Below are 58,026 nucleotides of genomic sequence, written 5' to 3' on the forward strand. Positions count from 1 at the left end.
GCATATTTTATTTACCTGAAAAAAGACTTTTTTTTTCTCCTCAGATAATTATTTGTGAATTGAAGGTGTTCAGGAATCCTGTTGAAAAAGACTAAATTGGTAGGTGAGGCAAAAAATGAAAGAAAATAGCTACAAGGGAGGGAAGCTGGTGTTCTCCACAGAAATAGGAGAGTTTGCAATGGGGAGCAGCTTCTATCCATGGGAGAGTCCTCACACAAATGAAGAAATCAGGCTCCTCAGTCTGCAGAGACTAGCTCTCCAGAGATTAAGAAATACTTTAGTGCAGATAATCTCCCTTTACACAGGGAGGGGAATAAGCATGTTGGCTGAATAGATTTTACAAAAGAAAACATTTTACAAAAGAAACAATTACTGTATTTATAGACTAAAGTATTTATTTTATTTCTTTTTAAAATAACAATTTCTGGTCACTATTGTTTTATTTATTTCCCTTTACAGTAAACAAGTGTATACTTTAGGAATATATAAAGCATTTAAGTCTGATAAAGTGCACATCCTAGATTCTTGATCTGTCAAACAGATGTACCTTCTTTGACAATGTCTTCATTTTCTTCCTGAAACAGAATGAAAATTAGGTTACTGGACCTAGACAGTCTCAGAACTCTTTGCTAAGAATTACAGGAAAATGGTAAACAACCCTCTTAAACCTGGAAGTAGGGGAGGGAATTCAAGGGCCTTATACAGGTTGCAGCCCCATTATGAGGAAGAAACGTTGAGGCTACTATAAAACTACCTGTATTCTGCTACCTTTGAGATAACGGTATGAGGCTTGGAAAAGAAGAAAGCAATTTTGGCCATTATAGAGGCTAGGTCTCTTAGATGTCAGTCAAGGCACAATTGTATACATCACACAAAACTATCACCTGGGCTGAAGATGGAAGTACTGGGGTGTTTCTTTATTCCTTTCACAAACAGAAAGGGAGAGAAAGAAGGAAAAGTTCTATAAGTTGGGGGAAAAAAGGGGCTTATTTGTAGTTACTATTAATCTCTCCAAGACAAGCCCATCACCCCATGCCTAGCCTCATTCCCATCTCACCTTTTCTGTGTCCTATCCCAGTTTGGTCACTCATATCACTCCATTATTTTAATGTGTGTGCCTAATTATAACTATTCATTTATATGAAATTATTTTAGCACTGTAAATGTCCGTTGATGTTTGTTGTAATGCAAGCATCAATTACTGGCTAAGCATAAATTTCCTTAGATGCCAACTTTGGGGGGTGCTGAAAGATTCTCACAGCTGCCTGAATTACATGCCCATGTGTTATACGTATGTAACTAATTTGAGAATTAAAATAGTTGTTTCCTTTGATAACTTATGAAAGTGTTCATATAGGATGGTAGCTGGGGAAAGGGCATGTATTATACATTTGTTTTGGATCCCTCGAAAATTATCCTTAAGCCCTGCCTCAAGGGGACTGAACCAGTTTTAAATTAAGATTACAAAAGTAGGGGATTCAAATATAATTTTATTTCTCAGTGTTCTTTCTGTATAACACATCTTCATTCCCATTATCATTACACATAATGTTGAGGAAATAAGGAGAAAAGCATATCATAGGCTACCTTGATCAATTATAGTTCTGTATTTCCTCTAATGTTTAGTTCTGTACACAGAAAACCACTGATGGTAAAAACTCCACCATTAAGCAGAAGTTAAGGCCAGCTTAATGTGGGTAAATGAACCTTGTTGCAGTAAAGAAGAAAAGACATTCAAGTACCCTTTTTTGAAGCTGTTCTTGTAATTTCATCACTGCTTCTCTTTCTTTGGATAGCTGTTCTTGGGTGACCTTCAAAAGCTCTTTTAGTTTGGTAGCTGCACATCCCAAATCCTTTGTTAACTTCTTTTCTTTATCCAGTGTCTCCTGCAATTGATGATAAAACCAGGCTTTATTCATGGGACAACAACAACCAAACAAACAAAAAGCTAAACACTTCCAAAGCACTTAAACATGGGGACAAATTCTTACATATCTGCCTAGTAATTCTGCAAAGCGATGCAGCTTTAGAAGTTTTACCTGAAGTTGGAGAACTTCCTCTTTTGCATACGCAGAATCTTTCCTATCACATCTTAGTTTCTCCAATTCAGCTTGCAAGCTGTACACCAAATCTCGATTCTGCAGTTTCAAAATTATGAAAAGTTAATTCCAAGTACTTTGGAAAGCAGGAATAAAAGTTTATGAATGGTTCTTTCCTTTCCTTTCCTGTAATACCAGAATATCACTGACTAATATACATGAGAAGACCTAATAGATTGAAATTCTCATTTTTAACTATTTCATCATATTCACAATTTATATAACAAGGGATTACTTCATACTGAAATTAATACAATCAATCAATCAATCAATCAATCAATCAATCTATATATATATATATATATATCCAGATTCCAAAACTATAAGGGAGAGAATTCTAATTATATCTATATAACTTTTCCAGATGTGTTTTATCCCATCAACAAAAATAAAAGATCTAATAGAGAGTTTTAACCAAGTACTTTTTTACATGGCAGCAGATACTGTTCCTTGGGAGTACATTCAGCTTTTGGGAATACCTTGGCATGAGAAATTCCACTAAAATTGCTATACCTTATTATTTGCAACATGATAGAACAGAAACCTAGACTACATTTTTGTGGTCTAATGACACAATAACAGGTGGAGAAGTAGTTGGTACTAAGCAGACAAAGGGATAATTTTAAAAAATAGTTTAAAACTTGATATAGCAAATAATAAAATCAAGCACTACTTTGATATACTGCCCAAACTGTTTTCCTGCCCAAACAACCACAGCACTGAGCCTATCAAAAAAGTAACTGCAATTAATTCACTTTGGCACAGCTTATAAGCAATATAACAAGAGCAAAAATTCACTTCTCTATGTGTAAAACTGTACAAACATTTTTTTCCATTTGCAGCCTCAGCAGCATCTATAAGGCACATGCATTATATAGTGCACACTTTTGCTTTGGGTAACCTGCCTGCAAACCTCACTGAGCAACACAGCTTTGAGCTTACAGCCTGAAATTTCAACATAACATAAATCAGATATCCCCTAGCATCATCATTTAAAATTATAAATACTTTCCCCCAATTCTCAAATGAGTCAACAGGATGCTTCTAGCTCCTCTTCCTTTCTCATTATCTTTGGATTCCACAGAAGGGACAACTGGTTTCACAGTGCTTGCTGGTATTCTCCTGTTAGGAACTGGCCCAATTAATTCCATGAGAAAGTTAGAATTCCAAATTTGTAATGTAATGTTCTTATCCTTGTATATTCTGTTTATATTGTGCTTTTAGGCAAATGGCAACACACAAGTGTGCACCAACCAGTGCATATACATCAAAAGCCCTTGAAGTTTTCATAGAAATGAAACGTTTTCAGAGCTTGTAGTTGATATACCACATTTATCCACCATCTACTAGGGTTACTTTGTTATTGGGAACGCTGAAAAAAGGATCCATTATTACCAAGTCACTTACCTGGGCAAGCTCTTGACTTTGTTTCAGTGTTTCTATTTTTGTTGTATCCATTTGTTCTTGTGATTCAGTTAACAGCTGTCTCAACTGCACATTAACATCCATTAAATTAGTAAAGAAACAAATTTATGAGAACAATTATCATTTTATACTGTCACTAACTGTATTTCATAATTACTGATACCCAGTTTTATAGTGAATTGTGTTTAAGGTAAGCATATCAATTAACTTAGCCAAATATTATAAAATGTAGCAAGAGTATGGTATAAATGCCAGCTTAAAATATCAGTAGGGTCTCATTTGTTGTCTGAATTATATACTGTAGCATAGCAGGCTTCTCCTATTGGCTATCTGATGTAAATGAATACAATATATCCTTAACTGGATATATAATATATCTTTATATGGATATACATATATAACTGATATACATATAACTGATATACATATATATAACATATATATATATATACATATATATATACAGAGTTAGTGGCTATGATCACTGATCTATAGAAAATATAAGACCAGGAGAAAAGAGAACATTATTGAATGGCCATTTGACATTTGAATCTACCTAACATAGATCTTGTAAAGACAGAAAAAGAAGAACTATGTATTCTGTCCTGAGGTAATTAGGGAAGAGAATAAATAAAAATGTAGATGAAAGAATTGTATGGCTGAACAGTTAGGACTGTATGTACACTGTCTACCTTGCTCCTGGCTAGCTAAGATGCTGGATAAAGTAAGCAAGCTCCCTGTTTCCCTTAGATCTGAATCTTTTTCTGAAATGTCTACTGGGAGAACCAATTCATTGCAAAGAGGAAGCACAAAATCTGTTATTTCATAACATTAACATCTAGAATAACTGGTATAATTATAAATCATGAGATGTTTCCCTGAAACCAGAATATAGTGTTTTATTATAAGCACCTAATTTTGGATTGTGCTCCAAACTCTCCCCTTTCCTCATCCTTGGTCACTCTAAAAGAGACAACACTTACAACTTCAACTTCTTTAGTGCAGTTTTGTTGTTCAGCAACTGCCAAGTGATCTTCCAGCTGTGCTTCCAAAAGAGTAGTATATTCTTTTAACTGTTTCAGAAGGGGGAAATTGAGAAACTTCAGACAATAATTTTCATTTACATTTTGATCATACATCCTTGACTACCATAGCAAATATGTCCAAATCATGCTTTAGTCTGGTCTGAACTGATAGATTTAATGTTCTGCTTTCTAAGAAAGAGAAATAAAATATCCTATCTTAATTTTTACCTTCTAGTAATCCTGAGTCAAGGAGAAAGGCTGTAATCTTAAATATATGTTATGCATTGCATACTGGAATGCAGGAGATGTTTTCTTTTGAGTCCTTTTTTCCCCAATCCAGAGTGGCCATCTTTTGGTATGACATATTAATTGATTAAGAAAAGTAAGAAAAGAAGCTGGGTTGATTACAACCACATAAAATCCTATGCATTGCTCATAAAACCACCAACAGCTCCCATAAAAAGTACTATACATGGGACTCCCCTTGAAGAGTATCCAGAAACTTCAGCTGGTGCAAAATGCAGTGGCGTGAGCAGTTATGTGTGTTTCTAGTGGAACACATCTCTGCTTTGTGAGCTGCACAGGTTACCAGTTTGTTTCTGGGTCCAGTTCAAGATGCTGGTGTTGGCCTTTAAAGCCTTTCATAGCATGGGGCCGGGCTATCTGAGGGACCGCCTCTCCCTGATTTCATCTGCCTGTCCTACCAGATCCAGCAGAGAGGGCATACTATGGGTTTCATCACCTAGGGAGATACATTTGGCAGACCCCAGGGAGCGGGCCTTTTCTGCTGTGGCACCTGCACTGTGGAATCTTCTCCCCTCTGAGGTGAGGCTTGCCTCGTCATTGTTGAGCTTTCGGAGATGCCTTAAGACTTGGCTATGCCAGCAGGCCTGGGAACAACAGGGGATGGGGGAATTAGTGAGGTGGCTCCCTTATTTTTAACTTCCTTTTATTCTCTGTTTTATTTTGTTTTATATATTTTTAATGTATTTTACTGTTTTTAGCTTTGTTGTACACTGCCCAGAATCACCTGTGGTGAGATGGGTGGCTATTTAAATTGATTAGATAGATAGATAGATAGATAGATAGATAGATAGATAGATAGATAGATAGATAGATAGATAGATAGCACCCTGTTCCCTAAAAACTCAGAAGAAAACTATCTTAATTGCATTCTTAAACGTTAACAGAGAGGGGGGCATCTTGATTTCATGGGGCTTCTGTATCTGCTTTACCCTCCTAATATCCCATGGGAAAGGAATCTGTATCATAGTTTCTTGATCTGCACTCATAGAATGGGCAGACTTCACTTGGAGAAGACAGTCTCACAGATAACAAGGACCCAAGCACTTGGAATTGTACCCAGAAACATTTTGGCAGCCTATGCAGCTCCTGCTATACAGGTGTGGCCTTGACTGTTATCCCCAGTAAGTGGACTGCTGCATTATGCATCAACTTCAGTTTTTGAGTAGTCTTCAAAAGCACCCCAAATAGAGCACACAGCACTCATCCAAATGCAAGGTGATAAAAGAATGAGATGCATTCATTAATACCATTTATATGACTGCCCAACTGTCACCGAGGAAGGCAGGCATTTATTTATTTATACCATTTCTATGACTGCCCAACTAGCCAAACACAACTGTGTGTAGCTAACACAGAATTAAAAGCAAATCAAGGTAAGCAATAATATAAAAATCACAAGAGCATAACATAACGCAAACAAGATAAAACCACATCATATTTACAGCCCCAAACTATTTTCCAGACAGGCTAATCCTATATCCTGGCCCAGAGCTTAGGGGAAAAACCAAGTATTTAAAGCCTTACAGAAGGTTAACAGGGTTAGGGCCATTTGAATCTCAGGGTGTGTGCTGTTCCAAAGGGCAGGTGCTATGACAGAGATGGCATTGTTTCTTAGAGGGAATGTCGACTCTTCTGGATCTTGGTGGACAGGCAGACATAATCAGAGTTAGACAGTTCAGCCCTGTGCCATGAGGGCCTTTATATATGATAACCAGCATCTTGAATTGTATCTAGAAGACTAGAGAAAGCCAGTCCAGCTTGAAAAAAAGTAGTGTTACATGATTGTACCATGGTATGTCGATAACCACCTGCACTGCTGCATTCTGGACCAATTGTAGGTTCCAGATCCTCTTCAAGGGCAACCCCATGTAGACCTCATTGCAATAGTCCAAGGGAATTAAGGCATGAGTGACTATGAGCAGGGCCCCTTGATCCATGAATGTATACAACTGGTACAGTAGCTAAGTTTTGCAAAGGCCCTCTTCAGCATGGCTGCCACCTGCTCTTCAAGCAGGAGCCACAAGTCCAAAAGGATCCCCAAACTGTACATCAGTTCTGTCTGGGAGAGTGCAACCCTACTGAGAATTAAAGATGAAAAGTTTCTACATAAAGGCAGGAAGGTCCCAGAATCCATAGCCAGTTGGTCTTGCTTGCCTTGTACCCAATCTAAACCTTCCCCATCCACTGCAGTGAGATTATTATACGTTCAAAAGTGGAAAGACTTGGCACTACCCACAATGGAGGAATGGTTGGTAAAAGTGATGGAACTTGCACAGGTGGCCAAACCAACTTCCTTGATTAGAGAAGAGACAACATCTACATTTATGGCTGACTGGAAACCCCTTATAGACTTTTTGCAAGAAACAGAAAAAAAAGGATCTTATGATTTATGGCTTTGATGATTAGAAAAAATAGATAATAGAAAAGAGAGCTTTTCTTTTTGTAACCATAGAGCAAAAGATAATTTTGTAATTGTACTTACATTTGCTACAAAGAAAACTGAAAACTACTTCTTTCTACTTCTTTTCATTCTTTCTTTTTGAACCTTTTGTCTTTTCCTTCCCCCCTTTTTTCCTTTTCTTTATTTTAGTTCTTGTTAGTCTTTATCTTCTTTTCAAAACCCTTAATAAAAAATTGTACAAAAAAATTTCTTCCCTATCCAAACCTCCACAGCTTCCAGACATCAGGAAAGAACCTTGATGGCATTATTTAGTCAGCCAGGGGTAGAGATGTAAAGTTGCATACCACCATGCTAATGGATGACCTCATCCAGCTGCTTCAAGTAAATATTAAACAGGAAGGGAGAGAGTGGAGAGCTCTGAGGAACCCTGCAACTTCAGCCTCTGGCCCAGTACTCCATGCTCCATATTTCCTGCTACACTTCTGACCTTCACACTTGCTTCTGACCACATCTCTTCCTTTCCCCTGGCATTCTAAGACTTCGTTACATTCTCTGACCATGGACTACTCAACCTTGCTTTATGTATCTTCCTCAACTCTTGGTAAACTTAACATGCAAGCATACATCCCATATTCCCTTCCCAGTAATTCTGTTTTCTTGCCTCATATTCTTCATGCCACCTACACATGTACCCTTTGTGTGCCCTACACTCTGTCTTCTTATTGCTAATCTCCAAACTAAGCACATTTTTGGTTTGTGCTTGGCTCCAGCTCCTCAGCAAGCTCCGCAATGCACTTGCACCCTTATTGTTCAGGGTTCCAGTGTTTGCCTCCCCTTCTAAAGCTGGACCATGAAAGATGCTTCCAGCCCCATTCCTCCACATGAATGGAAGCACTGTACTAACAGAACTAGATGCTCCATAGCAGCTGGTGTAGTTAGTGATTGCAATGGCTAATATAAAGATGCACCTGGAGGGACCTGAAGCTTTGACATCATACCTCTCAAAGTGCTTCCTGGCTGTTCCTGAGAAGTTTGACAGATGCTCCAACCTATTTGCTGCCTTCCTAGCACAATGTAATTTATATACTGGCATGCACCCAGAGACTTTCTCTTCAGAGCTTGCATGGAGTTTGTCATAAGCCTGCTGATGGGTCCTGCTGCCAAATGGGCCGCCCCATATTTTGTGGCTGAAAACCCCTGCAGAACTAGGTAGCTTTTGTGAAGAAGTTCCATGGGGCCAATGCAGCTCTATATGCAGATAGGCGGACATCTTGAAGCATGCAAGGTTCAGTAGAAATGTGCAACCACCAACCAATCAGTTGCCCCACCAACACCCACTGGAAACCCCACCAATACACACACCATGGCAAGTACAGAGGAACCTATGAGCTGGGCAGTAGTCGGGGTTAGCTATCTGAACTTGAGAAGATCTTAGGGAGCCAGCAAAACCTCTGTTTATACTGCCAGACAGCCAAACCATAATGCCCACCAGTGCCCAGAAAAACTACCCAGACTTAGGTACTGAGATACTGAGTTTAGTTGTGCAGTACCAAAGCCCAAACCACCCATCAGCCTATTGCCTTACTTCCAGATTCCAGTGGAGCTGCAGGTTCTACAGCGTGACTTTTTCCAGACTCTTGTCACCATCAACCACAGGGCCCCTTACAATTTCATCAATGCTGCTTTCATGGAACAAGTTGGAATCCTCTTGTGTACACCTGCAAGTGCTGTAGTGGCCAAGACTATTCACAGATGGCCCCTTGAATCAAGTCCCATGATCAAGATCACTGAACCAGTGACCCTGCATGTACAGCAGCACCAAGAATAATTCCAGCAATCCACTTACAGCTCATCCTGGGGCTTCCATGGTTGTGCTGTCATGACCAATGATTTCCTGGTCTAAAGGTACATTGATGTTTCTGCATTGAACAATGCCATGAGATGCAGAAATCCTGCAGGCCACTCAATCTCCATTAGGAACAAGGAATGTGCCCAAGCAACTACTGGTCAAGTATGTGGAGTTCCATATCTTCAGTGCCAATGAGGTCAACCATCTTCCTCTTCACTGGCCCCATGATGGGTATAATCAATCTGATTGCTGGAGCAATCATCCTAAGAGACTGTCTCTGTGCTCCACAGCCTCTCTGAAAAAAATCTATAATGGAGGTTTATCTATCCTATTTGTGAAAAAAAAGAAATTCAGGGAGATTCTTCTCTATAATGAGTATAGGGCCTAAACAAAATGACTCTGCACAATTGGCACCCCCTTCCATTGATCTTGGACCTCCTAGAATGGCTACACTCCTCCACCCTCTTCACCAGACTGAATCTTTGCAGACTGCACAACTTGGTCTGGATCAAGGAAAAGGATGAATGGAAGGCCACCTTGAAGGCCAAGTTTGGCAATTCGGCCTGGCTGGCAGTGAAGCACCTCCCCTTGTGAAATTGAATATGGAAGCTGGCAGCACAATTCATTGGTCCTTTTCCCATCCTGGTACCTATTAGCTCATTCTCCTACTGGCTCCTCTGTTTTTCACGGCTCCATCCTGGTCTTCGACACCTTACCACACTCAGCTCAAGCCATTCCAGCACCAGCCCTTATTATATCTGGGTCTCAAGGGAGTCTCAAGGGGATACCTCTTCATCAGGTAATTGTAATGCATATATGTACTCATTAATGTATACTGTTGTTTTATATATAGATGAATCTGGCCATTTTGTAAGAAATATTGTATTATTAGATGATCCCAGAATATTAATGTTCATTTTCTTGTAGACAACTACCAATTCAAAACTAGTATAGTTAGTTATTTCCTTATTTGGGAACTTCCTTGGCATCCAGTGTATCTAGATTATTACATTGCTATCTAGGGAGCACTCCTAAGCATCGTCACAATTATAATATTGTCATTAGAATTAACTAAAAGTTTAACTTATCTAACTTACAAAGTACACAGTTTTCAAAAATAATATAAAACAAGCAAAAAATAGGGGAGAAGAAACGTGTTGATAATAAGGCATAGTGCAAAATATGATACCTTAAGATTCAATATGTCATTTACATCTTGTAATTAAATTAAGTATTGCTCAGTGCAGCAAACTTGCACAAAAGCTACCAGAGCAAAGGAACATTAGCTAGTCTTCCTTTGCCAATAAGATATTTATATATGTCCCTATCACTAATCAGAATCTTTGTAAAGTCATAAGCAGCAATAAAATATAGTAATCCTCATGGTAACAAAACTGGAGATTAATTTAATATATAAATGGATTTTCATTTAAATGGTTGCAAAAGGAAGAATTCATGCTGGGAATCAAGACACAGAGTTAGAAAACAATGATAAAGCATGCACGCATATCCACAAATATTATACCTTTGCAAGCGCTTCTTCAGATGCAACCAGCTTCTCTTGCCACACCTGCTCCTCCTCCACCACCCGCTTCTGCAAGTCCTTCAGCATTTTTTCCTGTGATTTTGAGGAAGAAATGAAGATTAAGAAACAAGGTAGGAAGAGAAAAACTGACATTTACCAATATAGGTTCATTCTATCATTGTTTGGGGACACATTGTAACTAGGCTTGCTTACTAACTTTAGCAGAAAGATTTTAGCCAGTTTGGGAAAGTAAAGGTACAATATAAATATACTTACTCCAACTGTCACTAAGAAATGCAGCAGGAAGGCAGAAAGGGTGTGCCTCAGAATTCAATTTATCCCAACACAGAAACTGGAGGCAGAAGCCTTTCCATCAATCAGAAATAGATGGATGTAAATTCCTTTTTTTAGTAAGAAGCAGCATGGTTGATAACTACATGCAGTGGCCTCCCAGAGGAGGCATCTTACCGAAGCAACAAGTAATTATGGGAAAACATCCTGCTGAAGCATTCACTTTCAATATAATACTTCTATGCTAACATTCAACACACAAAGCTTTTATTCTGCAATCACTGAGCTTTTTTACAAAATATTTTCAGAGAGTCTAAACATTTGTGCCTGTCCACCATTTTCTGCAAAAGCACCCATTAAGGAGAAGAAAAGCTATATTTTCAATCATGGCATATGAACAATAACAAACCCTAGGTTTGTATGTACAAGCATTTTCTATCACCATATGTGATACACATCCTGCAAAACTACTATTTATTTATTAGCTCGCTCATTCATTTTTTTATACATATAATTTAGAGGCTCCCTAAGTTTACCAAGACTGTTGGGAGGCTTATAATTTTAAAAGCAAAAAACCCCCACTAATACAGATAATAGATCATGTGTATCCAGAAGACAAATGATTGCTATTAGATTTTTATCCCACCTTTTTTATATTTAACTCAAGGAAGTAAATATACCTAATTTTCCTGCCTCTTATTTTGCTCAGAACAACTCTGTGAGGTGGGTTGGGCTGAGAGAGAGAGTGAGAGACAGAGAGAGACTGGCTGAAAGTCACCCATTCCACACAACAACCCTGTGAGGTGTGTTGCACTGAGAGAGAGTGACTGGCCAAATTCACCTATTCCACACAACAACCCTGTGAGGTGTGTTGCACTGAGAGAGTGACTAGCTCAAAGGCACCCATTCCCCACAACAACAAGCCTGCGAGGTGGGTTGGATTGAGGGAGAGTGACTGGACCAAAGTCCCCCGTTCAACGCGACAACCCTGTAAGTTGGGTTGCACTGAGAGAGAGTGACTGGCCCAAAGTCACCCATTCCCCACAACAACAACCCTGTGAGGTGTGTCGGGCTAAAGGAGAGTGACTGGCCCACAGTCTCCGATTCCTCACAACAACCCTGTGAGGTGGGTTGGGCTGAGGCAGAGTGACTGGCCCAAGGTCTCCCATTCCCCACAACCTCAACCTTGTGAGGTGTGTTGGGCTGAGGGACAGTGACTGGCCCAAAGTCATCCATCCCCCACAACAACCCTGTGAAGTGGGTTGGGCTGAGAGAGAAAGCTATTAGCCAAAGTCTCCCATTACCCACAACAACCCTGGGAGTTGGGCTGGGCTGAGGGAATCTGACTGTACCAAAGTCACCCATTCTCCAGACCAACAATCCTGTCAGGTGGGTTGGGCTGAGGGAAAGTCACCGGCCCAATCTCACTCATCCCCTATAATAACAACCCTGTGAGGTGGGTTGGGCTGAAAGAGAGTGACTGGCCCAAATTCTCCCATTCCCCACAACAACGCTGTAAGGTGGGTTGGGTTGAGGGAGAGTGAGCGGGCCAAAGGCACCCATCTGGTTTTCATGCAGGCCTAGAACTCAAAGTCTCCTGGTTTCTAGGCCATCACCTCAACCACTACACCAAACCGGCTCTCTTTGTTAACAAATGTTAAGGAACTTCATCAGAGTGCAAATGGGAAATTGGAAACGATTCATTTTATCAGGTTGGCAAATACAGTTTCACTTACAGTCTCTGCAAGAATATTTCTATACTGATCAGATTTTGCTTGTAGTGTGTGCAGTGCCTCATTTGCTTCTCCTAATGAAATTGCCAGGTCCTAAAAAAAAGTTTAATAATACATTAAAAAAAATTAATGTAAACAAAGTTAAGAAATCAATCGTAAAATTTAGGTATGACAACATTTTTCCCTCTGGTCACAAAAATGTTGTTATACATAAGTAGAGATGACGGGAATGGAGATTACAAAATTGCTGTTAGTGCTGATTCTGTAACTATTCCCTCATATGAAGTATGAATATCAAGGAAGATACTGTTATTTTATCTTCCCTTTTAATATTTACAGTGCCTTTTGTTGATAAGTTGGCAGTCTTTTGCCTTCTAAAAGTAGATATTGTCTTTTAAGTTATGTTGTTCTATCTAGAAAGGTTACTGGTGTTCTCAGTGATAATTAATTTTTGTTGTTGAAATATTAATTCTACTTTGCTTGTATCTCCAGAGTCTATAAACATTGTAGACCGTTTGGGAAACCGTTCCTACTGAAATTCTGGCTATTATGCAGCTGAAATACAACTAGAATATCCATGGTTGCTGTTCTATCTTCATGCGAGGTGAAGGAGTACTGTGGAATTTCTGCCTGTTCTGTAAGAATCCTGACCCTCTATAGCTAAATGACAAAGAGAGTTAGGAGGGTGCCACAATTCATTTATCATACTTTATTGACAGTCACTCCTTTTTCAAAAGGCAAAGATAAATAAAATAAATATATGTATCAAACATCAATTCTGGAGGTTAAAAAAGCATTTTATGAATTATTTGTATTAATTATGAGTAGATTATTATGATCCTACAACATTAATATGTTTTCTAAAAGCATCTACACATGCTTTCCGTTGTTGATTTGGTGGTATTATATATTATTTGTACTGTAGCTGTGCTTTTACTCAGGGTGAAGCTCAAACCTGGGATAAATTTTTACATGCTCAAGGTGGGATCTCATATACTCACTACTTTAATTATCAAACAGAAAGATACAGATTAATATTGCGAGTATAAATTTAGGAACTTTTTCAAGAACTTTTTGGAAGGAAGGTGTGAATTAAATATATCTAAGATACCTTACTATTAGTAAAAAATAAACTCTTGGGAATATAGATAGGAAAAAATATATGCTTCCAAAGCTTCCTAGTTTTGCCAAGTACATATGAAAAACCATATATTAATGCCAATGGATATGAATATGCATTGCTTCTAAATTATACAATACTCATTCAGAGCTAAAACTGGCCCTTACTCTGCTTTTCAGAAAGAACTTAAGGCATATAAACTGATCACACTAAGCCCAAACCAAATAAACAACTTATGGCTTATTATGTGAATCCATCCATTATTGTATGTAAACATGAATTTTGTTGTCGATGGATCAGCATGTTGTGCAAATCCAGGGAATTTTTGTTTATTCAATAAATCTTCGTTGAACACACTATCTCTTACGGTTATATATGAATGAGATAATTTATTCATAGAGTGAAAGGGATCAAGTCCAATCCCTTGGTCAATGCAAGAATCCATTTTAAAGTATCTCTAATATATGGCTGTCTAGTGATTAAGACTTCCCTAGCCAACTGGTTCTACTTTTCAACTGTTCTTAGTATTAGATTTTTCCCCTGATGATCAGCTCACATCTGCCTTCCTGAGTAAAACGGAGTCATATTAGTCCGTATTCTACAATTTGCCATTACCTAACAAATTCTGCGGCTCAGATCCAGGAACAATACAGAAGAAGACTACACTTTTTTCTCCCTGAGGACCTATCAGATAGCTGAAGAGTGCTATCATGTTTCCCTTCAATCTTTTCCTCTTGTGGCTAAACTCACTTAGCTCTCTTAATCTTTCTATATTGGATCTTCAGGCCCAAGATATTCTTGGGTTGTTCTCTTGGAACATGCTAGTTAACTTAACATAATAGTTAGATGGGAATCTCATCAGCACAGAATACAATAAAAATATATCCCATGATTTAGAAATTATACATTTACAGATTAAAATTCCATTTACATTTTATAGCCAGGGACTAAACTTTTTTTCCTACTTTTGGAGGGCAGCCAACGATTCCAGTGAGAGCATGTCACCAACGTAGTCTCAGACATACCATGAAAGGGCACATATATGATATTGGACCACAATTTCCATATGTTACCAGTGAAGTGTGTGACTGGATCACCCAAAAATGAATTCCAATAGGTAATACCTTGGAGCTGCCATGGCTTCCAGACTATTATTCATGCACATAGTTTTATTTAAACAGTAATTCCTACTCAAAATATCAAGGGAAAATAGCTGGAAGAAAATGAAACTGATATTTAAAATCATTGGGTTTGAATAACCAGATCAATTAGTTTAATTTATGTATGCTTTGGTATTTACTCACATTGTTTTCCATTTTCAGCTGTTCAACTATATGCTTTAATTTTGAAGCTTCATCCTCCAGTGTGGAGGCCTGGGTAGACGATTCCTGTAACCTGAAACAAAGAGATTTTCACCCACTATTTTCACAGAACTATATTTTGGGATGTGTCATGTTATTTAGAATTCTCAAGTCTTTGCTAAGGACATTCAGGAACACCTATCTAATTTAAATTGCTTACTCACTGTCAACATTTATCCACCCAGACTTCTCCCTATAGTTACTGCTGTAACAAAATTTGAAAATACTGCTACTGCAACTTATTTAACCACCGTGACCTGGAGAATGGAAAAGTTTGGTATACAGTATATACTGTATCAAAGATGTAAAATAAGGAACATTGCACTAATTTCTCATAGAAGCAAAGTTTTAAATCCTACTAAGAAGAATAAACCCATGCCAAATGAATAGGATAGTTTCAGAAAAGAGTGAGACAAGAAAAAATAGACAATATAAGATGGATAATGGAGAGATTCCTTATCACTTTTTCCTGAAAATTAGTGCTTTCTGTATCTCTTCAAAATTCATAACTTTTAAAATATTATCACATTTAATATCTCTAAAGGATATTAAAAATAAATATAACATATTTTCCAATTACCCCAAGTGTCCAATTATTCTATAGTCTCCTGCCCCTGAGAAAGTGAAGTTGCTTCACAGTAAGATGTCTGGATTTACCCAATTTGTTCTCATCTTGCCTGTTTCATTTCCAATATCTGTACCAGGGATCTTTAGAATCTGCCACTAGCTTTACTGAACAAAATGGTATGTATATACAGTATTTTTGAATTGTAACAATGATATATCACTAGCTATAGGACATTTGAAACTTTGCCAGTTTAAACTTATCCCTTGTTAGTTTCAGATTCTGAAAGAACATTTATTGGTCAAACTAATGCTTGTAGATACTTCTAAAACATAGCTAATCTATTTGTTAGTTTTGTTTTGCTTTTTATTGACCACACATTAAAACTCAGATTAAAATTATTACAGTGAGTAATGAAGGGGAGTTACTGGGAAGCAGCCATGATACAGAAAATGCCATCAAAGCTTATCTTCTCCAGAATATTTTTAGGCGTACTATTTTCTTTCTGGTTCCAAATGAATTCCAGACTTTGACTCTTCCAGCCATATATGCTTATCGAAAACTTCAGCTGTTTTTCTGTGAGCTCACCTAACATCAGGGCCAGAAGCGGTTATTATGTTGGCATGTGAGTTCTGTAGATGGTACTGTACTAGCAGGACACAGATTAAGCTCTGCCCTAATCAACTGTTTTAAGTAATATGTGAAACTGACTCCATGACAGATAAATTTGCCAACAGAAACATCAAATCCAGCGGTCCTATCAAGGAGATCCATATATTCATCCAGAGCTTGCCAGAAAGTCTGCGAGTGACAGGTTTTTAACAGCTTGTGCTTAGCAAGTTTAACAGAACAATCACTTCTCTTGATGAATCTTATCTGTTCCTCATGTAGATGTTGACTGCTAAAAGACTGCTTGTGAGGATCTAAATTGGGCATATCTGAGTTCTGTCAGCTGGTAAGGGAACTGCATTCACTACACCCATCTTCTATATAACTTTTTTTTTCATATCCTTGAAGATAGCTATCACATCTTCCTGCAGTCTTGTATGTACATCTTTATTACAGTCATAGACCAGCATAAGGAGGGTGGGGTACAGTCAATTAAAAAGCATAGAAGATATATCAGAGTTTTAAAAATTATGAAAAGCTAGAAGATATTAAAATAGAAAGTATATATAAAAATCTGTAAGAATCTAAAAGAAGGGGTAGGAGCATAAGATGGGTCCAGAGGAGCATAAAACATTAGTAGGTGGGAATCTATATCTATCAAATTACACAGCACTCTAATATGGCAAACTAGGGAAGCTTCCAGGTGAGTCATGGCTGACTGAAGACATCTTCACGAATAGCGGTGATGACAACTGCAGTGAAAAATGAAGGACTGGCAAATACACCAGTCCTTTGGAATCTCTCCAGAGAAGGAGAGGATGGGAGATTGCCCATAAGCACTCCGAATGGGAGCTCCTTGTGAGGGGATCATAGAACAGCAGTCCCCCACGGGATTGAGCACCAGGAGACAAGGGAGATGACATCATGCTCTTAGCCCTGGCAGAGCCTTTAAAAGGGACACTAAGCCAGCTGTACTCACTTTAATTATTTAACTGTCTCATGGATGTTAGAGACCTTCAAAACACTGAGTTTAATTTGACACCTGGTGAGTTTTACCTTCTTTCTTGATACAAGGAATTTTAAATAGAGACTTAAGAGTTTAAAAACAATATATAATTGGCAAAAAGCAAAAAAAAAGAAAGAAAAGATTATGATTTAAGAAAGTTATAGATGGATTAGGAGACCAGAGGGATTTGGAAACATTTGTACTTTTGCTGTAAGATTTGAAAAACAAGTATATAATTAAATAATACACTCATGGGAAACAACTGAAATGGAACTAAATCCATATTAGGAACTGAGATTCTTTGAATGTTGCAAATGGACACTAGAGGGGACTAAAGGACTAGGCAGAAAAAAAAAGTGCATCTATCAACATTTAAATGTGGGTTTTAAAATGGCCAACCCTGGTATAGCTTTTGAGTTAAAGAGTTTTTTGAAAAATGGACTGACATATTAATAATTAATATCTTAGAAAGCATAAAGGTTCCAATGGTTAAACCTCTAGAAGATGTTAAGGGAGATTTTAAAAAGCAACTTATAATTGACGCAGATATAATAGAACTTGTAAGTATGGAATATAATGAAACTGAAAAGATTACTAAAATGGAAATACAAAAGCCGAATCAAGAAAAGGAGTTGGACAAGAAACAGTTGTGACAAGAAATCCTGGACAGTGCCTCTTTACTGGATTTACAAAGTACAGGTAGTCCTTGATTAATAACCATTTGTTTAACGACAGTTTGAAGTTATGACGGCCTTGGAAAGGGTGCTTTGCGGCTTGTAAAGCACTTTTGGCCATTGTTAAACATTGCGCCACCCCCCCCCCCATGGTCATTTGAGCTCCATTCCTCCAACCCCACAAAAGATTTCCCCTCTGTCCATGGAGGGGAGGGGAAACCTCTCAGCGGTGTGCAGGAATGGAGCTTAATCCTGAAGATTTGAGCTCCATTCCTCCAGCCCCATGAAGGAATATTTGAGAGTGAAAGGGCTGCCTGCTGGGAGGATTTCAGCTCCCTGCTGAGCTGCAATCCTTCAGCAGACAGCTCTTCTGCTTAACGACCCAGGAGATCGCTTAACAACTGCAACTGGGAGTGCCCAGATTGCAGTCGTTGAGCAAAGCAGTCACGAGGGCATCTTGCTTAATGACCACTTCACTCAACAATCAAGATTCCAGTCCCAGTTGTGGTTGTTAGGCAAGGACTACCTGTATCTTGGAAAAGGATCTGAAGAATCTTTTGTAATGCCAAAGATTGATGAAAGATCAACTCCAGTGACACCACTGGAATGAATTAAAGGCTAAGATTGTGAAGCGCAAAAGGAAGGAGTATAAAGTTGGACTATTTGATCAGGGATAAATTATATGTTTGATATTTCTGGTAGCTTCTAATGGACTTTTTGCTGAACCAGGACTGAAAAGATGAAGATTTCTGGATTGTCTATAGATATGAGTTAGGTTATGGGAAGAAGAGTTTTTTGTTTGAAATTTTAGAAGAGGGTGAAGAGTTATTATGTTAGCTTGTACTTGGTGTCATGAAGGTTGGAAAGCTACTTCTTTATTATTGCCTTTGTTTCTTTTTCTTTTTTCTTGTATTCTCGCTCTTTTCTTTTTTCTTTCTTTCTCTTGCACTTTTTAAACTTCTTTCTTACTTTTCTTTAATATTTTAATTTAGTTTGTATTTGTTTTTGTTATATCTATTAAAAACTTCAATAAAATTATTACAGAAAGAATGCAAACTAGGTGCTTGTTAAGTCTAGTTTATGGCACAGGTTATCATCCAATGAATTCTAAGCGCTGCTGCGCAGAACCTGGCAACATTATATGTTGTGGCAGGGTTGGTATCTAAAAGCAGCAAGGAGGTATAGAATTGCCCTGTGTGCCCTGGGTATTTATGTAGCAATGGTGAGATGAGGCTTGTACAAATGTCTCTGTAGTATAGGCACTAGATGCACATGCCCTGTTGTTTCTGTATGTCCAGAGTCACAGGGGCATTGTTTCTCTGGGTAAGGAATCTTCCTACCTTCAAGGACAGCTGAGGGGAGGGCATGACATTGTGCCAGAGTAAAGGCCTTCCTGTGTTTAGAGACTTCAAGTTTAGTTAAGTATGCCATAGGGGAGGCAGAGTATCTGTTGGATTCACTGGCAATAAAGACTGGGGTCCTGGCTAGATCCAATTGGTGCGCTCTGTCTGCTACATGCTGCTTAATGAGTGCTTTGGCCTGATTGTATCTCATAGAAGACCTGGAGAGAAGCCCAGGAATAAGATTTTAGTTGTCACTGCCTGTTTCCATGTGGACTGAAAATCATCACTCATAGTTAATGGGGCAAGGCCAATGGAAAAAAAGGATAGTCTGAGCTAATAGGTGAGTATGGTCACCCACACTCTAGCCTCCACTTTCATGAGGCCTGTCTCTAGTTGCAGGTGGCATTAGAGATACAATTTGGGACTTGAAGGACTGATCTTAGAAATTTGGATTGTACAAGCTCTAATGGTGCAAAATTGGAGAATGGGCTCAGCTGGGCACCATAAAGAAGTTGTGTTATTGCCTTGGCTTTGAATAATTTGAATGTGGTACGTATATAGTGGCCACTTCTTGTCTTAAGGAATTTAAGGATGGCAATTGAGCTCCTCTGGGCATTTTCAGGAATGCAGTCCCTGTGGGCTTTTCTACTGCTGGCAGAATTAAGGACTACCCCCAATCTTTTAGTCTCCTGGTGAAAAATACCCAATGCCCCAAAACCCAATAGTTGGTTTTCCCTTCTAAGCCCCTTATCATCTTCACTGTACTCCAGCGGACACATTCCAGTTTGTCAGTGTGAAGCTGTGAACGGTACTCAATATTTTAATGCAGTCTGGCCAAGCAGAAGAGTGAGAAATGAGGACTTCTCTTAGTCTTGACATTAGTGTGGATGCAGCCTAGGATTGCATTTGCTTTTTCTGCATCTGCATCATAGTGTTGGCTCACATTCAGCTTGTGAGCTACTAAGACACCCCCATCCTATACTTATACTTAGTTTTTGCCTGTCCAAATGTAGGGATTTCCATTTCCCTCTATTAAATCATAGCATATATTTTCATGAGGGCCATTGTCTAATTTATTTACAGTTAGAGCAGACTGAAATAGAACCATGAGAATCAGAGGCAGTAGCTCTGCAAAACAGGCTTGTTTGCTTCCTTTAAGAAATACTTTAGATTGTAACATTTTGTATTGCTGCTTAATTGTGCCATGCTCATTGCGTAGACACAAAAAATATAAATTAATTCACAAAATATATTGGTTCTGAAGATATGACATTATTACAGTTTTTTGTACCTAAATTCATTAAATATTATGAAATAATGAACATTCTAGATTCAGCTTACAGTCACAGGCGAATTTCTACTTTCAGAAGCATAACTAGAAATAAGAGCACAGGACATGGGTCTCATGGTTAACTCACTCCTCCTGATACCATAAGGCACTGTTCTGCTAAAATCAGGATATCTTACACCACAAGCTAGCAACTATTGAAGCAAGATATAAAGTTATTTTAATGTTACTTGTTTTGAGAAATTTGTTTTGGTTCACTTAATTTTTTCCCCAAACAGTTTATTGACTGCTTAATTTTGTATGTATTTTCCTAGCTACTGATCAATTTAGTGGATTATTCTTCCCCACTCTTTTGAAGAAAAAGACAATACATGCCTACAAGCCTACCTCCAGTCTCCTAACTTTTATCTTTTCTCAAAGAAAATGTCAGAATGTTAAAGCTCAAACGTGGCTACTTAAGAAAATTTGTTCTTGGTTATTTACCTTTCTTTCCAGTTCATATGACTTTTATTTATTGGAGTTTATCAGTAATCTCCAGTTTCTAAAATGTCTCCCATTTTTCTGTAATTTAAACTGTTTGTGATAATGTCTTCAACATACTGTAGCCAATTTTGAACTCTCTTTTTTTCAAACCATGAGACTCCCTCTATTATTTTCTTAGTTATTTGAAACAGTATTTTTGTGGTCTTGTGGCTCTATGGTACATTTCAAGATAATGTAATCATTTCTAGCCCAGGTTCTCATTACTTTCATCTCTTTAAGCCGTTAGGCCATAGTGGCAAAGCCTAGATCTGGATAACTGCTCTTTTTGACTTATCATCCACCTTCTGAAAATAAAATTATCATTAAAGCAAGTCAGGAATTTATTTGTCTGTTCTTGGCAGAACTTGAATTCCAACAGATAATAGTGTAATTCAAGTTTCCCATTACTGCTATGCTTCTCCTCTATGAATCTTTGTTAATCTGATTTAGGAAGGCACCATCCAAGCCTTCTGCTGGCTTTTCAGTCTGTAGCAGATTCTTTCAGTTATTTTCCCTTCCTTTTGGTATGATGCAAGTGAACCTTCATGTACCAATGTATGGATTTGGCTTACAAAGGTACATTTAGCATGCACATATATAGTGCTGCTCTTTCATTCCTTTCATTTTATCTACTCATTATGTATAAATTATATTCTTCAAAGTTTCACATCACATGGATTCAGCAATATTTATTAAACTATATTTGCCTTCTTACTGTAAAAGTTCAAATTAATCCAGTTTATTTCTCACTTTCTCATTCTGCATACACTGATATAAAGATACTACTATACAGCTACAAATAAGTAATACATTTTTACTATAACCATACTGCAACATGGCGTTTGTTGTGGGTCTTAATTCACTGCCATTTAAAGTGTACCTCATGTTAACTATAAAATTTGGTGTGGGTAGCAAAGATTCAGGACATGCAAAGATTTGAGACAAGAATTTACAATGTTCTTGCCAAACTGAAGTTGTTTATCAATAACAAAATTCAATATTTTAAAAGTCACCAGCCTTACCTTAACAGAAGAATGCTAATTTCTGCTTTATTTGCTTCCTAAAATAGGAAAAAAGTAAGAAAATTACATTATGTTCCAAAATATACTGACATAATAGGTAATATTATCACAGTACCAAAATGATGATAAAATGTCCCACTGAATGAGAGGCAACGTTATTAAAATGAGAGGCTGGCTAGAAAGACCACTTGAAGACTCTGACCTGTATATCTTTGTTTTTCTCCACTTCTCTCATTTGGCTTGCCTCCAGGAGGGCTTCAGTTAATTTAATCTTTTCTTCAAGCTGGAGGTTTATGGAAGTTGCTTCTGATAATTTAAGGTGTAAATTATTACATTCTTCTACCCTTCTCTTCACCTCCATTTCAGAGCACAATAGTTTAGGCTCCAGTTCTGTTAAAGAATGAAAGATGGTCAAAATGCTAGTAAAAAACATGGATTTCAATATTCTCATAGGGCTGTTAAAGTCATCCATTATAGTAAGTCATCAGTATGGACTCCTGCTCAGTAAGAGTCCATATTAAAGCATTTTCAAGAGATGGCTGGTCAACCTCTGCTTGGAATCTGTCCATGAAAAAGGAGGTATACGTACGCGTATCTTCAAGCAAATGTCACTGATATACAGTAACAATACTGTGGATATACATTCTAATGTAAGATATAAAAAACAAAAGCTTTGGGCACATGTATGTACATATAATACAAGCATAAACATCAGCAAATGGATTTAAACTACAAACATATAGGTGGAAACACTATTAATATTCCATAGTATCTGTGTTTGTTTCTCTTTCTGCATTTGGCGAAAAGAGAGAGAGAGAGAATATCTGTATGTAAATGAGGTGGACTCTAATATCAATAGGAAAAGCAGGTGAGAAAATCTATCCCTGCCCATCCAGGTATCTGGTAGAACCTATAATGATGATTAGTGTTATAATGTCATTGTGACCACCCACCAATGAAGATCTTGTAGGGATGCTGTCCTGAGATGCATATTTGCCAGATTTGCTCAAAATACAAGCACAACAGAAGTAGAATTCCCTCCCTGTTCAGTTATGCTTGGTGCTCAGCTTTCTGAGCATTAGGTAACATTTTAAGATGTATCTGTCCATTCAGGCTTTTATTAATTTTCTGCTATTGCATCTTTGTTTTCTTAAAAATGTTCTATACTCTAGTGTTCTAGCTATTTCATGATTCTAAATATGTAGGACTGTTTTTAACAATGGAAAGTTTTTTATTTTTAAGTGGGTTCAATGTTGCATAAACATAATAATATGTCTCACTCCTCTTGTTACCTACAGTTTTCCTTTTCATCCTTACCAGGAAACAGTTTTAGAACAGCTCAGTGTTTGATGTTGAGTTACCATTCCAGTTTGTTCCAAAAGTAATACGTATGAAGGTGCTCTGCATCTTGGCTTAATAGAATAAGATATGATTCTACATCTGTCTAGATTTTTTGTCCACCAATGTGTCTGTTCTTTCATGACTTTTTGCTTCTCTGTATATGGGAGGTTTTCATTTTTTTGCTCACATACTTAATTTATTCTTTAAACCAGTTAGATGCAAGGAGACAGGAATTACTATAATTGTGCACATGTATCTGTGTACATTAAAATGGGATAGTTAAGTACTTAAATTAATCAAACTATAAACATTTATTTATGGTCTTCAGGTGGCCTTACCCCTTTTGCAGTATAGCCTTTAATAAACCAGTAAAAGGCTGTTAGACAACAACTGCACATTCTTAAGTAAAGGAACGCTTTAACTCGTAAAATACTCTTTAAAATACACCATTTGGGGGATCCAGTAGATATTAACCATGATTGCACCTTTGGCTACCTCACAGCTGGACCTTTCTATCTCTTTTCTGTCACAGGAAGGAATATTTAATTCTCACCATTCCACCATATTATGTACATTAAACATTAGAACCATCATCTATTCCTGAAAAGCCACTTATTCAGAGGTGTACCTGAAACTCAAAGGACAGAATTTAGCCAAAATTTTATTGTAAAAGTACTGAGGTACTGAAATTTACACTTTTGTTTCATTTATGCAGGAGAGTAGGTTGCCCACTGATATTTTATTCATTTTCTGTTAAAAAATATTGAGCTACAGAAATAGAACTAAAGCTTTTTTTTTTTTTCATACTGGAAATACATATCCCCTGTCATTGCAATATATGATTTCTCACCAGCAAAATTGAACTGCTGCTCTTTTGCCTTTTCCAGCTCTGTCTGCAAACTTTGATAACTGGCCTGAGATTTGCAGAGTTCTTCCCTGACTTCATCCAAGCTCTTCTGTAACTGGGCTTCACTTTCTTTTTGGGATATCTGCATGAAGGAAATTTGGATAAGGGCAAAAATTAAAAGCAGGCATATACATATACAGCTACAGTTGTTCTTTAAAAAACTTCTCATCTAGTGGATAGACATATTGTGCATATCACCAGAAGATACTATTGCCATGCTTGCCAAATCATTTGTGAACTAAGATAGCTTCACACCTGACTATATGAATAGCACTTCTATTAATGAAACCTTGGCATACGTGAAGCATACATGGATTTTTCAACATTAAAGCAAAGCAGAGCACCTGCATTTAATATAACATTTATGTATAGGAATACCTTTGAGTTCCACAAAGCTCTTGCTGTAATGACAGAATTCACCATGGGAGCTAGTTTTGATCCTGCCTCCATAAGATGAAATTTTAACACAGTCTAAAACAGGAGCAGCATATTTTGACAGTCCAATCTCTTCCAACCAGAGTCAGTTATTGGGTTTCAAAATACAATTTGGTGTGACTTCAACCTAGTACAAAACCCAAAACTTAGTCTCTGGCTTGTTCATGTAAGGACTATGCATGGTCATTGGCAGGATCTGAAGAACTCGAAAACTTGTGCATATCCCTTTAATTTAATTGATCCTAATAAAGGTATTACCCTGATATTATATTGTGTCACTGAGTGCATGAACAGGGAGAACAAACAGGAGTTTGTCAAGACAGTTGGAGGGAGCAACAAGAGAAAGGAAAGCCATGGAGGGGAAAGACTACTGACTGTTTACTACTCCCACTGATTGCTAACTGACTGCTAACTGTTGCTGAATGTTGTCGATTTATTGCTGACTGTTTCCTGAGAGATGGTCCACTGTATCTGATTGGAGCATTACTCTTGCTGACCTAGCTGAGGAAGTTCTTGGGGGCATACAAGGAACACAGTTTTCAGAGAGTGAGCTCACAGAGTGAAGGAGCAGGGCCAGCATACAGGAGTTTTGCAAGGGAGGTGGAGGGTGAGAGAGACACTCTCTCACCCCACCCCACCCCACCCCACCCCACTTTTTCTTTTTTCCATCTTCTATCAATCCAAACTAGTCTTCATCCAGAGAAGCAACTCCTAGCAGCCTGAGCCCAGAAAATAGGAAAAAAAATATGTGAAAGTTTAGCAAGGGAAGTTGGCAGGGAAAGCTCGAAGTAACATGGACAATGAGGAAAGTATCATAATGATCTGCAAAGTATGTGTCACGTTTGTTTTACTGTCTGAAGAACATCAAAACAATACCATCTATTCTTCTTCTTCTTGGGTATGCTAGGGATTTGGGTTGATGTTGCTTGGCCGATGTGTTTTAACTTTCGTAATGTTTATAATTGTTTTTATTTTATTTTAACTTTGTTTACCACCAAGAGTCACTTGTTGAGATGGGCAGCCATATAAATTGGATAAACAAACAAACAAACATTTAGAGTGCACTGCAGTAATCCAATCATGAGGTGACCATAGTGTAATTATGTATAGAGCCTCCTGGTCAAGGAAAGAGTGCAGCTGGCACAAAAGATTAACCTGTGCAAAGGCCCTCCTGTCCATAACTGCCACCTGCTCTTTGAGCAGTACCTACAAGTCCAGAAGGACCCCCAAGTTGCCCACCAGTATCAAATGGGGAAGTGCTACCCCATCCAAGAGCAACGATTAAAATGTCCCTGACCTCGAGGTGGAGGGCAAATAGCCACAGCCACTCAGTCTTGTCAGGATTAAGCCAAAGTCTCTTCTGCCTCATCCAGACCCAAACAGCCTTCAGACACTAGGTTAGTACACTGTCAGCTTTACCTGCCCAGCCCAGGGTTGAGATGTACAGCAAGTATCATCAGCATTCTGATGATGCCAAACCCTGAACCTATGGATGACCTCACCCAGCAGTTTTATGCTCATTTTCACCCAGCGGTTAAACAGGAGAGGACAAAGCATTGAGCCCTAAGGCACCCTACATGTGGGGGGCCCAGACATGATATCTTCACCATTAACACCAACTAAGACTGAGTGTTGAGATAGGAAGTGAGATACCAGTAGGTCACTTTCCAAACCCTAGAAGTTTCTACCCTAGCGCACAGAATATGGCAAATAAACAGGAAGAAGCAGAGATCCTAATTCAGGAAGACAATTACGATGCTCTCTGGAACTTGGTGTGCTGATACTCATATTAGCATGCAACATTGGAAGACTACAATTTATTCAGAAAGAACAGACCCAATAGAAAGGGTGGAGATATCCCACTGTATACAAAGAAAGGCATACTCACACAGAAATTCAAGAATGGAAATCCTGTTGAAAGTATTTGGGTACAAATGAAAGGAGAGGGAAACAAAAGTGATACCACTGTACAACTTTATTATAGATCACCTGGATGTATAATACAAGATATGGATGAGGACTTCCTGAAACAGATGACCTTCAACAAGGCATGCAATAGTGACACATATCCAGATGTCTACTAGGAATCTAACTCTGCCAGGAGTCAGAGTTCTTGTCCTGTCTTGCCAACAACTTCATTTGTAAGAAAGTGGAAAAAAGGACAAGGGATTTGCTATCTGGAACCTAATCCTCATCAATAGGAAGGCATTGGTTGAAGAAGTGAAGGTGTCTGGCACCTTGAGAGAAGATGGTTTAACAGATATGGGGAATGCAGTAGACACAGAATACCTGACCTCAGCATAGTCTTCAATGGAAGCCTTAATAAAATGATAAAATATGATCTAGATCAGTGGTGTCAAACTCAAATAGAAATGGGGGCAACTAAACTGTACATAAGGATCCCTATGAGCCACATATTTACTTAGAAAACTACACATTTATATATTTATTATTAATACATTAAAATCAGATAAGAACTAGATATAACTAATACATAGAAAAGAAACATCATTATTATGAATTTGATATTTATTTTCAATATTTATGTGTATTTATATACACATAAACCCCCAAGCTGCACACCAACCTTGAATGGGGAAGTGCAGCCCCATCCAAGACCAACAATGGCAACATCCTTGACCCCAATGGGCCAAACAGCCTCAGCCACAATGAGAAACAGATTGCAAAATCTTTGAATTTGTGACAGTCTTCATTACAAATATAATTCTCATTGCAACTATGTAAAAAAAGTAACTTTTTGATTAATACAGATGGGAAATGTAAATCACTGACCTGCAACTGGTGGATTTGTTCTTCACAGGCAACAGCCTTCATATCCAGGATCCTCTTCTGTTCCTCTACCTGTTGTAAAACCTCCATCTTTTCAGTCAACTCTTTGCTTACTTTATTATATTCCTGACGCAATTTAGCTAGTTCAGTATTTTGCCTAAATTAAAGAACAATAAGAATAAGAAATAAAGGTCACATTAAATTGGCTTCAATATAATTCTAAAATGTGCCATTGTGACTTGAGGTAGTCCTCAACTTACGATGGCAATTAGGACCCGAATTTTTGTCACTAGGCGATGTGATCATAAAGTGCAGCTGCATCGCTTAGCAATGGCAATCCCTGCAGTCCCAGGTGCCATTGTTAACCGAATCCCACAATCATTACATGAGGCAACTTCCTGCCAGCTTCCCACAACCAAAGTCAGTGGGGAAGACGGCAGGAAGTTGTAAGTCCCAGGCCAGCAGGCAGATAAGTGGTGCTGCCAGGTGTGGGAGGGAGCAAGAGGATGTGTGGGGAGGTGCTGCAAGGGTTGGGGAGATTGCATGAGGGTGTGAGCATGTGCATGAGAGGCACGGCAAGGATGTGAGAGAAGCATGGGTCGGGGAAGGTATGTGAGGGCATGAGGGAGTGCACAAGAGGTGCAGTGCAGGTCGGGTGTGTGAGGGTGTGGTGTGGGACAGGGAGTGTGCATGAGGGTGAAGGGTTGTGCAAGAAGCACAGGTTGGGAGGGTGTGAAAGGGTGTGGCATGAGTGTGAGGGACTGCGAGAGGTATGGCATGGGTTGGCAAGGGTGCACAGGGGTGCGGCATGGGTCAGGGAGGATGCATGCATTTGCGGTACAGGTTGGGGATGGTGCATGGGGATGCAACGTGGGTTGGGGAGTCTATGTGAAGGTGCAGGGGGTGCGCAAGTGGTCGGCGCAACACAAGCACAGAGGGGCTGGGGTAGGGTGCGTGAGTGGGGGAGATTTACCCTAGTGACTTGTGTCCTTCCCTGCCAGCTTCCCCATTGACTTTCTGGGAAAGCCGGCAGGGGACGTTGCAAATGGTGATCACAAGATCACAGGGCACTGCAACCAGCCATAAATGTGAATGGTTGCCAAGTGCCCAGATCACAATCACATGACCACGGGGGTCCTGGGATGGCCAGAACTCTGAGGTCCAGTCATAACCACCATTTGTTCAGTGCCATCGTAACTTTGAACTGTCACTGAACAAATGGTTGTAGGTCAAGGACTACCTGTAGATAACAGATTTACTAACATTCCTTGAAACCTATGCATTTTTGATTCCAGATTATTCATAAATCACTAAATCATGAATAAAGGTTTAAATTATATTGTCTGAATGTTTTCAGGGCAGAATTCCATCAAAAAAATTAGTCCTCAGTATTAACATAATAATCAACTCATGTACTTCACAATAAACAATATGGATGAACTGCATAATTCACCTAAATGTATCCCATAGACCTCCTAGATGAGTCAAAACAGATTTAATTAGCTATATGCCTTACACAGGAGGCCAGTATTCAAAAATCCATCCTCCTTTACTCCATCCAGAAAAATAGGATTGCCTTTTTTATTTTTCCCTGTTCTTTTACATGCATTTTTATGGCATAGTAGTTAATTAAATTGATTTTGAGTTTGCTATGAAGGTCTCTTACAGGGACATATTTAAAAATACATTTATAAATTTAAATTTATCCCTCTATCTCCTTTGACCTCTCATAATTCCACAGTAATACTTCCCATCTTACTTGCTTTCAGTCTGGCTTGTCGCTTGGTTTAAAGCATCTCTGAGAATGCAATTTTCTTGCTGCAAACGAGCAAGCTGGGCATTAGAGCCATTCTCCAGCTGTTCTTGTAGCATCTGAATCTGAAAATCAATTAAAAAGAATATGAGAACAGCTCCCAGCTGTTATTTACATCTCAGTATGATGGTCCAGGACAATATGCAAACCATATATCCTGACATCAGCAACAGGGATATTTTCTAAATTAGGCAACAACAGGTTTCAGCAACAGGGATTTCTTTTTTTACTCTTTTTAACTTTGTGCTATCAGAATCAACCGACATGGGAAGGATATGCTTATAATGAGATTTAGGATTTGGGCCACAAAGAGTTGTGAGATTGCAGGCATGAACCCTTTACCAACTCCACAACATCTAGCTAGTTCCAATAAATATCACAAATAGTTCAGTAGCGACTCCTTAAACAGGTCTAATTAGGGCATGCCAATATGAACATACAGTATTAAACTACTTTAGATCAGACCATTTATCACTCTTGCACAATGTAAGATTTGCCCCGTTCGACAGAGAAACTCTCGTGACACGTGTGGTTCACAAAGAAGGTTTACTCATGCGTAACGTAGTAGTCACAAGCAAAGCCAGGACTGGCTTGGTACAGTTGCATCACTTGTTATATTCCCCCCTTCCCGCGCTTTTTCCCGCCTCGTGATCGCGTTGCGGCTGTGGGCTATTAGGCCCCCCAATGTCCCCCCTGATCGTTCATGATGGCAGGGTCGGTCAGAGTCCATTGTCCTTGATTGCCAGTCCCCCTCCGGCTGGGTTGGTCCCTCCCTGCTACGTGCAGACCCGCGGGTTCTGTGCTGTGTTGCGATCTTGTTTCGCTGCCCTGCGGCCCCGTTCCTTGCATGCTCGCGCCGTTATCAGTTCATAGTTAAAAGCTTCCGCTGTGGTTTTCCTGTTTAGCTGGCCGCAGGTGGCTCGTTAATTAGCGGCGCTTTCGGTTCCTCTTTTCCCCGCTAGCTACCGCCGGTGGATTCCGCATGGTCTGGTTGCGAGCTTCCCTGCAGCCCCGTGCTTCCCTGAAGCCTCGTGCTGACCGAACCTGACACACAATACTCTCTGTGAGAAGGCAGGGAGAAGTGAGGGCCTCAAACGAACCATGTTTGCTAGGGGAGAGCGCTGTGTACCATGGGGCAGCCTTGGGGGGGACGGCAGGAGGGAGGATGGGCAGAGGCACGTTCGCACCAGAGTGAAGAGGGATGGCAGGAGGGAGGAAATACTGTAGGCAAGAGGCACGTTCGCACCAGAGTGAAGAGAAATGGCAGGGGGCGGCTGTTGGGTCAAGTGGGTATCACAATGTGTATTGCGCTGATTGGATTAGGAAAGTGGAATGTCTGCGGTTTTGTGGTTAATTAGCGGCGCTCCGGGGTGGTAAAAAAGGTGAGATTGTGAGCCAAGCCCTCTTAGGAGGAGGAGGACAGATAGGGGGTATAAAAACCTGTCAGACCTTGTTTCAAGGTTCCTCCATTGCTGCGGGAGGGACCCACCTTTGCAAACATGCCCAATAAAAAACTTCTGTCTACTGGACAACCGAACCCGTGTCTGTCGTTTTCTGACACTCTCTAATATCCTAATTAAAATCCACCTAACTGAAATTCATCTAACTAAAGTTTATCTGAGACTGAACCTAAGTTTTACTTATCCAATTTAGTGTACACCATCCAATTTATTGAGAACTGGAAGCATGTTCAAAATATAGCATTTAAATTTTGTATTCTATAATTTATTAAAGTTATGCTGTGAAAAGGAAGGAATTGGTCTGCTCAAATTTCAAAGTATCCTTTGAAATGAAAATGTGGAGAGGAAATATGACAATGAAAGGTTTTTTTTAAAAAAAAAACCTATTTATTTTACGTTATTTTTCACTTTTCCATTCTTTCCCAGAATGTATATATATAATAACACTCCATGCAGTATTCTGAGCAACATTTTTGGAAGTAGTTGGCTATTGCCTTCCCCTAGGGCTGACAGAGGGTTACTGGCCCAAAGTCACCCAGCTGATTTCCTGCCTAAGGCAGAACAGCCTTGCAGTTTCTAGCCTAGGGCCTTTAACTATGACATCAAACTGGCTCTCATGGAATTATAATTATTTTAAAAGAAATCTGTATTGCCACCTGCACTTTCAGGTGATGAACAATAATAAAAAAACATTTTATACCATTCATAATAAAACATTAAAAATAACATTTAAAATATATTAGATATATAAAATATTTTGTTCCAGTTGGCTATGGTAACAATTACAATCTAGTTCCAATAGAGGTGAATATGTGTAGCTCAGGGTTGAACTGTGGAGTCCTTGGGGTTCTCTGAGCTTGGTTCTTTTCTTGCAAACGTTTCATTACCCGGCTAGGTAACATCTTCAGTGCTAAAATGGGATGGGGTTTGCTCTCTATTTATGTGCTGTGGCCTGCCTTGCTGGTGAGGGTGGGTTGTTGTTGTTTTTTTGCTCCTCTGGTAGTTCCTTGATTAGCATATGTTTGCTGCTTGATTGTGTGCCTGGTGGTAACCTTTGCCCAGATAAGGGTGATGATTGCTGGTGGCTGATTGCTGGTGAGGCAATCTTCTGGTCTTTTGTCTCTTTTGAATAGTAAGTAGATGCTGTTAATCTCTATGTGTCTGTTAATTGCTGCTTTGTCTGAATACCAGGCTTCCAAGAATTCTCTTGCATATTTGGATTTAGCTTGGTCTAAAATGCTGAGAGTTTCCCAGTTAAAACTATGAATGAGTCTGTCCATGTGTTGTGAGATTAAGGAATTTTCATCATGTCTTCTGACTGCTAGTTGGTGCTTGTGGATACGCTCTGCTAGTCTTCTGCCTGCCTGTCCTACATAGTGTTTGTTACAGTCCTTACACTGTATGTTGTAGATGACTCCTGCTTTTTCTTCTTGGGATATTGGGTCTTTTGGTTTACTTAGGGTATTTTGGAGTGATTTTGTTGGTTTATGTGCTACAGAGATGCCATATGGTTATAATAGTCTGTTGGTGGTTTCTGAGACGTTTCTGATGTATGGCAGTGTGATCCTTTTCATAGCTTGTGTAGGTTGTATTGTAGTAGGTTGAGTGGTCAGGTACTTTTTGATAAAATTACGTGGATATCCATTTTGTTGGAAGATGTTGTATAGGTGGTCTTTTTCTTTTTTCTGCTGTTCTGGGTTGCTGCAATGCGTTTGTGCTCACTTGAATAATGTTCTTACACAGCTCCTCTTGTGGGAGGTTGGGTTGTTACTTTGGTAATGGAGTACTTGATTGGTGTGGGTTGTCTTCCAATGAACTTGGGTTTCTAATTTCCTGTTCTTTCCTCTGCTGATAAGGATATCCAGAAAGGGTAGTGTGTTGTTGTTTTCTTCCTCTCTGGTGAATTTTATTCCTTTGAAGATGTTGTTGATGGTTTCATGTGTCTTCTCTAGTTGTTTCTTTTTTATAATAACAAATGTTTCATCTACATACCAGATCCATACTTTAGATTGTATGTGGGGAAGTGTTATAGCTTCTAGGCGTTGCATTACAATCTCTGCTATGAGTCCAGACAGTGGTGATCCCATGGGTGTACCTCCAATTTGTTGGTATATTTGTCCATCAAAGTGAAAATAGGTGGTGAGGCAGAGGTTGATGAGGTCCATGATTCTGGGTATTTCGATCTGGGTGTATTTAGTTAAGTTGGGTGTGTTGTGTAGTACTGCTGATATGGATTCTTTTGCTAGTTCTGGGTTTATGGATGTAAAGAGTGCTGTGACATCAAATGAGACCATAATTTCATCTTCATCGATGTGTACGTCTTTGATTTTCTGGAGGCACTGTAGTGAGGAGTTGATAGAATATTCACTGTTCTCTGTGAGTTGTCCAAGCCTTTTTGTCAGTTCTTTCACTATGTTATATGTTGGGATCCCTGGTAAAGATACAATTGGTCGGAGTGGTATGTCAGGCTTGTGTATTTTTGGTCGTCCATAGAAGTGTGGGAGGATGGGTCCACTGCTTTTCATCTGTCACTGTTCTTCCTTTGTTCCTCTGTCGTTGTTCATTACCTAGCCGGGTAATAAAACGTTTGCAAGAAAAGAACCAAGCTCAGAGAACCCCAAGGACTCTACAATCTAGTTATACAAATTGATAGTAAAACCTGCTGTGTTGTGCCCACCGAGAGCCTTTGTAAACCCCAATATTGATGGCTCTTGCTTACAAGAGCCCAAGGCAAGTTTAAAAGTGTTTATGCTAGCCTCTCCCCTTTTGCAGTTTTGGATTCTGCTTGTTTTCCTCCTTTCTAGATGCTCCACTTGTTAAAAAACCTTTTACATGCTCTCCTCCCCTGCTATTTCACATGCTGCCTATCAAGCCATTTGTGATGCTGTTCTTGCTGTAACCTTTCACAGCCTCTCTGCTACACATGCAACCTTTTTTGGAACATCTTGTGCTGACTACTATGTTCTACAATCAGAACCTATCCCTGGTCTAGGGGACCTGATTTCCCTCAAAGTGTCTGCTACAACCCAAACCAGAGGACTGAATATATTAAATGCCTCACTCCAGTTGAGGTGGAAGGGATCTTACATGTGCTGTTTATCACCAAGATTGCTGTGTGCTGCAAAGATCCCACCTGGATTCACCTCTTGCACTACAAAGGGACAGACTCATCCACAGAAAATCTCAAGGATGAACCAGGTGCCATCTGGACACTGGACCAGAGGGAGAAGGGGATGGCTTATTTTTCTGTTTATTATTATTGTTGCTTTGATTTTATAATACTGTATTTTGGGGTGCTGGGATTGTAAATAGTTATCCTTAGTCAAACCCCAGGACAGAACCAAGAGCATTACACTTTAATAAAATGCTACCATGGCCGCCAAAGCATGGTATGGAAAACTACCTGATCAAAGTCTGTTCAGTGCTACCTTAATGCCCTCCAGCCAGGAACTGGGGCTTAGTTTATGGTTGTTGCTTGTCCTGCTAAGCATCACATTTCCTACAGCCGAGTTACTGCATGGTGCGAGTAGTGTAAAAATGTTGGCGCTCTTGTTAATTTTTTATTGCTTTAGCATAGTACAAGGAAACTCTTACTTCCAGATCATCTTTTGCCATATGAATAATCTGGATGTTTGTAATTGGTGGATCTATGCATGCATGTCCATCCATGTCAGGAGAGAATCCCCATGACTGTTCACCCTTCTAAAGTCTTGGAGATGAAACGTCCTTGGATGAAAGATTTATGGGTAAATAGCACCCAGGCCGTAGCTGAGAAAAATCTTTCTGAATATTTTTCACCTCCCTCTGCTTTGGTTTGCCTCCAATGCAGTGGCACTGGGTGTTTTGTGGGAACTCTGTCTGTAATGATCAGAAACAGTGCTAAATTAGTGAATATCACCTTTGTCTCAGATGCCCCATATATTCCTTCACTTGTGCCAGCACTTACAGGAAGGGGGTCACAGCCTTACTGGGATAAGTACTGTTGTTTGTGTCCGGTGGGCACTCAAACATCTCTCTAGTAAATACGCTGATCAGGTGCTGGCAGCCAGAGAGGGATGTGCACAGGCTGTTCTGGCTTCTGCCCCTGACAAGAAGAAATTTATTCTGTTCTGACCAAAGTCCAGGAGGCGTACACAAAATGAACATTTGAATGTCCCGGGGGTTATCTAGTTGGGGAAACTACCTACTGCAAGGGTTATTTATTTTTCTTATTACTGTGGCATAATGTACTTTGTATTTCCCCTTATTAAATGGGAAGCTCAAAGGCCACCTCCAAATAAAGTGAGCAAACTATGCAGTTCTCCACAATTCCCATAAATCAACTGGACTGTGTAGATTGTGAGACATACAGAACAATGTCCACTGAGTATTAGATTTGTTTATACTAACATATGGGAGTGGGGGGAGATTGTGTAGGAATTTTAAATGAATGCTCTCTTTTCTTAAAAAGTCTCATTTTCCCTATTTTTTTCTTTTGATTTGACCTTTTCCTGACCACAATAAGACCTGAAGGGTATCTATTAGCACCTTTGCTGCTAAAGGAGGAAGCATCGTACTCCTCTCAAGCTTTGGTTTTCTCCTTCAGAAATGTGCTCCTGACCTACTCCTGTCGTTTTCTGCATGGCTTGCTCCTTTTGCAATTGTGATTCAGTTATAGCTATCTGTCCAAGAAATGTATATAAATCACTTCTGGACTCTGCTATTTTAAGTAAAAAAGAGAAAAACTCTGTCCTTACTTCCTTATGAGTAAATAAACTGTGTTCACTGACAGCTGGGTATCTGGAGCTTAAATCTTTTTTTTTTTCCGTCCTTCATCTATCTGTTAGCCAAAGATGAAGTTCAGGATAAAAAATCATCAGATGTTACTGAGTTGAAACAGTTTATCAAAATTCCTACACAGCAACGTAAAAGATGCAATTACTGAACCTACTTAGATGATTACTTTTTCACACTGGCATATCACATATTGGATGACTTTGGATATGAAATAATGAAACAAGCACAAAACCTTGCTGGTATTTGTTTACTGATGTTCCTTTGTATGTGAGAAGGACCCACATGAAGTATTCAATAACAATATATGAAAAGTTTCAGAAAATCCAAAAGGGGATGAATATTTTTTACAAATTAGTGATACTTTGTTAAATGTCATCTTTATTTATATGTTTGCTATTTGTAGGAAATTTTAACATAATCTGCTTGTTTTTAATGCTAACAATTTATCCCAATATAGTTTTTTTTTAAGGTAACTATTCTTGAAGGCACTTGGAAATTATATATTTGTCCAACTCCACTCTATAGGATAGCATTTTCCTAAACTGTTGTACATAATACTCTTTTTGGCAGTTTTTACTGATAAGTTCCTATTAAATTTATATGCTACTTCCATCAGTAAGAGTAAATATAAATATAAACAATTAAACATTGTGTATCAATCAGCAAGGCTTTTTGTTTTCTTCTTGCTTCATCCAAAATCTCCGTAACTGCCTTTAATGCCTAAGTTTTACCAATGAAAATAACCACTATAATCAACAATAATCCTAAAGTATTATTTAAATAAATCCAGGTACCATTAATAGCATTTCTAGATCTTCTATATAACTTCTTGCCCCATCCTTTTCAAGAAGGTAAATGTGAGTTTTGTTCTGATATTCACTACATTGCTAACATTGCCAAGAAGTTCACAAACACAATTCTGCAGTTCATGGGGAGCAGCCAATTTTTTATACTGTAGTATGAAATTTTTGTCATATTTAACAACCCTCAGCTTCCCAGTTCAATTCCAGTGCTCTGTTTAAGCATTTCATGCTTAAACAAGATGTATAGTTTAGAACTGAACTTTCCTTCTCCATTAATGATTTAGTAACACTGAACCATTCAGAAAGGTTTTACATTTGCCGTAGCACCATATTATATACAGTGGGGCAAAAAAGTATTTAGTCAGCCACCAATTGTGCAAGTTCTCCCACTTAAAAAGATGAGAGAGGCCTGTAATTTTCATCATAGGTATACCTCAACTATGAGAGACAAAATGGGGAAAAAAATCCAGAAAATCACATTGTCTGATTTTTAAAGGATTTATTTGCAAATCATGGTGGAAAATAAGTATTTGGTCACCTACAAACAAGCAAGATGTCTGGCTCTCACAGACCTGTAACTACTTCTTTAAGAGGCTCCTCTGTCCTCCACTTGTTACCTGTAGTAATGGCACCTGTTTGACCTTGTTATCAGTATAAAAGACACCTGTCCACAACCTCAAACAGTCACACTCCAAACTCCACTATGGTCGAGGCCAAAGAGCTGTTGAAGGACACCAGAAACAAAATTGTAGACCTGCACCAGGCTGGGAAGACTGAATCTGCAATAGGCAAGCAGCTTGGTGTGAAGAAATCAACTGTGGGAGCAATAATTAGAAAATAGAAGACATACAAGACCACTGATAATCTCCCTTGATCTGGGGCTCCATGCAAGATCTCACCCCATGGGGTCAAAATGATCACAAGAACGGTGAGCAAAAATCTCAGAACCACATGGGGGGACCTAGTGAATGACCTGCAGAGAGCTGGGACCAAAGTAACAAAGGCTACCATCAGTAACACACTATGCCGCCAGGGACTCAAATCCTGCAGTGCCAGACGTGTCCCCCTGCTTAAGCCAGTACATGTCCAGGCCTGTCTGAAGTTCGCTAGAGAGCATTTGGATGATCCAGAAGAGGATTGGGAGAATGTCATATGGTCAGATGAAACCAAAGTAGAACGTTTTGGTCTAAACTCAACTCGTCGTGTTTGGAGGAGAGAGAATGCTGAGTTGCATCCAAAGAACACCATACCTACTATGAAGCATGGGGGTGGAAACATCATGCTTTGGGGCTGTTTTTCTGCAAAGGGACCAGGACGACTGATCTGTGTAAAGGAAAGAGTGAATGGGGCCATGTATCGTGCGATTTTGAGTGAACACCTCCTTCCATCAGCAAGGGCATTGAAGATGAAACATGGCTGGGTCTTTCAGCATGACAATGATCCCAAACACACCGCCTGGGCAACGAAGGAGTGGCTTCGTAAGAAGCATTTCAAGGTCCTGGAGTGGCCTAGCCAGTCTCCAGATCTCAGCCCCATGGAAAACCTTTGGAGGGAGTTGAAAGTCCGTGTTGCCCAGCGACAGCCCCAAAACATCACTGCTCTAGAGGAGATCTGCATGGAGGAATGGGCCAAAATACCAGCACAGTGTGTAAAAACCTTGTGAAGACTTACAGAAAACATTTGACCTCTGTCATTGCCAACAAAGGATATATAACAAAGTACTGAGATGAACTTTTGATATTGACCAAATACTTATTTTCCCCCATGATTTGCAAATAAATTCTTTAAAAATCAGACAATGTGATTTTCTGGATTTCCCCCCATTTTGTCTCTCATAGTTGAGGTATACCTATGATGAAAATTACAGGCCTCTCTCATCTTTTTAAGTGGGAGAACTTGCACAATTAGTGGCTGACTAAATACTTTTTTGCCCCACTGTAACATCATTACCATGGTATTTGACAAGGGGCAAACAGATAAGTAGTGTAATGAAATCTGTGTCACCATCACAATGCAAACTTCACTCCTTACATACTTTCATATGATGCTGCAATACAAGTACAAAGGGTGGAGCTTTCATTGTGATGACGACACATTTTTTCACTTTGGTGTCATCATGCTAGTTGTGGATGCTGACGACTATTAGTGTACCAAATTGAAGTTTTTCTATCCCTGTTTGTTACTATAATACTATAGAAGAAGAGGGTAGGCAATGAAGTAAAGAAAAGAGGGAGGAATCCCAAGTGCCAGGAAAAATGAATTTCTTGAAACCCTCCCTTGGTTTGCCATGATCAATATATTCTATAAAAAAATAAAAATAAAAGCCTGGCTTGAATCAAGTGATGTGCGATCTAGCCTTCTCATTCAATATCTTGACAAGATCCAAAACAAGTCTTATGAAATAAACATAAGTAACTTCCCAACCTTTTCTTGCAACTGTTGTATCTGCCTCTTATGCTCCTGATTAGTGGCCTGCATTTGGGTTTGTACAGTGGACATTTCTTGCTTCTGTGTCTGCAGTTGCTCTTTCCACTTATTCTCAGTAGTGATGGTCTTTGCCTTCTCAAATGCAAATTCCTTCAAGAAAAGACATATATAATAATATACTGGTCAAGTTTTTTATCATATGTTATCAACCAGATACTCAAAACAAAAGCATCTCTCTCTCACACACACATATACAGGTGAAACTTGAAAAATTAGAATATCGTGCAAATGTTCATTTATGTCAGTAAGGCAACTCAAAAGGTGAAACCAATATATGAGATAGACGCATTACATGCAAAGCGAGATATGTCAAGCCTTACTTTGGTATAATTGTGATGATTATGGCGTACAGCTTATGAAAACCCCAAATTCACAATCTCAGAAAATTAGAATAGTGTAAAAAGGTTCAATATTCTAGGCTCAAAGTGTCCCACTCTAATCAGCTAATGAATCCATAACACCTGCAAAGGGTTCCTAAGCCTTTAAATGGTCTCTCAGGCTGGTTCAGTAGGAATCACAAGCATGGGAAAGAGTGCTGACCTGACAGTTGTGCAGAAAACCATCATTGACACCCTCCATAAGGAGGGAAAGCCCCAAAAGGTAACTGCAAAAGAAGTTGGATGTTCCCAAAGTGCTGTATCAAAACACATCAATAGAAGGTTATGTGGAAGGGAAAAGTGTGGTAGAAAAAGGTGCACAAGCAGCAGGGATGATCACAGCCTGGAGAGGATTGTCAGGAAAAAGCCATTCAAAAGTGTTGGGGACTTTCACAAGGAGTGGGCTGAGGCTGGAGTTAGTGCATCAAGAGCCACCACACACAGACGGATCCTGGACATGGGCTTCAATTGTCGTATTCCTCTTGTCAAGCCGCTCCTGAACAACAAACAATGTCAGAAGCGTCTTACCTGGGCTACAGAAAAAAAGAACTGGTCTGTTGCCAAAGTGGTCCAAAGTCCTCTTTTCTGATGAGAGCAACTTTTGCATCTCATTTGGGAACCAAGGACCCAGAGTCTGGAGGAAGAATGGAGAGGCACACAATGCACGATGCTTGAAGTCCAGTGTGAAGTTTCCACAGTCTGTGTTGATTTGGGGAGCCATGTCATCTGCTGGTGTTGGTCCACTGTGCTTCATTAAGTCCAGGGTCAACGCAGCCGTCTACCAGGAGATTTTGGAGCACTTCATGCTTCCTTCCGCAGACGAGCTTTATGGGGATGCTGACTTCATTTTCCAGCAGGACGTGGCACCTGCCCACACTGCCAAAAGTACCAAAACCTGGTTCAATGACCATGGGATTACTGTGCTTGATTGGTCAGCAAACTCGCCTGACCTGAACCCCATAGAGAATCTATGGGGCATTGCCAAGAGAAAGATGAGGGACATGAGACCGAACAATGCAGCGGAGCTGAAGGCCGCTATTGAAGCATCCTGGTCTTCCATAACACCTCAGCAGTGCCACAGGCTGATAGCATCCACGCCACGCCGCATTGCAGCAGTCATTGCTGCAAAAGGGGCCCAAACCAAGTACTGAGTACATATGCATGCTTATACTTTGCAGAGGTCCGATATTGTTCTATTTCCAGTCCTTGTGTTATTGATGTCATGTAATATTCTAATTTTCTGAGATTGTGAATTTGGGGTTTTCATAAGCTGTACGCCATAATCATCACAATTATACCAAAGTAAGGCTTGACATATCTCGCTTTGCATGTAATGCGTCTATCTCATATACTGGTTTCACCTTTTGAGTTGCCGTACTGACATAAATGAACATTTGCACGATATTCTAATTTTTCGAGTTTCACCTGTACATTTCTTCTTTCAGGACTATACTTCAAACATCTAATGAAGCAGAGCATGATCCATTGTGTCTATGCAGTTATAAATATATCTTTCAAATGCTTTCAAATCTTTCAAGTGCTGCAATGTACTATTATAGATTGTCATAATCTACGTAATTCCTACATTCAGGCTTATACAAAGACATGATATAAAACAAAAAGAAAAAAAGCAAGTCACCAACTCCTAATGCTCTGTAATTGCTGATTAGTGACATAGTAGTCAGTTAACTGAAATCCAGACTTGGTGGACTGTATTTTGGCCTGTCCATTTGGTGAACTGTCTTTTGGCCTGTCAAAAGCTATTACTTGCTTACATAACTCACCAACATCCCATTCTGAATTATGCTTCCTGGTTTTCCTAGGATAAAATGCAAAGACTCCATAGCCATTGTGTTTAAATGGGGAGGAGGTTGCAAGATTCTTCAAACTTCACCACCTGCTTTCTATGGAGACAGCAACATATTAAAATGGACTGTTCTTCTATGGCTCTTCAGCCTTTCCCCCTAAGAGGAAAGCACAAATAAGGTATGAGCCGTTTTGAAGTTTCTTCTCAGCCAAGAGGCTGGTTGTCTAGCTACCCTCATGCCAAAGTTTCCGTTAACTCAGACTTGTCATGAAGAAGGAAGTAGAGCAGATTTTTTCATGGTTCCAGGGTTCCTCCTTGTTGTTCTTCTTGCATTATCTTATAACTCTGCTTTTTATTTATAATTCTAGAACACACCATGGTCACTAAAGCAACCAAGAGTGATAACTATAATATAAAAATAAAAGCACATTTATTTTTTAAGAAACTAACCTGCTCCTTTTTTTAGGCAATAAATGAAGTCATAGCAGTGGTTGAAATGCATGATGGAACTTCCTGATTCATTCTTCTTAACAAGACATTTTGTAAAAAACAAAACAAAAATAAAAGCAAAAAAACTTCCCTGGTAAAAATTAACTGCTGTCCCATAAAAGCTATTCAGAAATCTAGTACGTTAGCATGTCTATGATTGGGCAAGATTTGTATTTCTAATTCAGTTCTTTTTCCCCCCCCTAAATTCCCGAACTGAAAATCATTGTGCCAGTACATGCAACAACCCATAATTTGTACAAAAAGTGGTATATTGAGAGTTCTGCCAGCCAACACAATAAGTGTACAAAGCTTGTGTTTCATGGGCTTATTATTTAGGAAGTCTATTATAGGTGATGAAGAAAAAGGGGAGTCTGATTAGACCCATTAAAGCTAGGAGTGTTGAGCAAGACCTCACAATTGTTGGTATCACAATAGGGTTATATCCTATTAACAAAATAGTGTAAATTGACAACATTTGTTTGTGTAAGAGACCCAAAGGGATATCTATTTAATGAAAAGGATGATTTGTATTTGATCCCAATTCTTCCTCAACCTGGTGTCTCATAGCTTGTCATCCCTGTTTCACTGGATATTTTATTATTCCTTTTCTTCTGTCAGCTGTCATATAGTGACTTGTCTCTTTGTGCAAAGGGTGGATTTCTGTCTCTGCAAAATTATTCCAATGGAAGTTTTAATATCATTAGTGGGAATGTCATTTTATAAAGGGTCATGATTCATACATGTGTGAAGGCATTTTCCTTGAATAACAAACTAGCCGACTTTTTTAGGCACTTGTGGAAATATTCCTATGGAAATATTAGGTGGGTGAGCACTTCACTTTGATGGCATCTACTTAATATATTCTGTAAGAAAATATATCTTGGCAGTATATCATGCTGTATGAAAACATACAGATGCTTGAAAGCCAGTGCAAATCCTTTTCTGTATTTCCTTGTATCTGAACCATCTATATAAGCTTGCTTGACTATGCGCTCAGGGTCTTGCCCAAGGAAACATTGTCAAACATGTTCTTTCTGTGCTTGACCAGACTCTGCAGACTCTCAGTAAAGGCACTGGAGAGTTCACAGATTGTGTCCTGATTGAGGGATGGATCTAAACCTTGTCACTTAGGTGACTGAGAAGGGAGAAGAGTACTGAGGAAACTCAAAACATTTTTTCTAACAGAACTCAACCCATAGTGTTTGTAAGCAATGATTTATAGCTTCGTGCCACTGTTAAGGAAGCCATGCTTTAATACGATGAGTGAATCCAGCCAGTGACTGCTCACTGATGGCTCCAGATCATACAGCAGTCTTGAATGGAGCATCCTAGGACTCTATCTCAGGTCTGCGCTTTTCGACAGGTTTTATAATAATTGAGATGAGAGCATAGGGGGGTTGCATATAACATTTTCAGATAACCCAAAACTAGGAAAGCTAGACAACACTAATGAGGTGAGATTAGGATGTTTCTTAACCTTTGGAATAATGGGCCAAAACCAACCCTGAAATTTAACAAAAATACGTATGTTTATATTTAAGTACAAGAAATCAAAAATATAAACATACAGCAGGAAAGAAAAACTGGCTTGGGATCAGTAAATATTAACAATTATCTATCCTACCTTAGTAGATCAAAAGATGAAGTTCAGCAATACAACATACCTGCTAGAAAAATCAATGCAATCTTAACCTGTATTGTGTTCAGATCACAGCAAGTCATAATTCTATTCTACTCAATTTTAGCCAGATTGCATTTGATGTTTAATTTCCAAGAAAAGGCTTAAATATATGAACTACAATCATGTAGAAAAAAGAAAAGAATGTTTCTTAACTTTACTTAAACAGTAGGCACAGCTTTTAATAGTAATTGCTGTTCAGCAGCTACATTGTCTGTCTTGGAGGCACTGCTGAAAGTGTTCAAGGAGAGGCTTGGGGGAAATCACAGTCAGCATCCTGTGCTGCAGATCCCTGCATTATTGGGAAATTAGATTGCCACCAAGGCCCCTTCCAACTCTATTTCTGGTTCATGTGTCATGTTCATAACCCATAATGCTGTTTGTTTTCTGCTTAGTGAATATAAATTCAGCATTCAAAATAATGTATCTTTATATTTCTCAGAAACAACCAGGCATTATAACTTTGTCAGAAAAGGCATTATCTCACTAAAAAATCTGTATTTTATTATTTGTCATAATGATTATCCTACCTTTGAGAAATAGCCTAAGCACAATCCAAAAATTCCAGAGTTCACCAAAAAGAAGGATCTCCAAAAAGGAGAAGGTACTTTAGGAACTGTAGGGAAATATATCATGTGCAATTATACTATTAATATCCTCAATACTGAATTGTGGCACGTTACTGATATTTTATTAACATTAATAGTCACACAGATATACAACTTTGTGCAGTTATGTTCGATGCCGTACTCACATCTATACAGAAAACTAAATGTGAATATTTGGGAATAGTTTAGAGCAAATAAAAGAAGTGCCATTAAGTAAAATGAGAGAATGCTCACGCTAGTACAGATTACGTAGAGGAATGAAACTGTAATACACAAAGTAATAAAAAGTTTATTTCTAGTTAAAAGGGATCCCAATGTTCAGTCTGAGTATTTAAAGTTCAGCTTCTGAGGTCTTCAAGTAGCACAATCCTACCTTTGTAAGTTCCTTCAGTTTAGCTTTTATAGCAGTTGCATTTTCCTGCTCCACTGCAAGTTGTTTTTCTTTCTCTTCTAGTTGCCGTTTTAGAACAGTAATGGGGTCACCTTTCTGAGTTGCCTACAACAAGAATTGATGATCAAAAGAGAAAAAAGGACATTTAGTTCTTAATTCAAATGCTTCAGAAATAGTGTATTTTCACCCATGTTCCAGGGTGCTCTTTATTCCATGATTTCATTGGTATGGATTTTTTGGTAAAAAATAAAAATACATTCCCACTAGGTGCCAGCCTCTTCTCTCCTTTTGCTTTTCCATGCCATTAATGGCTTACGTGGTGCAGGGAACCTTTAGAATCTGAAAGAGCAACCTCTTCCTTACTTTCTCATTCTTCCTTTCATATGTGTTTTCTCTCTCAGTCTCTCTTCTTTCCCTACCCTGTAGCTCATTCTTTCCCTAGTATGTAAAAAGGCAAATTATCTTGGGTCAAAGTGCATTTTATTTCACTTATTCCTTGATAAAGTCTAGAAGAAGAAGGAGTTGCTTTGGCCGGGCTATGGGCTACATCTGCACTCCAAAAGAAGGCCAGACCATAAATATTAAATTAAGATTAATTTTAAATAAATATATAGTTAAATCTAATATTAATTTTATTGATTACTTTCCTTTCCTTTCATTTGATTTCTCTCTTCCCAATCATAGTTCAGCATGTTTTGCATATTGTTAGTCAAAGAGTCTTCTACCATATAAAACAAAGACCAGTAGATTTCTGTTTTTCTGTAATGGAAATATAGAATTTACTGGCATTGCTGAAGAGAAAGGAAAACTCTCCTCATCACACAGACCCCCTCGCCTGCTCATGAAATATCCAAGTTCTCCAATTCAAGATCATAAGGCAGCAAGCTGAAAATGGGAAAGACATAGGGAAAGAAGAGCTGCAGGAGGAGGAGGAGGAGGAGGAGGAGGAGGAGGAGCTTCTTTATACTCTGTTTTCCTAATAACTGTAGTCACTTCAGTGCATGCTATGTCCTATTGTAATCTGTCCTTTAACTTTCAAAATACTGGTGGCTCGTCTATTGCTTCTTGGGCCTGGAAGTGTCATTAATGAATGCTAAGTTAGTTGAGGCCAACATGTTTACAACCAACATTCTCATCAGAGAAGATGAGCAGATACAAGTTAAATAATGGTTACCTAGCAAGATGAGGTGCTGCTATAGACCTCTCCCAGACCTACTCACCTGGATATTATAGGAAGAATCAGTCACAACCCAAAGGTTAGAGGGGAGCAACAGTCCCAATCTACAAACAGCCAGCTCTGCTGGTCAGATACCCAGTCTCATAGTCTTAGTTTTGAGTGTTTACACTATGGGTGTGTACTGACTGCAAGAGCTTGTTCAAACCCAATCAGAAAATAGCCCTGTGTGGCTCAGACTTAATCAGATTTTGCCTGATTTAAGGACACAAGTTTGAAATAAGATCCATTCTTCCTATTGGGCAGCATAGGTAATCCACAAATGATTGCAACTATGATAGGATGAGCTTTACAGGCATTACTGAGATTTATTTTTAATGTACAATATTAAACATACATATATTAGCTTACAGAAATGTTATATAAATAGTCTCTTATAAGCTGGTGCCTCAAATCTTTTAAATATTTTCATTGTTCAGAGGCAATACATTTATTGTAAAAATATATCTTAGATTTTTTCTTTAAAAGTTTGTTATATCTGTAATATCTTCTGATTTATGGTAAGGAAACCTCTCCCTAAAGTCACTTTACTCTTATGTTACACAGCTTACTACATAGTTATACTTAGCTAAGAAGAATTTACATAGAATCATGAAGCAACAAAGGGATAAAGTCCTGGCAGAACTTTGAATATCAAAAAAGGTTCATACCACAAGCCACGGATCCTGAACTCCTCCTGCTTTCTCGGTTAGGATTTCAATCAGCTGTTGGATCTCACTTTCATCAAAAAACATACTTTTGATTATGGAAATCAAAGTTTTGTAGGGAATGTAAAGGATACTATCATCATCTGTGGTAGCTACAAAAAGAACAAGTTGGGAAAAGAGAAGTAACCTTAAATGTTTAAAAGACACATCTTACTAGCAAAAATAAATGTTATGTTATTGAAAAGGTGTGAAGCTTTTCACCACTCTTTCTTTTTTTAATATTTGGGTCACTTATTTAAAAAAAATGCCTTGTCTTGTATTAAATCCAATGAATTTGAAAGCCCAATATAATTTTAGTAACCCACCCAACCTTTCATCTTACAATGAAAGGGTATTTTTTATAATCAGTTGAAGCAGGGAGGTTCTTAAAATTGACTTGAAAGGAAGCTGATTTTTTGTAGGATTGCCTCATTGCTGACACAATCTGACTTCCATCTCCCATTTCCTTAAAATTTTACAAATGGCTGCTGAACACTGAGCATTATTGTAGTATTCTGAAATATAGATGCCCTTATACTTTATAAAATTCTCTCTTATCCCTAATAAGGGACCAAATAAGCCACCAGAACCTTTGGTTTATCTAGTGATTTGCTAACAAGCAGAACTTCAATCTTTTTACTAAAGAATGATTGAAGTGTTAGAGATTTTCCTGAATTGTTTATTATGAGGAATTCCAAGCAATTACATAAAAAGATAAATGTCATTTGCTATTTATTTTACTACAGTGGAAGATAATTTATCTGTCTAGTTAAGAAATACGAAGTTCAATAGCTAACATCTTGCCTATCAGATTGATTGATTGGCTGATTGATTGACTGATTGATTTAAAAGACTTGTATAGTCACCCATCTTAGAACCACAACTCTGGGCAGCTCAGAAGTTATATAAAACCAAATATTATTAAAAAAAAAATACAAACAGAAACGCCTGGCGCCACAACCACTCTTCCTTGATGCAACCAACAGCACTATTTTCCAGCTCTGACTTTACCCTATCCCAGTGCTTGGGGAAAAGCCAGCTCTTTACAGCTTTCTGGTAGGTTAAGAGGGTGGAGGCCTGCTGAATCTCTAACATTATTTATCTTTCATATGTTACATATCTTTTCTATATATATTAGTCTGAACTTCAACATATAAATGAATGGCTAATTATTAATTCTTCAGAAATCTCTGATATTTATTCACTTTTTAACAACCTTAATTCGATGACTATTTTGGAGAAGACAAATTTAATGTTCGTATAATTCTCTGCCAATTCAGGGATAGGTGGATAGCATTCAACTGAGCAGGTGGTAGCCATCAGTTTCACATGATCTTTTCTTTTCTTTTCTGATTTTTTTTTCTTTTCAGTTCATGCATTAAAAAATGTCCAGATAATCAGATGATTATTATCACTCTGATATCATAACTCTGAGAATTATCTTCCTCTGAATTTAGGATCATGGAAAAATGCTCCAAGCCTCTCACACACACAGGTAACTTAAGCTCATTCCATGTGTATAAATCATACAATTGGAATGTGTCATTTTCAAATTCCAGCTCCCTGCAAGAATCCAAATCAAAGCATCTATTTGCTTGCCCTTAAAATAGGATGAATTTTTTTCTATTTTAATTTAAAAAATAAAAGTTTCTACATTTATAAAATCAAGTCTCAGCTTAATTGCATGTATCCACACTCTGTTCTAGATAAGGACCTAGGTCAACAACTTTAAGAACTCTGTTTTTCAGTAATGGGCTCTAGAAAATCTAACAAGATATGGACAGTAAAAAATACAGTTCCATAAGGGACCTAAAACTCCACTTACAATACAGCTTCAGTTATTATGCTCATGGCATTGGAACCTGAACCTGAATGCAATCCCATTAAAACATATATTCCCTCACTCCTTCCATGCTTGGACATGAGTGAGGTTCACTGAAGTGAGATGACTCAGATCCAATCAAGGCTATACACACTGAAAATTATACCTATATTCATTAATGGAATATTATCTTCCAGGTTGGTTTGGAGCAAGAATAAAACAAATCAAATAAACCCCAGAAAAAAATAAAGTAGAATTAAAATTATATCTACAAAGCACTCTTATATATAGAGGCAGTCTTAATGTCTGTAGAGATTGTTTCTTTATTGCATCTCTAAGTTTGAGAAAGTACTCAGTGTGATATTAGCCTTCTTCACCTCAGATAGTATAGTGCTCACAGAAGGCCTTCCATTGAAGATAGTAATGCAGGAGTTGTGAACTTTTAACATCAGAACAGAAGGGCTCCTCTTATGATAATCTCCCTCTTGCACTTCTCCCTCAATCCTCCTACTGCCAGGAGGCTGACCTAGAGAATGCTTCTTAATGCTAGAAGTTGGGCCTTGGTCACTGCTATTATGTGTAACTATAATCAGAACATGAATCAAACTGCATCAGTAGATACACCCCTCCCCCGAATTCTGATCTCAATATTTGTCAAATATTGATTGACAAACTCAATCAATAGATGTATAATTTCCAAGTCACAGAAAGTAAACATATCACTGTGTTTTGCATTGTTTGTCCCATTTTAAGTACAGTTTCCAGTTGCCACATCACATTTTAAGAAAAATTCTGTGAAATTGGAACTGGTACACAGAAGGACTCCAAGAACAATCAGGGCCTGGAAAAACTGTATCTTTAAAAAAGAGACTAAAACTCAAGGGTAAGTTTTATCTTTGAGAAAATTATGATTGTGGGGGATATGATAGCACTGAATTCTTATTTATTGGATGTGTTCAAGTAGAGATGGAATGCTTTTATTTGGATTTCTGCAGAGAGAATGAAGTTTGGCTCACTCACCTACATGACCAACTCTATCATTCTCCTACATCTTGATAAGATTCCTGGTAAAGGACAACATTCTTCTATCCTGTGCACATGTGGCATACATACGGGTCATGAACCCAGCACACATGGCAAAATATACTGTGCTAAAAATTAAATAAACATTTTCACTTTAGTTTTCAAATCAATTAAGAAAATACCAATTTGTAGCATGAAGAAGCTTCTCTTGCCACAGCACAGGAACTTGCCACTGGCTCAGTCATCCCTTCCCCTCCTGCCCAATGGAACTGCCCAATGGAACTGCCTTCCATTGCTCCTGCCCAAGTCTCTGTGTTCCCACTGACTGGATCCATCTTACCAACAGTTTCTATGATTCCTGGACTCTTCCTGGCTAACACTTGTTGGTGGAACTGCAAACTATCAGGAAGCTGATTCACTTGTGGTGTTGCTAGTCAAACTGGAAGCAGACAGCACAGGCTCATGAAGGCAGAATACCGGAGAGCCATGCCATTAAGATTATCTTAGTACACTGAAAGTAATTTTTTAAAAGAACATTCCTGGCATCCAATGTGAGTGTAGCTTCAGGTTAATGAACATGTAAAAACCAAATGTTTTTAACAATCTATATATCTTTTGGCATTATACTCACTTGGGTGCACTCACCTCCTAGTGCACAACTATGAACTCTGCTTCCAAAACACTGCACAAAAGAAATATACACATATCACTACTAAAAATTAGAGGTAATTTTGTAAGAGGGTCCCCCCACCCTTTGATTTCACTGATTCAAGTTCAGGTGTCTAAAACCTGCAGTAGAAGTGTGACCAGAAAGCATACCTGAAAATGAGCTCTGGTACAAATTTAATATAAAGAAATTAAAACAAGCAAACAGCAGCAAAACTGTACACAGCTAGCTGGCTCAGTGCTAAGCAGCATAAAAATAGTTAAACCTCTTTCTACATTACAAGCCCCTTGAGAGAGAAACACCATCACAGATTAGCAGTTAGTTGGAAGAAGAAATTTAAAAAGAGCTTAATATAACACAGTACATAGCAGCTACAATACCAAGAAATTAAACAAAGTATAGCTATTAAATTTACTCTAAAACTATTATCCCTTCTGTTCACAGGTTCGACAGCATTTATTTACTTTATTGCTTGCAGTAGGACACACAAGCTGTACCAAAGCGCTCCACTACTGAACCTCCAATCTAACTGGATTAAGTCTTGCCAATATCTACCCTATTTGGTATCTATATAGCCTTTTGGCCTTTCATCAACATTTCACCAACAACTCCTAAGAAGACATCAATTCAGGTGAAGGTCTTGCTCATGAGACCAGGGATCAAAGAAAAACAAAGAAACAAAAATAATTCCTCTGTTTTTCACATTCATTTTGAGTTTTAAAAGTTTATTTTGACAAGTTTTACAGAAAGAAATACAAAAAAAGGAAAAAACAGAAAGAGAAATATATGAAAACCAACAGAAAAACCAACAACCAACTTGACAGAAAAGAAAAAAAAGGAGGGGGGAAACTATATGTATCACATATTCATTAAATGTCAAATGAGTTTTTAAATCTACATTTCAAAAAATGATTCTCTAACATTACAAAATGTCATAAAATTTAGGTCAAAGAAGAACACTAAGTCATTTTTTAATTAGGTAGGAACTTTCACTACATGAAGGTATAAGAAGAGAACAAGGGAAGAGAAGCCTTATTCCTCATCTCTCCAGCATCATCTAAAAACTTGTATCTGTTTGATAGCACTCTGTCCACAAGATTAGAATTTCATGGATACCCGCTGCCTTCTCTAGAATCTACAACCCCAACCTCTACCATGCTACTGACCAATCCTAAGGATCTCCTTCTTGCTGTGAGGTGATTTCAGGAGGATCTAGAAACCTCCATTCCACGTACTGCCTTATGAAATTACTCTTTAAACTACCATCTAGGATCCCTGCTAATGGAACCTCCACAGTGGGCCCATTCCCTTTCAGCCATCTAGATTTCTAGTCCCTCTTTTTTACAGCTGATTGCTGTACCCAACTTAGATTCCTTCCCTTGGAGCTTCTGATCCTTTCAAATAGAATCAGGTTTATTTCCCAGTACTACTTCCTTTCCAAATTCAGTGGCTTGAAAAAAAAATTTCAGAGCAACTTCCTCACAATGCCCCCATACTCAAGGCCTTTTAGGAAAAAATCACTGGCAAATTCAATTTCTGAAAAGAAACCACTTCCTTCATACCTTGAATTCACTCAGTCACGTGGGATTATCACCTCTAATTCCCTCTTTCATCCCACAACTTTTCTAAGAGCTAAAACAAATGAGTGCTTACTGTATTTCATTTCAATTGTAACACCACATCCTTCCTTCTTTTGGACTGGGAGAAGCAGGGGAAAAACCAACCAATCCAACTGACAAAAAAAGTGCTTCAGTGTCAGAAAAAAATTATCTGAGGTTGGTTCTGGTATCCAAAGGCACATTAGATCTGAATGTACTGAAGACCAAGCTGGTTGTGTTTGACAGGGAAAATTGAGTAAACAACTGCAGTGGTAAAAAAATAGAGGAAAGAGAGTAGTTTGTGTCCCTTGGCAGAATATTTACTGAAGACAGGAAATGAAAAAAATTAAAATGGGCAAATGCTGGTAAAAGTTAATTGTTAACAAAGTCTGTTGCAAGGAATAAATATTTGTCAAAAGAAATGAAAATTGCTACATATAAGAGCATGCTTCTGACCACCATATTATATGGAAATAAGAGTTAGATCTATCAGGTAATACATATAAGTAAATGGAATGCAGTATAAATAGGTTACTTAAGAAGTGAGTTGTGGTAAAGTAAGAAGAGATAGGGTTGAGTATGAATGGGTGCTGTATGAATGTGGATTAAATATAAAAGTGAGTGATCAGTACAAAAGAAGTATGTTGAGGAGGTTTGGTCATAAAAGAACAGAAATCAAATCACACAACAAGTATACAAAGGAAGAGTGAAAGGGCTAAAAGGAAGGGGAAGATCAGGAAACTTGTTGCTGGATATGTTGATAAGATCCTCAAAAAGAGAAAAGTGAGAAGTTTAAGGGAAAAAAAGAAACATATGAATTAGTGTAGGGATGTGGTAGAAATAAGGATAGAAAAATATGGAGAGCTAAAATGAATGGTGGCTGCTTCTCAGTTATGGAATTCTCTTACCCTGCTAAACACTGTTAACAGCAAGTTTTGATCTACAATCATACATAAATAAAAATATAAAACTGAGTAACTGATACATATGTAGATATTCTGTCTATAAGCTTTAATGTACTTGCAGCAACTGACTTACTTGAGTCTCTCTTCTTTTTAGCAGAAGTTTTCTTTTTAGACTCTCTATCATGTTTCAATTCTTCTTGGTTTCCAAGATCTTCTGATGTTTTGACAGTCAACACGTTAATAAATGGGCTATGCTGCTGAGATGTCAATGATGGAAAAGCACTTACTGGCACCTCCTTGGGCTCCCCATCAGAAACCAGATCTTTTGAAGGTATATTTTCTGGAGAAGAAACTGTGAGGTTAGGAACTGGCTCCAACCTCTTCTTTTTTTCCTTCTTTTTCTTGTCTTTAGGAGATGGGTCTAACTTTTCCACCTGAGGAGCAGCTGAAACTGATGTAACCGGTAACTGAGAGACTATTGGTTCAATGACCAAAACTGGTTCAGGACCAGCATCTTTAAAACTGTCAGAAGCATCCAATCCCAGATCTGGCTCAGGTATTTTGCCATTAGGTTTTTCCTCCCCCCTTTTCCCTTTTCCTTTCTTTTCCACAGGTTTCTCTTTCTTTTTCTTTTCCATCTTATGCTGACTGGCTTTCTCCAGCTCTTTGCGCTGTTTTGCCAGAGCTTCTTCATAAGTTGTCTCTTTCATAGAAAAGGTGGACACCAGGAATATTCCCACAGCTGAGACAAGCATGAATCCTCCAAAGACCATGACTCCAAGCATCTGAGGGTCATAAAACTCCATTTCTGCTACCTGATTTTGCCTGAAAAAAAAAAAACACAGAGGAAGTTAATGCAATCTACAGGGGCTAAGTATTATCTCCCAGCAGTGTTTCTCAACCTCAGCAACTTTGAGATGTGTGGACTTAAACTGCCAAAATTCCCTACCCAGCAAGGTTAAGAAACATTGCCTTACAGTATAAACCAATCCATCTCTCTGGATTCTAAGAAAGAGGTCTTCTCTGGATCTCTGCCAGAAATCTTTTATTTGGAGATGCAGAAACTGAACCTGGGACTTTCTGCACAAAACTATGCACTCTGACCTTGCTCCCAAATCTTCAGCGACAGTAACTTTATCCATGATATCAATAAACCTCGAGCAAACAGACTGAAATTTGCTAAGCAGAACCAACCTCAACCATTCAAATACCTTAAATATACAGATTTGCAAAATACAACATTTTAATTTTTTATAATAACTAATATGTTGATAAACATAAAAAAGTTATACTGTAAGTTACTATGAAAATATACAATATTTCAGCAATATATGCCATAGATCTATATTAACAAAGCTATTTGGAGATTGTGAACAATACAGTCCTAATTTTAAAAAATCCATAAACATTTTCAACCATGAACAAACATTTTCTATCTCTTTAAATATATAACTTAAATTGAAATATATAACTGAATTTTTACATTGGTCAAATAAATCTGTATTTGGAATAGTGGCACTATCACACTCAACATATGACAGAAAAGAATGGGTGGTTTGTTTTTTTTTTACCTCCTACAGCTTATCACTAAATTCAAGGGACAGAGCAAGGAGCAGAAAAAAATAAAGTTTTAACATTATTTGAAGGTTCCTGATTTAACCCTCTAAAACAGCAAATTCTAGTGAAATGGCCCCCAAATTAGAAAGTCTAGGGAAAGACAATAGAGACTTATTAACAATATTACAAATCTGTCAAAGTGACTTAAAAAAGAATTAAAGTATGCTGTCATGACTAACCCTAACCCTAACCTTTCAAAGACAAAAAACAATTTAGCTAGCACAGTAAATGCTATTTCACAAACATCAGGTGAGGCACTGGAAATGTCAATTCTTCAACAGCCTAATTTTAAAAGACTTGGTTTAATCTAACAGATTTTGTGAAATATGTTGAAGTCACAAGTTAAATCTGAGAATTTGAGTGGTAAAACCGTTAACCATAAAATGGAGTATAGAGTTACTTCTAATAGAACTGTTTTCTGAAACATTTCCAAATACACAATAAAATATATGGATACAGAGTGAGTTTGTAGGAGCATAATAGTTATTTCTAAAAGTTACTTCCTAAACACATTCTTGCCTGCTTTGTGAGCAGCAGCACCAAGCATGAAATCTGACACATCAAAAAACTCTCTATATTTAAGAGAAGACATTTTCTTTCCTAAGTCCTTAGTTGAGAACCTCTGATCTGAAGAACAAACTATTTCAGAGAATAACTGAATATGAAATCAGTGGGAATTCATTTCACATTATTCTCATTTATAATTTGAAGTCCTATCTTGCACTCCCTCAAGGTTCATCTAGAAGAGAGCTCCAAGTGGACTTGGATAAAGACAAGAAGAGTCTTTGGTATACAGTATAAGAGTTGAATGACAAACAGATGGTTTGCATATGCATGCAGTCATTGTGAGGAAATGTTTTTGCTCAGTTGAAGACCTGTAGTTAAACCTTTGCACAGAGGTATTTAAATTGTTTTACTAGCTTTTAATTTCCTTCAGAAAAGCTCAAAATAAGGCTTGCTCAATATGTTCATTTTTTTTCATTGGTTGTTGGAGGGGATGTGTTTCCAGTTAAACTTTGCAAAAATACATGTTTTTAACTTTCTGAAAAGACAGAAAAGCAGACAGTAGCTTTAAAAGTCCCTTTTTCCTACATTTAAAGTGCCAACTTTAAAAATTCTAACAAACATAAAACTCTATTAGAACAGTTTATTTCAAAATAGTGTTTCCTTCAAAATAATGGAATTTCAGTGCAGTCAAGACCCCCACTTACCAGAGACAATGCAATCAAGTGGAGGGTTAAGTTAATAATTAGGACTGGCAAGCAGTCTTTCCTGATGGGATTAGGTAACATGTCATTTCTGGCAGGATTTGTGACCTAGTGACATCTGCACCACATAGATATGTTCGCCACCTTGGATTGACCATTTTGTTTAAGAAAAGATAGGATAAAAAGCTAATAATAATAATAATAATAATTTGATTGTTTACTTTGATAACATCACTAATTAAAACTACTGATATGCTCCCACCCCACTTCTTCTAGAGTGCTGTGATTGCAAATGTTTTTCCTCCAGCTGCAGAAGCAAGCAAGCAAAGGAATCAACCAAAGTCAGATAGCAACATTTCACAGGAAGAAAGCACCCACAAGAAAGGAATCGGCAGAAGAGGAGGGCAGTATTTCTGGGGCAATACTGTATAGTTTTTTGTTGACTTAAGCATGGTGGATAGTGCTTTAACTCAGGAGCGGGGAAAGTCCCAACCCCAATGGAGCAGAGGGAATATTGATCTGGAAGCTGAAAGTTTAGGGAGGGAGGGGGGAGGCACTACCAGCCATCTAGAGTACAGCTCACGGAACTCTGTTCGGCACTCCTCCTACCCTGAGAATTGGACACGTCGTCATTCCGGCCAGCCGCCTTTGGCAAAGCACAGATGCTCTTTGCAAGCCAGAGGAAGTTTAGGGACTCCCGGAGACAAGGTAGTTGAGCAAGACAAGCGTGCAAGAGTAATTACAAGCCTGTCAAAAACATACTGAATGGGAAGTAAATCCTAAGTACATTTCAAACGGCAGTTAAAAATTGAAACACGCTTTGCAGACTTCCCTCCCCACGCATCCTCCCATTCGTGGCTTCCCTTAGGCTTCCGGCACTAACAGTGCGGGCAACGGCTTCAGAAAGCACGCTGCTGGATCTCAGTGTGGAGCTATTCCCAGGGATACTTTCCCAAGATTACCACGCGTCGCAAGTCTTTTCAGAAACCTGCCCTGGAGCCGGCCTCGATTTGGCGAGGGGGGGTTTAATCCAACATATCAAACCGACAATCTTACTAAAGGTTGCCTTAGGCGCTCCGTTTCTTACATTGATCTTCCGTCCCCCGAACAGACGATTTCCCTTCTCAGCTCACCCTTGAAATAAAAATACTTATTCATAAGTCTCCTGGGAAGGGACAGTCTATTTTATTTCATGCGAGAAATGGGTTCTTCTGTGAAGTGAATTATTCGTGTCTCCTCTGCCGAGCCCCCAGCTGCATGTCCTTGCCCTTCGCCCCCCCCCCGCCCCCGCCCCCCATTAGGTACAGCTGTGAGCGTCAGGAGATCATGCTATCATTTTCGTTTTCCAGAAGGAAAGAGGCAACCCATTGAGATTTGACACGCGACGATACACGGGGACGAGAGCAAAACTATCGCTTCTATACTCCGCTATCCCAGAGGGAGTGCTCTGGCAGTGAAAGTGCTTTATACCACATTTGGAGCAAGCATCAGCCCCTGATTCCAAGCTAATCTCTACTACCTACATACTGAAAATAAACATCTGGTGCCCGAGTCCCCAATCCCAAGCGCCTCAACCTTCTAAAGGAAAACGTGCTCCGTTTTCTACTCACTTCTCACCACTTTGCGGTACCCTGCGCAGCTATCCCAGAAATCTCCCTACTTTGGAAAGGCAGTTACGAGCCCTTGTCCGAATCTTCTTTCGTCCAACTTCTAAGTCTTTGAAAAACTGAAAAAAACGGCAAAAAAATTCCTTTCCAAAGTAGGTGGTCCGAAATTGTCTACCGATTCCCCGAGGGCATCCCCAGCCGCGTATTGCTTTGCGTCGATGTGTTGCTGACTGAAGTCGTGGCACTGTAATTAATGCAATAATCAATAAGCCTTCCCCCGGGGCCGGCAGCGAACGCTTCCCCGCTCCTCCCCTCTCTGCTTCCAGAGCTTCGGGAGGGCCGTGCGCTGGGCGGGTGTCAAGGCTGCCAATCAAAAGTGTACCAGCCCAGCGAGCAGAAAGCGGAAAAGGCCGCTGGGCTGGTACACTCTGGGGCTGGAGGCGGGTAGCCGATGGAGCGGGGAGGAAGGGCTGGGACTACAAGGGCATTTCGTCTTGCTGGTGTTGAGGGAGGGCGGGAGTCACGGCAAACAAAAGGAAAATGCCTTCATGGCAAGAGCAGTGATAGAAGCCTCCGGGTATTACTGCCTTAAAGAAACCTAGAGCAAATTCGGTTAACCAGGACAGCTCAATGTAATAGAAAGGGAAGAACGAGAATGCCTAGAGCAGCGTTTCTCAGCCTCAGCGACTTCAAGATGTGTGGGCTTCAACTTCCAGAATTCCCCAGCCGGTATGTTGGCTGGGGAGTTCTGGGAGTTGAAGTCCACACATCTTAAAGTTGCCAAGTTTGACAAACACTGGCCTAGAGGATACAGTGGAATTAGTGCCGACATGATTGGCCTCACTGAAGTCAATGTGAGCTAAGATTTTGAAAGGAAATGGAATGGGCCACATGAAATAATGAAGGAATTACTTCTGTTGCTGTTTCTGCCATATTGCTAGTAAAAGGGGGAAAGGAAAGCCCCAAGTACAAGGGCAGGCATGGGATCAAGACAATTGCCCCCAGCCATCATAAAATAAGTAGGAATCACTGGATTATGTGCTTGAGTAAACAGCCACTGGGTTTTGTAAATGTTGCAGAGTGTAGAAGATGGACCAGAACAGGCCCTTTTAAAATAAAACTGATGAATCCGTCATATAGATCAAAATGTCTTTCTCTGTTAAAATGTGGATATTGGGAAAGTTATTAATGGTATTACATGCTTTGTTCTATAATATAAATCTATTTTTGGACATGATAATTAAGTAATCCTGGAAGTCATTTTGCAACCAATGTGTACAAGATTGAAAGCTTGCAGAATGAATGCTTTCAAAAAGTATTGTTCTCACAGGTA

At 38.8% G+C, this 58,026-nt stretch overlaps 1 protein-coding gene across 4 annotated transcripts; it reads right to left on the reverse strand.

The window, feature by feature from the left end:
* Positions 1-381: 381 nt before the first annotated feature.
* Positions 382-56,966, reverse strand: RRBP1 (ribosome binding protein 1). Of its 4 annotated transcripts, none has more exons than XM_025168661.2 (18): positions 56,747-56,965; positions 52,395-53,086; positions 46,211-46,359; positions 44,309-44,431; positions 38,914-39,066; positions 29,397-29,515; positions 27,641-27,794; positions 24,356-24,494; positions 22,367-22,554; positions 22,165-22,202; positions 15,079-15,169; positions 12,658-12,747; positions 10,631-10,723; positions 4,508-4,597; positions 3,507-3,590; positions 2,040-2,138; positions 1,743-1,886; positions 382-575 (listed from the first exon to the last, which is right to left on the reverse strand). In XM_025168661.2, exons 2-18 carry the CDS (start codon positions 53,065-53,067, stop codon positions 534-536), a joined length of 2,469 nt encoding a protein of 822 aa, XP_025024429.1. In that variant the 5' UTR covers positions 53,068-53,086; positions 56,747-56,965; the 3' UTR covers positions 382-533. The 4 variants fall into 4 exon arrangements, with proteins under 4 accessions (XP_025024429.1, XP_007431457.1, XP_025024430.1 ...); XM_007431395.3 differs by having other exon boundaries at positions 56,697-56,964; XM_007431398.3 differs by lacking the exon at positions 382-575 and adding an exon at positions 884-923 and having other exon boundaries at positions 56,697-56,965.
* Positions 56,967-58,026: the final 1,060 nt, after the last annotated feature.

This window comes from Python bivittatus, unplaced genomic scaffold (assembly GCF_059951505.1).
Source record: "Python bivittatus isolate LINGU-HERP-01145 unplaced genomic scaffold, Pbiv_v1 ctg000960_np1212, whole genome shotgun sequence".
NCBI lineage: Eukaryota > Metazoa > Chordata > Lepidosauria > Squamata > Pythonidae > Python > Python bivittatus.

Coding starts and splice junctions, on each gene's coding strand:
- RRBP1 (XM_025168661.2), bottom strand. CDS start 53,067: ATGGAGTTTTATGACCCTCAGATGCTTGGAGTCATGGTCTTTGGAGGA. Junction 44,432..46,210: donor TTCAGGATCCGTGGCTTGTG/GTATGAACCTTT, acceptor TTCTTGTTGTAG/GCAACTCAGAAAGGTGACCC. Junction 2,139..3,506: donor AAAGTCAAGAGCTTGCCCAG/GTAAGTGACTTG, acceptor TTGAAACTGCAG/AATCGAGATTTGGTGTACAG.